The sequence below is a fragment of a genome, unplaced genomic scaffold, assembly GCF_019419815.1.
Source record: "Pyrus x bretschneideri cultivar Hongxiangsu unplaced genomic scaffold, Pyrus_bretschneideri_v1 Contig23, whole genome shotgun sequence".
Classification (NCBI taxonomy): Eukaryota; Viridiplantae; Streptophyta; class Magnoliopsida; order Rosales; family Rosaceae; genus Pyrus; species Pyrus x bretschneideri.
Genome location: NW_025999535.1, coordinates 3,428,695 through 3,500,783, shown reverse-complemented (window position 1 = coordinate 3,500,783; position 72,089 = coordinate 3,428,695). Strand labels below are relative to the sequence as shown.

The window sequence follows — 72,089 nt, the reverse complement described above, 5'->3', positions numbered from 1 at the left end:
TGGCAATTTCTGACACGACCCGATAACCCGACACGACACGACACGAAATTAACAGGTGTTTGGGTCGACACGATAACGAATCGGGTCGTTATCGGGTAACCCGATAAGCACCTGTTAAGATAACGGGTTGGTTCGGGTATACACGTGGGTAACACGATACACGATAAGCAGAATATTATTTTTATAATTTTATAACCCTAAAAAAATACTATAATAATTGTATACATTAATTTTACAATTTTATACCCCTAAAAATTATAATAAATATATATATATATATTAAATTAACTATAAAATTTATAATAATTATAATAATTATATATACTATAATAATTATACCCCCAAAATATTAAGTCTATCTATAATAATTATATATATATATTAAATTTTATAAAAACTATAATAATTATTAATTAATAATTTAATATGCATGATGCATTGCATGATTTTGCATCCATTGAAATTTGATGTGATTTCTTTCCATTCAAATTTCAATAATCAATTTCTTGCCGTTGCCAACTTGCCGCCCTTTTTGAAAAAAAAAATGGAGGGAAAATGAAAATGTTAAGAAAAGTTGAAAATGAAACAAAAAAGTGAGGGAATTAGGGAAAGATGTTGGAGGGAAAAGTGAAAATGATAAGAAAAAGTTGAAAAGGAAACAAAAAAGAGAGGGAAAAATGAAAATTAATAGAAGTGGTGAGAAAAAAAAAAATTTTTTTTTTAAGTTATTAACTTTTTATCACACACATGACTGTCATGACATATCTCACTATTTTTATAATGACACACGTGACACGTGATGTATGTACTATTCCGTGTACCAGTCAATTATAATTTATACGTACAAAATAAATAGATTTAAATCTACTTAATAAATATATATATATATACACACACACACACACACGGAACTTGATTGATGGCATACGAATTCTCCAAAACTAATTTCAACGATCCAAACCGTCAAAATTATTTGTATATGCTTGGAGATCACATCAGCAAAAAATCACAAAAAAAAAACATTCAGAGATCAAGTTACGGGACAAAGCTTTTCAACGGTTATAAACGAAAAATCACGATTTAACGGTTATTTTAACTCCGATTTTGATGATTTTTTACAACTACACTCCTTGACCCTATATGAATACAATGAATGAATTCGATCTTCAATTTAAAATATTTACACAAGTGGATACCACAAAATCTTATGTTATATTTAATGAAAGTATAAATAAACTCTAAGTGTTAGTCAATCTATCGTTTTACGAATTCTCCAAAACTAATTTCAACGATCCAAACCGTCAAAATTGTTTGTATATGCTTGGAGATCACATCAGCAAAAAATCACAAAAAAAAAACATTCAGAGATCAAGTAACGGGACAAAGCTTTTCAACGGTTATAAACGAAAAATCACGATTTAACGGTTATTTTAACTCCGATTTTGATGATTTTTTATAACTACACTCCTTGACCCTATATGAATACAATGAATGAATTCGATCTTCAATTTAAAATATTTACACAAGTGGATACCACAAAATCTTATGTTATACTTAATAAAAGTATAAATAAACTCTAAGTGTTAGTTAATCTATCGTTTTACGAATTCTCCAAAACTAATTTCAACGATCCAAACAGTCAAAATTGTTTGTATATTCTTGGAGATCACATCAGCAAAAAATCACAAAAAAAAAACATTCAGAGATCAAGTAACGGGACAAAGCTTTTCAACGGTTATAAACGAAAAATCACGATTTAACGGTTATTTTAACTCCGATTTTGATAATTTTTTATAACTACACTCCTTGACCCTATATAAATACAATGAATGAATTCGATCTTCAATTTAAAATATTTACATAAGTGGATACTTCAAAATTTTATGTTATACTTAATGAAAGTATAAATAAACTCTAAGTGTTAGTCAATCTATCGTTTTACGAATTCTCCAAAACTAATTTCAACGATCCAAACCGTCAAAATTGTTTGTATATGCTTGGAGATCACATCAGCAAAAAATCACAAAAAAAAAACATTCAGAGATCAAGTAACGGGACAAAGCTTTTCAACGGTTATAAACGAAAAATCACGATTTAACGGTTATTTTAACTCCGATTTTGATGATTTTTTATAACTACACTCCTTGACCCTATATGAATACAATGAATGAATTCGATCTTCAATTTAAAATATTTACACAAGTGGATACCACAAAATCTTATGTTATACTTAATGAAAGTATAAATAAACTCTAAGTGTTAGTCAATCTATCGTTTTACGAATTCTCCAAAACTAATTTCAACGATCCAAACCATCAAAATTTTTTGTATATGCTTGGAGATCACATCAGCAAAAAATCACAAAAAAAAAACATTCAGAGATCAAGTAACGGGACAAAGCTTTTCAACGGTTATAAACGAAAAATCACGATTTAACGGTTATTTTAACTCCGATTTTGATGATTTTTTATAACTACACTCCTTGACCCTATATGAATACAATGAATGAATTCGATCTTCAATTTAAAATATTTACACAAGTGGATACCACAAAATCTTATGTTATACTTAATAAAAGTATAAATAAACTCTAAGTGTTAGTCAATCTATCGTTTTACGAATTCTCCAAAACTAATTTCAACGATCTAAACCGTCAAAATTGTTTGTATATTCTTGGAGATCACATCAGCAAAAAATCACAAAAAAAAAACATTCAGAGATCAAGTAACGGGACAAAGCTTTTCAACGGTTATAAACGAAAAATCACGATTTAACGGTTATTTTAACTCCGATTTTGATGATTTTTTATAACTACACTCCTTGACCCTATATGAATACAATGAATGAATTCGATCTTCAATTTAAAATATTTACACAAGTGGATACCACAAAATCTTATGTTATACTTAATGAAAGTATAAATAAACTCTAAGTGTTAGTCAATCTATCGTTTTACGAATTCTCCAAAACTAATTTCAACGATCCAAACCGTCAAAATTGTTTGTATATGCTTGGAGATCACATCAGCAAAAAATCACAAAAAAAAAACATTCAGAGATCAAGTAACGAGACAAAGCTTTTCGACAGTTATAAACGAAAAATCAAGATTTAACGGTTATTTTAACTCTGATTTTGATGAATTTTTACAGCTAGACTCCTTAACCCTATATGAATACAAAGAATGAATTTGATCTTCAATTTAAAATATTTACACTAGTGGATGTGGATATCACAAAATCTTATGTTATAATTTATATACTTAATAAAAGTATGAATCAACTATAATATTAATAATTATATACATTAATTTAATAATTTTATATCCCTAAAAAGTAAAAACTATAATAATTATATAGATGTAGGTGTAAATTGAATACAATTTCATTATGATTGATGTAAATTGAAGATTTTGTAAATGGAGGTGTAAACTTTTGAGAAAGACTTACAATCTTAAAAACAAAAACTCTTTATCCTTGCACGTTTAATATTTGTAATATATTAGTAGTGTATGTATTATTTTTTTTATTAGGCTTTTATTTTCGAGTGTAGATATAGTACTTGAACGAGAAATGTTTTAATGTTTTGAAGTAATATTTATGTGGCAATGTGTGGTATGTGCAAATTTTTTAAAAAAATATTTTTTTCTTAACGGGTCATAATGGGTCATAACGGGTCGGGTCACTTTACCCGTTGGGTAAAGTGACACGACCTGTTAAGGACCCGTTAAGATAACGGGTGTGACACGACACGACCCGTTAAGATAACAGGTGTTACACGAAAACGACACGAACACGATAGACACGACCCGTTTGCCAGGCCTAGATGGTACCATAATTTTGTTCTTTTTACTATCACCTCTAATCAAACACAAATCTTCAGCTAAATGACTTTAGTTCCCATTAATTTCCATAATAATCTCTAAAATTTGCCTAAATAACATGATCATATATTCTTCCTAGTATTCCCAAGCGGCAGAAGTTAAAAATAGAAATAAAAAAAATCAAGGTAATGGTCACATGAGAGACAGAGAGATACATAATTACCCTGGAAACAGACGAGCAGCAGTGCGGTAGCTGACATGGCCTGATCACCCTCTTCTTTAGCAGCATATGCGTTCCCATATCCAATCCAAGCAGGTGGGAAGGTCCCATCTAGACTGGTAGCCTTGCTACAGTGTAGAATGAGGCAAAAGAAATCAGTAAGGATTCAAAATATTGAAACATATAAGCAACGATAACCCCTCCTTGTCAACTGCTATCACTTCAAAATATAAACACAAAATACTGCCATAATCAAAGGATCTCAAACCAGTAAATGCAGAAATTGAAAGCTCTAATCCAAAAAATCACAAGTCAACATGAGGCAAATGAGGCAACTCGAAATATAGTACATGTACACATTTTGTTTAACAGAATTACCAATTTGTTAACAATATACAATGAATGGTTAGATAGTGTGCCATGTGTCAATGGATTAGTAGGTTTGTTATAAGGAGGTTAAGACAGTTAGAACAAACCTTAGTGAACAAGCTTATAAGGGTTAGTATATAACAAATGTAGTGAATGTAATTGTGGAATATAGAAAAACATTACAATAATACATTTCTCTTTCTCTCTACATTTCTTCCTTATTTCTCTAAAACCTTAGTAATCTTTCTGCATCAATACATCTCTGCAATATAGTATGTTGCTTTACATGGTATCATTCGCCGGTTGAGCAATTCTTGCTTGCACGGTTCTCTCGATCTTGGATTCTTCCTTCCGCTGCTCTAGATCTTCTTCTCTGGTATTGTGTTGTGTGTTTCTCTTTGGTTTCGGGCCTCTACAAGTTTCCCTATCTCGCGATTGTTCCTCTTTACAATCGTGCCCGCCAAGTGTTTGATATATTTCCTGTGTGAACTTCTTCCTTCACAAGCTGCAATGGTGACTGCCACTCAACTACAAATTGTGCAATCCCCAATCACCTCTCTTATTTCTACTGTCCCTACATCGGTTACTGTCAAACTTGATGAGTCCAATTATCTCACCTGGCACTTTCAGATGCAATTGCTCCTTGAAGGCCATGGAATTATGGGGTTCTTGGATGGTTCTCTTCCCTGTCCTGCACGGTTTTTATCCTCGGGGTCTGGGGAGTCTGATGTTGATTCTGGGGATTCCTCATCCAGAGCTGATACAGATGAATACAAGGTCTGGAAAATGCATGACCGTGCCTTGATGCAGCTCATAACTGTCACACTTTCCCCATCGGCTGTATCCTGTGTCATTGGCAACACAAGTGCTCGAGAACTGTGGATTCGACTCAAGGAACAATTCTCTATTGTTTCTCGTGCCACCATATTCCAAATGAAGTCTGAGTTACAGAATATCAAGAAAGGCCCTGATTCCATATCCCAGTACTTGCAGCGCATTAAGGAAGCTCACGATTATTTGACTGCTGCAGGAGTGTATTTCGAAGATGATGATATTGTCATCTTAACTCTCAATGGCTTGTCAGGGGAATATAATACTATCAGATCCATCATTCGAGGTCGAGACAGTGTAATCTCTCTCAAAGACTTGAGATCTCAGTTGCTTGCTGAAGAAGCAATGGTTGAGAATATTGCTGTTACCCCATTCCTTTCTGCAATGATGGCCAAGAATTCTGAATCTGGTTCCAAGAACTCGTCTTTTTCATCCAACGGGTATACTGGTAGTTCTCATCAAGGGAGTCCTGCAAATTTGAGTCAAGGGTATTCGAGCACTCAGTCTTCGGGGTTTTCTGGAACCAATCCTCCACATACCTACTTCAAGAACAATTACAACAAGCATAAGGGCAGAGGTAAATTTAACTACAATCCTATTTCTCGTTCTGGGAACTTTTGAAATGTCTACACTACTTCTGTTTCTGGTATTCTTGGTGCATCTCCCTCACAATCAGCCTGTCAAATATGTGGAAAACTTGGTCATCTTGCTGATACATGTCGATTCCGGAATACTGAGGTTGTAATAACTGAAGGATGCCAGATTTGTGGCAAAAAGAACCATACTGCCCAATTCTGCCACTTTCGTAATGCAAATATGCCTGGCACCACCCCTCAAATGTCTGCCATGCATGTCAACTCCTCATTATCCACTCCACCATCAAATGCTTCTTCTCAGCAGTTTTGGCTTACAGATTCAGGGGCAACAAATCATCTCACTGCAGACTTGCAGAATCTTTCCTTGGCTACGCCTTTCCCATCCACAGAGACCATTCAAACTGCCAATGGTGCAGGTTTATCAATTTCACATACTGGTTCATCTGTCATTCATACTCCTACTCAAAAGTTGAAGCTTAATTCAGTGTTATATGTTCCGAGAATTACTCAGAATCTGTTATCTATGCACAGACTCTGTCTTGATAACAATTGTTGGCTAACTTTTGATGCTTTTTATTTCTGGATTCAGGACAAAGCCACAGGGAGGACTCTGTACAAGGGGAAGTGTAGTAATAGGTTATATCCAATACCAATATCCAGACCAGCTGTGCTTCAGCAACAAGGATTTAAAGCTGCATTTCTTGGACAGCAAGTGCATTCCAGTTTCTGGCATAGCAGACTAGGTCACCCCTCCAATTCTATTGTCTCCACTATGCTTAGAAAATCAAATATTTCAGTTTCTTCTGATGTATTCCCCTCTTTGTGTCACTCTTGCTTACAAGGCAAATTCAGCAAGTTACCTTTTTCCCCGTCTGTGTCAAAATCTGTAATTCCCTTTGAAATACTGCATAGTGATGTCTGGGGCCCTGCTCCCTGTACCTCTATTGATGGATACAAATACTATGTGACATTCATTGATGAATGCACTAGATATTGTTGGCTGTTTCCCTTGCATAATAAAAGTGAAGTATGTTCTGTGTTTATTCGATTATATCAATTCATCTTTAATCACTTTGCAGTCAGTATTAAAACTTTACAAAGTGATGGGGGTGGGGAGTATACAAGTACTGTGTTTCAATCTTTTTTGATAGCCAAGGGAATCACTCATCACATTTCATGTCCTTATACTCCAGAGCAAAATGGCCTGGCAGAAAGAAAGCATAGACATATTGTTGAAACCTCAATCACATTGTTACAAACTGCATCCCTACCTGCATTTTTCTGGTCTTTTGCTTGTCAAACTGCAGTCTACCTTATCAACAGGATGCCTTCCTCAACTCTAAATAACCAATCCCCATTTGAGGTTTTCTTTCACATGGTTCCAGATGTTCAACACCTAAAGATTTTTGGTTGTGCATGTTTCCCCCTCTTAAAACCTTATACTAGGAACAAACTGCAACCTAAAACCAACTTATGCATTTTTCTGGGATATGCATCTAAGTACAAGGGCTATATTTGTTTTGATGTTACCTCCAAGCGATCTTACATCTCTAGGCATGTGCTATTTGCTGAGTGTGATTTCCCATATTCATCTTTTGTCTCTAAGTCATTTCCCCATTCCCCGAGGTCTAGTTCTCCACTTCCAGTCAGTTCAGTGTCTATTACTAATAACAACACTATTGTTGGAGCATCATTCACTCCTTCTGTGTCTAGTCCTCGGGCTACCCCTAACTCTGCCAATGCCAGATCTCTCCAGTCTCCATATCCACTGGATGCATCTCAGTCCCCATCACCAAAAGACACAAGCTACCACATTACTGGCACTTCACCTCAGTGTACTTCCTCTGTTATCCCTGTGGCTCCTGAGTGTCCCCTAGACTCTTTACAAGTCATTCTGCCTATTCCTCCATTAAACTTACATCCTATGCAAACAAGATCAAAGAGTGGCATTGTCAAGAAGAAAGCATTTCTTGCTCTGGTCTCTGAGCCTACAGAAGTGGATTTATCACAGATTGAACCAGTGTCTTACAAATCTGCTCTGAAATCTCCTGTATGGGTTAAAGCTATGGAGGAGGAAATTCAAGCCTTACATTCCCAGCACACTTGGTCCTTGGTTCCCTTACCATCCAATCGAAATCTTGTGGGGTGTAAGTGGGTTTTCAAGATCAAGAGGCATGCCAATGGAACTATCTCAAGATACAAGGCTAGGCTTGTGGCCAAGGGGTTCAATCAAGAGGCAGGGATAGACTATGGTGAAACATTCAGCCCTGTAGTTAAGCCTACTACAGTGAGGCTTGTTCTTGCTTTAGCTGCACAGTTTGGTTGGGATTTAAGACAGCTTGATGTCAAAAACGTTTTTCTGCATGGAATCCTGCAATAAGAGGTATACATGGCCCAACCTCCTAGCTTTGTGGATTCTATCTATTCCTCATCTGTCTGCAAACTTCACAAGTCTCTCTATGGTCTCAAACAAGCCCCGAGGGCATGGAATGAAAGGTTTACTAATTTTCTGCCTTCTCTGGGATTTCAAACCACTTATGCAGATACTTCCTTGTTTGTCAAACACACTGAATCTGGGGTTGTCATCCTCCTTCTTTATGTAGATGATATAATCATCACAGGGAGTGCAACAACTAGCATTCCAACAGTCATTGCTGCATTGGCAGCAGAGTTTGATATAAAGGATCTGGGATCACTCCACTATTTTCTTGGTATTCAAATTACAAAAACGACAGAAGGGTTATTTCTTTCCCAGCATAAATATGTTAATGATCTGTTGACAAGGACAGAGATGCATCTGTCAAAGCCCTGTGCCACTCCTTGCTTGCCTCATCATCGGCTCCTCAAGGATGATGGAACACCATTTGGTAATCCTGCCTTATACAGAAGCATCGTGGGTGCTTTACAATATCTCACTTTCACACGCCCTGACATTGCATTTTCTGTGCATCAAGTCTGTCAGTTCATGCATTGCCCTATGGAGTCCCATTACTTGGCTGTCAAACGGATATTACGTTATCTTAAAGGGACTCAACACTTTGGTCTTCAATATGTCAAAGGTGAGATGGAGCTGAATACATTTAGTGATGCTGACTGGGCAGGGGATCCCAATGACAGACGCTCCACAACTGGTTTTGTTGCTTTCTTAGGGCATAATCCCATATCGTGGTCATCCAAGAAGCAACAAACAGTTTCTCGCTCATCTACTGAAGCAGAATATCGGGCTCTTGCTACAACAGCTACTGAGATAGATTGGATAAAGCAGATTCTTGCATTTCTGCAGATTGTCATCTCAACTCCTTCAACAATGTTCTGTGATAATCTGTCTGCCATTGCTCTTACCAGCAATCCAGTGATGCATCAAAGAACCAAACATATTGAGATTGACATTCATTTTGTTCGGGAAAGGGTTGCTAAACAGTTACTTCATATGCAGTTTGTCTCTTCTACTGAGCAATTCGCTGATATTCTGACTAAAGGACTTTCTGCACCATTGTTTCGTGCTCATTGTTGCAATCTCAGCCTTCGTGATCCTCCTCCTGAGCTTGAGGGAGGATGTTAACAATATACAATGAATGGTTAGATAGTGTGCCATGTGTCAATGGATTAGTAGGTTTGTTATAAGGAGGTTAAGACAGTTATAACAAACCTTAGTGAACAAGCTTGTAAGGGTTAGTATATAACAAATGTAGTGAATGTAATTGTGGAATATAGAAAAACATTACAATAATACATTTCTCTTTCTCTCTACATTTCTTCCTTATTTCTCTAAAACCTTGGTAATCTTTCTGCATCAATACATCTCTGCAATATAGTATGTTGCTTTACACAATTGTGATGGAGTTACCTGAAATAACGGTGCAACTCAACATACTTTTTGATACAGTAATAGTAACAACCAACAGCAAACCATGATAAAGCCCTGCAAAGAGAATAGACCTGATAAAGTACGATACTAAATGAATCACAAAAGCGACAAAACATTAGAAAATCCAAAGTCCATCTTTCTAGTGGCATCCCAAATCATAGTTACAAGATACCCCAAAACCCCTGGAAACTGCAAACCATATTCCATGTTCGTCTCATGGGTAGTCCCAGACTCCCAGTACACCATAGTATATACATATGTATTTATGGATGCACATTCAATTTTCAAATTGGACAGTAGTGACTCGAGTAATAAGGGTTTCAACCACTATCACTTTTGAGGATAGTCCTTCCCAGATTGCATGCCATAAGATAAAGCTCATTTGAATGCCCAAGCTCCATAGCAGTTGCTAGATGCACCAACATACTTTTCAGACGGAAAGGATCTTTTTCAAGTAGTCTGTTGAATCACAAATAAAACACAGATAAATTTTGGCGGGAAATAAAATCTCAAATGTAGCTTTTATTGTATTTTGTTCCAAACCAGTTTCCAACTTACAAGGAAGTTAGCTCAAAGCATTTTTGATATTCACCGCACTGATGATAGTATTCAGCTTTGCAGGCTAGAAGGTCGGTGTTGGTTTTCAGAGTACGAATGAAGGATTGCTCATTGTTACTACTACAACTTTCTTTTTCAAGTTCTCTGAATTTTGCTTCTACAACATTTTCTTTGTCATACTGGAAAACACAAAATGGAGGACTGATGAGAACACAGCAAAAGATATTATTACATGATCTTTTGTACAGTAATCTTTATTATAAAGTAAAAATTGTTCAGATGTAAGAGGTCTTCCCTATGTTCTACACTTGAGGATGACATATTGAAATTGCATTTCTGTTTACCTTTTTAATTAAACACGAGTAGAATGACGAGAGCCATCCATCTTCAGGACCAAATTGTAATGATGAAAGTAGGCGGCTCGCCTCTGAAACTCAGCAGCAAATCAAAAGGTTTAAGTAGGGGACCATCGCATCCATAGTTAAATGATTGATAAAAGAAACGCAGAGGAAACACTCCGATGGAATCTATAGATCAACAAAAATAAAAACGCCAGAGGCCTAGAACACATTTCATCAATTAATTTGAATTTGAATGACCCTAACCTTCCTGTCATGTAAGCATGTGATTCTCAATAAGACATTCCAAAGCCTGAAAAGAAATTAAAAAGGTCACAAGAAAAAGCTTGAAGGATGAAACTGAAGGTGCTATAGAGGTCAACCTTTTGTCTAACTCTCTCACATGGGTTTCACCCCATGTGACAGAATTGGGTAAAGAGTTCAACTGAATAGTGATTCTATCTAACATCTGATTAATGTTCCGTGTGTTTTAAGCATGTTTGAAAGGATAAAACGATTTATCAAGTTGATACTTTAGTAATTTCAATTCTTTTGCAGGGAATGCTATTTCCCCTCCCTGCTTTTGGAGACCATAAAATGTTAGAATAGGCAAGAAAGAATAAGTTTGGGCTTTTCACATACAAACCTTGATAAGATTAAATTTCAGAGAAAAAAACTTCAAACCAAATACTTTAGAAAAACACCCTTCTACCTTGCAATGGGAGAGGGGCACCAAATTTATTTTGCAACTAAGAATCAATTAGTACATGACAAGTGGATAGTCGTGGAGTTTTTTTCTCCAACTGCGCTCTTGAAGTGTTTTTTTTTTTTTTTAATAAAACTTATAGTTGTTAGGGTGTTTTCTCTAATTTATTAAACCATATTTGGTAAGTTAAAATCCCATAGATCCAACGGAATAAATTCCGAACGTACCTCATAACATAAGGGATCAGCTTTGATAGCAGCTTTATACCTTTAAATAAAGAAAATAAAATTAGTTAAAGGATCCCTTCAATCAACATATATTCCTTTCTCAGCAGATGCCACACATATAGAAATCATATTATTCTCCGTCCACAAGATCAACATTTAGCTTAAGTCTCATACTCCTACAAGTTTAAAACTACAGAGTGTCATTTCTTTTGCCAGAAAGCACGTTCAAACACACACACGCGTTAAGACTTTACATGGTAAAGCTAAGTCTCAGAGAAAAACTTACCACTGTCGGGGCTGGACACGGTTTTCCAATGCTTCATATGCCTTACTTCGTAAAAAGCATATCGCAGAAGATATCTGTTGCAACAGAGGAATTACACACCCTGTGATTTGGGGGGGGGGGGGGGGGGGGGGGCCGGGGTGCGGCGTGCGGGGGTGGGGGGTGGGGTGGTGTGGTGTGGGTGGTTTGGGGAGAGGCTGATTGAATTGGGCGGGAGCTGTGGAGGTTTTAGAGTGATGGGGCGTTGGGCTAAGTCCTTGTTTAAGCTTTGTAAACACCTTGTTATTAAATTATACTACTTGATATTTAGCAACTAGTTTAATATTCAAACTGGAATTATGTGAAAACTTAGGTACAATCTCGACTTCTCATAATATTATGAGACAAAATCTTAGGTGCAACCTAGTGTATATAACTTTGCGTCTATCTTTCTTTATCGCCGTAAGATGTGTCATGTGAGAAGAGAAACAAGCACAAAATGATATCCAACCGGTCGCAGCTAAAGTTCTCACATCTCGAATGTAAGGTGTCAGGGTTTGATTTCAAGGTCCCGTCATGTCAAAGTCCTAAGTTTGGAACTCAAAGTCCAAGGTTCAAAGTTCCGAGTTTTAAAGTAATTAGCAACGAAATCGACATTCATTACCTTTATAACATGTTCATTTCTCAGTAACGGATGGGAGTTGTGGGGTAATTGTGCATAATGTAGAGTAGTTAAAAATGCAAGACAACCCGCACTGGCGGCTCGATGTTCATCTCAGGACAGACCATAAACTTCAGCGTTCTGAACTCGAAACTCTCAGACGTTAACCTCATGACATTGTGTTGCAATGATAAGGAAGTTTTACTCGTTCCAAAAGCGAGGCTGATTGAATTCCGATATTGAACTTTAACAAATATATCATTGCTAGTAACAAATTTAACGTCATAACATACGCTAGCTTACTCAGTAAAAATTTCGTGTTCCGGTATTCTCTAGTTTGTCCCTCTGCAAAATATTACACAGTACATCGAAGCAATATTCATTCAATCAAGTTTTGTTTACCAGGCCTAGCTTGAGCAGCACCCGACTCTCTTCAAAGCGGACACATCATCCTTTATATTTATTTTCTCTCCTTGTGCTGGGACTGATGAAGTTCCGTTTTCTCCCCCTTCAACTGCCTTCTTGCTCACAACATGGTATATTTGAGTCAGAACTTCAGCGAAGGAGTTTTCCACATTCTTTGCTTCCAGTGCAGATGTTTCCATGAAGTAGAGTGATTCCTTCTCGGCATAGGACTTCCCATCTTCAGTTGAGACAGCTACAAGGTGGCGCAGATCTGATTTGTTCCCAACAAGCATCACAACAATGTTGGAATCGGTGTGGTGCCTCAATTCTTTCAGCCATCTGTCAACATTCTCAAATGTTGCATGGCGAGTGACATCGTACACAAGGAGTGCACCCACAGCCCCGCGATAGTACGCACTAGTGATGGCGCGATACCTATGAAACCAAGAGGGAAGACTTAAGCATAAAAAATAAGTAGAAAGGCATCACTAAGAGAAAATGTCATAACAGACTTCAAAAGCAAGGGGGAAGGTATTTTGTCAAAAATTGATTACAGGCCGCAATTCACTATTAGAAATTGTAAACCTGAACTTAGTTCCCATCATAGTAATGTAACATTCTGGACAATCTATCATCCATATACTAACGACAGTAGTTTGATTAATATAATGATGCTTTAAGTTTCCAAAAGATATATAATATGGACTTAATAAGTTGCACTAACTGAAATGCCAATAAACAAGAAAAAGCAATGTTAATTAGCTTTTAGCTTTTGAGGACCAGAAAGCATATATTTATCAGCTTATAGCATTCCTTTTCTGATATATCTTATGAGCTGAGCCTCCATAACCACCGGATGAAATGTAAACAAAGTGAAAGTCATAACAAGAAGCAAATAAGCATAATTATCAAAAGTCCTCGCACTGAATCAAACTTTAGTCATATAACATGTTCTCATTAATATGGCTGACTTGTCGCTGTTTAAAAGATGAAATTGCTTATGTTTTTTTATAATTGATTCGCTAAGAGTCTCAAACATAACCTCTATTTCCTCTCAACTAGTTATTAGTTAACAACAACGACCATGCCTAAAGGATCACTTGGAAAATCTCAAAAGAAAACAACACTCCACAACCACTATTTTTCTTAGCATATTCAGTCCCTAGATTCTAACTGTCACAATATACATGGACACGACAGATGCTAATTTGGCTCGGTCCTGTTCCTTCTAATCTGCTGTTCTCTGTCAACCCTTAAAGCCCACCCTGTTACTGAATTGTAAGTTCTAACCGCCACCATAAACTCCTATCCAGCATTTAAAGGGAAAGAAGATAATCTTTGGCAAGTAAGGTATAACTCAAGGGTAACTAAAGGGGAAGCTATTAGTACGATGCTGCACCACTATATCTATAAAGGAAAGAGAAGGTCAATTTTCGGGTGTTCTATATTTGGTTGCAGATAAATCCATGTCCTTTCTTCTCTTTTTCTTTCCTATATTTACTGATGGCCTTTTCTAAAAACTTACACTAAATTGCAAGACAATGTTTAAACACTGTGCTAACCGCTTGTTCGTTGGCATTTAGTTAATTTAAAGGCATGTCAGAAGCTTCACTATGAAGCATTCTCATTATGTTTAGTAATTAGGGAATGACACTTAATCACTAAATTTAAGATCTAAGTCCACAAATAGAAGGAATTTAAGGAGATCTACCACAGCTGAATCAGGAACCTCACTGATCTCAGTCTCGAAAATCGGGCACCTGACAGCGGCACGTGCCCGAGAAGAAAAACCAGCATTACCACAGTTAGCTTATCTTCTTCCTTTATTACGGGTGGATCTCAACCAGGCAAGATCCAAAACCCACCTACTATTCAAAGATCAAGCAAATCAAAACAAACCACCCAAATCCTAAGATCAAAGAGTCTCTGCAACAACAAGAGAGAACCCAAATCTTCCTAAACACACAAACTAAACCAAAATTCAACAAATCTGAGCTAAACATAAACGACATGAAACAATAAACACCCAAATCTATCCAAACTTTCACCAAACCCCACAATTTAAACTTCACCAAAGCACATAACCTACCAATCCAACATAAAAAAATTCACAAACACAGAAAATAAAATCGAAAAGTAGCAAGACCCAGATGTCGAAATCCATGGAAGAAGAAGAAAAGAGAGGACCTTTCTTGGCCAGCAGTGTCCCAAATCTGAGCCTTGATGACTTTGCCGTCAACGGTTAAGGTCCTGGTGGCGAATTCAACTCCAATGGTGGATTTGGACTCCAGGTTGAACTCGTTCTTAGTGAACCTAGAGAGCAGATTGGACTTGCCCACACCGGAATCCCCAATCAAGACCACCTTGAAGAGGTAGTCGTAGTCATCGTCGGCTTTGTATCCAGCCATTTCTGCAGTCCTCTAGCTTTTGGTATTCGAATTAGGAGCGAGAGAGAGAGAGTTGCAGAGTGATGGAGCTTTCGGTGGGAACTTCGGAAGAGTGAAGTGCGAATTGTGAAAGTGTTTTTTAATAAAAAAAAAAGCGCCGAAACTTGCTATCAAAGGAATTTGTACAGTGAGGAGACCTCCATGTAATTACCATGAGTACTCTTTTTTGTTTGTGTAATTTTCTTTTTTTTTTTTTTTGCTAAATATTCTTTTTGATAAAAATCCAACTTCACCCACCAAACCAAACTCTTAAATTCCCATTTAAGTGGGGAAATGTTATTGGTATTCTAAAAATTTCATTATACATTTCTCGTAAGTGTATTTTTCTTTCCAAATATAAAAAATTTAAAATGTAGAACGAAAATTTTAAAATGTCAATAACAATTCCTTTTTAAATCTACGAAAATTCAATAAAACTTCATAATTTTTTGGAGATATTTGAAAATGACATGCTAAACGGGACATTGACATGTTATAGGGTGGTCTAGCCTTGTTATGACACGTCTAACAGCCTCTCATGTATGTTAAATGGGCACACCAATTGATTTAAAATTAAATTTACTGTTTTCCTGCATGGAACTAAATTTAATTTTTCAGTACACAATGAAAGGCCTAGCTTTCTATTTTTAACAAAGTCACACTTTTATATAAGAATTCTAAAGATATCAAAATTTAAACCAAATGATGTGTCACCTATAAGAAATAAGCACGTTTAACATGCCTCAACTTTGATATCCCTAAATATCAAGGTAGACACGTACTGGTCGACATCCGAAGATGACAAAGCCATTTTACACACGGATGCGAATTAAAATATGTAGTAACAATAGTATCTCACTACAATATTATGATATTATATGCGCTATATTAGAAGTAATTTCGACATTTCATCTTATCAAACTGCTGTTGATGTTGTGGTTAATCTCTCTTTCTAATTTAGCTGTACACTTTTAAGATCCGTCTATAACGGCCAATTGCATGCCCTTTTTCTTTCCTTTAGAACTTCGGATTTCAAATCTTTGGACTTTCGAAATTTTATGATGGGAATCTGATTTTCCAATACAACACTTACACCCTAAGCACAATTACACGGGAATTTAGTAAAGCGTGTGTACGAGATTGGACCCAATGAAACATGAAGGGCATCATAACCCCTCAATTAAGGTCTTCATTTTACATTTACCAAACTTTCCCTTTTTTTGGATCGCACCTAAAGATGCTTTAAAACCTAAATATCTAAAGGGGTTAACCCCAAAATCAAGGGATGTAGTCAATTTAGGATTTGATTGGATTTTAATAGACTTTAAAATCCGGGTGTAGTCAATTAAGTTTAAAAGATGATTTTAAAAGACTTTGAAATCATTGTGTAGTCGGCTTAAGATTTAAGAGGATTTTGAAGAATACATTCAAATCCAGCGGTAGTCGATTATGATTTTAAAAAGTCCATTCAAATCTATAGGTATTTAACATGTCCTAGATTTTGAGGAATTTGTTTAAGTAAAGAATTTTGTAGGATTAGGGAGTGAATTTTACGCATAAAAAAGGCTACAAAGAATCTCATCTCCCCTCCTAGAATTTCTTTTCAAGCTTCAATTTGACTTTTCTCTCCCCAGCCTATACAAGAACCAAATTGAACTCTGGGACATTTCTTCTTTATTGTGTTCTTAGGTCCCACTCTTTCTTGGTATGCATCTGTTTAGTGGTCAATTTTATTTTTTTTAATTTTTTTTTACGGATTGTTTTTTGGAAGATTATGGTTTGTGGGTTTTTCTCCTTTGATTTCAAAAATTATCTGTGAATAGTATAAGGTTTTTTGTTGCGTAAAAAGTATGAAGGTTTTGTTGTTGATTTTGCTGGGTTTGTCGCTGGTGTTGTGCTTCTGATATTGATGTGCTTCCACTGGTAATTTTTCATTTCTCTCTTTGTCTAGTTTTATCGATTCGTTCTTGACGGGTTTTCGAAATCAAGATTTGTATGTGAAAAAGAGATGTAACTGAGAGGCATTTCTTTGTGTGAATGCTCTATATAATTGCCCAATGAAACATGAAGGGCCTGAGAATCCCTCAATTAAGGTCTTCATTTTACGTTTACAAAACCTTTAACTTTTTTTGGATCACACCTAAAGATGCTTTAAAACCTAAATATCTAAAGGGGTTAAACCCAAAATCAAGGGGGTGTAGTCAATTTAGGATTTGATAGGATTTTAATAGAGTTTAAAATCCGAGTGTAGTCAATTAAGTTTTAAAAGAGGATTTTAAAAGACTTTGAAATCATTGTATAGTCGACTTAAGATTTAAGAGAATTTTGAAGAATACATTCAAATCCAGTGGTAGTCGATTATGATTTTAAAAAGTCCATTCAAATCTGTAAATACTTAACATGTCCTAGATTTTGAAGGATTTCTTTAAGTAAAGGATTTTGTAGAATTAAGGAGTGAATTTTGTGCATAACAAAGGCTACAAAGAATCTCATCTCCCCTCCTAGAATTTCTTTTCAAGCTTCAATTTGACTTTTCTCTCCCAAGCCAATATAAGCACCAAATTGAACTCTGGGACATTTCTTCCTTATTGTGTTCTTGGGTCCCACTATTTCTTGGTATGCATCTGAAGTGGTCCAAAAAAAAAATTAATTCTTTTTATGGATGGTTTTTTTGAAGATTATGGTTTGTGGGTTTTTCTTTTTCAATTTCAAAAACTGCCTGTGAACAATATAAGGTTTTTTGTTGCGTAAAAAGTATGAAGGTTTTGTTGTTGATTTTGTTGGGTTTGTCGCTAGTGTTTTGCTTCTGATATTGAATGTGCTTCTACTGGTAATTTTCCATTTCTCTCTCTATCTAGTCGTAACAATTCATTCTTGACGGGTTTTTGAAATCAAGATTTGTATGTGAATGAGAGATGTAACTGAGAGGCATTTCTTTGTGTGAATGCTCTATATAATTGCCCAAAAAACATTTGATAGAAATAGCATAAGAGCAGCTCCAACGTGTGCTGGAGCCCGATGGACAAGTGAGTGAACAGGGCCAGAAAGCCCGAGCAATCAAGTCCAGCGTGTGCTAGCAAGGGAGCCCGAGCAGGCCCAAGCGAGAGGCCGGTTGAGAGTTGCCAGCCCAAGAGCCCGAAGTGGGTTTGATGCAAGGCTGACGTCGCCCTGACATCAGCCACGTTTTTTCTTCTGTTTTGCCTCGACATCCTTTGGATCTCAACCCACAAACTTGCCGGAGTTTGCTCCGAGGACGTGACCAAAAACTAGGCAAGGTTTCAAAGAAATTGCAGGGCGTTAAACCTCTACTTTCAAACTGGAAAACGCCACAAATCTTGTCCCAAGCAACATTAAGACGTAATGAAACAAGATTTGCATAGAGAACCTCACATGGGTTCGAGTTTCAGATCTTGAAGCTCTCGGCTTCAATTGTGGTTTACACCGTGATGATCCGATGACGCATGCAACAATATAGCAAGGATTCTTTAGTCCCAAAGATTAAGGTTTCATGGTTTTGGAGTTTGATTTGTTTAATTTTTGAAGAGGAAATTGGGGGAGAGCTCTCAGAGCTCTAGAGAGAGTGAGAGTGTAGAGAGAGAGAGAGGAACTTCAAAGAAAAATGGAGAGAAGTGAGAAAGATGAGTGGAAAGAGAGAGAGTGACGTGAGGGAGTGGAGAGGTGCACGGGAAATTCCAAAGAATTGCAAAAAATATTATTATTTTATTTATCTGTTGTCAAGGCTATTCAAGTGTAGGGGTGGTGATGCAAAAGACAATTACTGTTCATTAAGGGCAATTACTGTTCACTAGGTGGATTAAATAGTGGATAGCCCGGGGGGGGGGGGCGCTTTCCCACGGTGGAACTGCTCTAAGAGCAACTCCAGCGTTGGAGCCCTCCCCCCTGGCAATACACTATTCAATCCACCTAATGAACAGTAATTGCCCTTAATGAACAGTAAGTAGCCCTGGCAATAGATTTTGCATCTCCACCGTTACACTTCTATAGCCCTGGCAATAGGCAATAAAATATTAGTATTTTTTTTATTTATAAAATTAATACAAAATAATTTTAAATGTAATATCGGATAAGATTTTTAATCGTTGTCGGTGCGCCACGTGTCATTATCATAAGTATTATTAAATAATACAAAATAAATAATTATAATATGGATTTCTGATAAGATTATTAACCAATCACGTCGCGCCACGTGTCATAATCGGTTCACAACCTTTGAGGATAGATTTCCATCAGATTTTAAACGAATGACGGCATGCCACGTGTCATAATCTGTTAACAATCTTGGATGATAGATTTCCATCAGATTTTTAACGAATGACGGCATGCCACGTGGCATTATGCAGAACCTAATCCTTTCTGAATCCTCTATATAATCCACCATCCATCTTCACAAATCTCACACCAAAATTCTCAAGATCTCTATCATTATTCATAATTTCTGCTTCCTTATTCACAAAAATCAGTTTCAATATTCATAGTTTCTGTTTCTTTCTTTCAATGTCTTCTTCTTCTTCCTCAAGGATGATGTGGGAATTGAATCAGGAAGAGGAAGACTTGTTTAACCAATCAGAATCAATGTTCAATCAGCAGGGGGTAAGAAATGAGAGGGAAGAAGATGAGGAGCGTCAAATGAGAGATGACGACGTAAGAAGGGGCAGAGCCTCACATTCCCGTCGAGTCATCCAAGCTGCGGCTCAGATCTGCAGGCCCAGGCGTTCCGGAAACCTTGATAGAAGCAGGCAACGACGAGGTATGGAACTCTTGGATGATTATTTTGTTCCTAATAGTGCATTCCCTGATACGTACTTTAGACGTCGTTTTAGAATGGAACGACATTTGTTCAACAAAATCATGATTGCTGTTTGCAACCATGATTCTTATTTTGTGCAAAAAAAAGATGCTTTTGGTGCTATGGGTCTACTGCCGGAGCAAAAAATTACTGCTGCCTTGCGGATGCTTGCATATGGAGCATCTGCAGACCAAGTGGATGAGATAACGAGGATGGGGCAATCAACCATTCTTGAGTCCCTGATGAGGTTTTGCGGAGCAATCGAATCTATCTACACCGCTGAGTACCTCTGCAAACCCACACACATGGACTTGGAACGGCTGTTGAAGAAGGCGGAGATGCGTGGCTTTCCTGGGATGATTGGAAGCATTGATTGTATGCACTGGACGTGGAAAAACTGTCCAAGTGCATGGCAAGGCGCTTACGGGGATAGAAAAGGGGCAAAAAGTATCATTCTGGAGGCGGTGGCATCTTTTGATACATGGATTTGGCACGCCTTTTTCGGGGTCCCGGGAGCTCAAAATGACATCAACGTCCTTGCCCAATCCCCAGTGTTCAACGATGTCCTGCAAGGAAAGGCACCAAAAGTTACATATGAGGTCAACGGACGTATGTACGACGGGCCATACTACCTAGCTGACGGCATCTACCCGCGCTGGTCAACATTTGTCAAAACAGTGCCACGTCCGCGGAGTGCGAAGGAAAAACACTTTGCAAGCTGTCAAGAGGGGTGCAGGAAGGATGTGGAGCGTTGTTTTGGTATCCTCCAAGCTCGCTGGGCGATCGTCAGGGGTGCTGCCAGATTGTTTGATGTAGAGTCGCTTCGATCCATCATGATGACGTGCATCATTCTTCACAACATGATTGTGGAAGATGAGTACGATTATGAAGTTGTTGATGAATATGAGCCAGACCCGATGAACAATTCAAGAACACGTATATATTGTGCTCATGACGCCACCGATGACCCCGTGCAACATGAGCCATTACAAAGGGATGGACGTTACAATGAAAGGCTCATTCAACGATATACTGCATTTCAAATGCCAGACATGCACAATGCCCGACAAATTGACTTGATAGAGCACCAGTGGGCATTGAAACAAGCTGAGGATAATTAAGTTCATTTTAGTGTGTTATTTTGAATTTGGTATGTTTATGTTATTTTATTTGGTGTGTTTTATTATTTGGTATGTTTATGTAATTTTTTTATGTTTATGTTTATGTAATTCTTAGTATATGTTTATGTTTATGTTTATGTAATTTTTTTATGTTTATGTTTATGTAATTTTTTTATGTAATTTTTTTATGTTTATGTTTATGTAATTCTTAGTATGTTTATGTTTATGTTTATGTAATTTTTTTATGTTTATGTTTATGTAATTCTTAGTATATGTAATGTATGTAAAGGACTTTTAATTAGAACGATGAACTTTTAATGGACTTTTAACAACATAAATAACTTACCAAATTAAATAACTTACCAAATTAATTCTTAATATAAATAACTTACCAAATTAATTTGAATAAATATTCATGAACATGGAAACAACATAAATAATACAAACAATAAATAATAAATTACAACCCAAAGTGATTGGAAAATTATGGGCTCCGATTACAAAAAGTACTCTATTCATCATCACTTAACCAATTTGTGCTGCTAGGATGATCTTCTCTTGCGGTGCTAGAACCACCTTGGCTTGCTATTGTTTCTCTTGCACGCCTCCTTCGCACCACGTCCGCTTTCTCTGACTTCCAAAAAAATTTAGAATTTGGAGACTTCCCTTCTAAAGACATGTTCATAATCTCACGATCTTGTTGAGCTCGTCTTTCTTCTCTAACATGTTCCCTTTCTTGCCTAAGTAGCTCTCTTTCTCTCTCATTAGCATAAAATTCTCTCTCAACAGCTGCTGCTTTTGATGCCTTATCAGCCTTATCAGCCTTATCAGCCTCATCTTTCGCCAGTTCCCTCGCCAAAGTCAATTCACCTTGGCGAGTAAGTTCTTCCATGAACTTTGCATAATCGTTCTTGGAAGCACTCCCTTTTCTCTTTGAAGCCTTCTTACCTTGAGGCCTAATTGGAAAACGGGTCGAACCCGACGCTTGTTCAGGGAGGGGCGTTTCGGGCACTTCTTCTGCATCATCTGCTCTCTCATGATCGGGTGTAGAGTGTAGAGGGGTGCTGTTCATGTGCACTTCTGGACCAACTGGCACAGCTCTAAATTTAGGACAATCTTTGACAATATTCCAACATTCCCACCGGTTGAATGATTTATTTTTGCTTTTGGTTTTGGTAGCGTACCAAGCTTGTGCTTGAAGTTCCTACACAATAAAAATAAGTAACAAATAAATAATACAAATAAATAATTATAATGAAAATAAGTAACTAGCAAATATATACATATATATATATATATATAAGTAACAAAGATAATGAAAATAAGTAAGAAGGCTTCAAGTTTAGTAAATAATGAAAATAATTAACAAATAAATATATATATATATATTTATATATAGATGTCATGTTAATCATAACAAGCAAAATATATATATATATATATATGTCATGTTAATAATACAAACAACATAATTATAATGTAACAAAGAACATAATTATAATGTAACAAATAAGTAACAATAAATAATAAATTTTGTACGTAACAAATAAAGAATACAAACAATAAATAATAATATCTTGTTACCATATCCGAGTAATTTTCCCCACTTCGAATATTATTACTAGCTTGTGCCAAAGCGTCTCTCCACGTACTAAACGATTGGCTAAGTAATTTCCAACGACTGGACATCGATTCTTTGGTTCTTTGCCCACCAATTTTCTCAAGAAAATTGGTATGAATAAGACTCCACATTTCTCGCAACTGCATCTCATTACCCGTAAGCGAACTATGAGTAACTTCAACCCAGCTAGTACACAACGCAACATCTTCAATAAGCGACCAATTCATACCTGCACCAGTGGTCATTTTGTTGAAAAAAAATGGATTCAAACTTTGAGACAAAGAAAGGAATGTGATTGAAAGTAGTTGAGAAAATATGAAATTGTTGTGAAGGTAGATGATAATGAGAAGGTATTTATAGAAAAGTAAAAACAATTTTTTTTACAATTTTTTTCAGATTTTTCAGATATTTTTTTGAATTTTTTTGAATTTTTTACAATTTTTTTTAAATTTTTATTCAATTAATTAATCTCTGCCGTTGGATATAAAAAAATTTGAATTCCAACGCTCCAGATTGTGCCACGTGTCACAACGGTAACTTTTCAGATTTTTTAAACTATTTTTTCATTTATTTTTTAATTTTTAAAGCATTTTAATATCCACCGTTGATCTCAGATCGAACGGTGGATATTAAATCTGACAGTATTATTTTTTTTTTCCGTTGAGATCTAACGGTCCACATTAAGTGACCGTTAGGATCTAACGTACCGTGGGAAGCCACGTGGCTTCCCAACGGTAACTGACAAAACATTTTTTTTTTCTGATTATTGTGTCGGGACGCGCCCCCACGCGCGGGTGGGGTGCACGCGCCTGACACAAAAAAAATAAAATAATACGCTGACGCCACCCTGGCGTCAGCCTTGCGTCACTCCCACCTCGGGCTCAAGGGCTGGCAATCCCTCACGGGCCTGGCCCTCGGGCCTCCCCCGTCCCCCGGCCTGCGTCACGCTGGACGCCTTCCACCGGCCCTCGGGCCTTTGTTCTGGAGCCGGTCCCCCGAGCAATATGCTACGGTGGGAGTGCTCTAAGAGGGAGGGGACAAGCTGTGGATGAAAATTGGTTGTTGTGATACTTTCATTAGAGTTATGATTTAGGCATATTTATCATCATTTGATCTATTTAACAGTCAAGATTAACCGCTGCATAAGTTCCTCAAAATCCATAAAAATCTGTTATATGAATCTTCTCAAATCTTCCAAAACCCATATGAATTTTGTAGAAGACCACACCCCAAATAAAAGAACTCAAATCATAGTACTTGATCGCGTCCCCACCATATATAATTGCCTCTCTCTCTATCTCACTCTCTCGCTTCTTCAACTTTCTCAGTATGTCCATATATGATCCTTCTTCAGCAGCCTCGTCGAATTCGGAAAGTACAACTGCAGACTCTTCAAGCAGTACTAGTACTTCTACAAATGTTCAAATGGTTTCCAAGTCAGTATCTGAGAGGCTTCTCGGGAAGTTTTTTTATGCCTCCCAATACGTACGACTTCAATTACTAGCAGAGTGGTCTGTGGTCTGTGGTCTCCGCCATTACCCCGGACAGTGTTTCTGGACTCACCCGGCAATATTATCATATCGTGTTGTGATGAAGATAAAGAAATATACTGCTGCAAACTTAAGAATGCCAAGATGGCTTGTTCCAGACGCTTCTTTTCTTTGACCGCTGTAAGTGTTTGCTTTCTCACTGTGGGAATTCCCTGTTTACTTTGGTGCGTGAGAGAGATCTTTGCTTGTTTCTTAAATATTTTTCTTTTTCTTTTTTCGATATGGGAAATGTTTTCTCTTAAGGAGTAAGACAATATAAGATTTTTGTGTCGATAAATAGTGAATTTGGATCGTTAATTAGATTAATTTCAATCCTAATGTTTGATTTAGCGAACAGTTTAGCAACATAAGCATTTTAATTATGATAGAGTAATTATACGTCAGGCACGGCAACATTCTCTCAATTTTTTTTCAATATAACAAAATTATTTATAATATGCATGAATATTGAGTTCATGTTTTGTGAAAATTTTGGTGAAACTGTGTGGTCAGTCAATGACATATAGTACTGCCTTACTCTTGTGGAGAAAGGAGAATGCTATGCACCGTTGAATAATGTATTGAAAAAGATGAAATGCTGTTTTGTTTCTTAACTTCAGAGTTTTTCAAACTCTTAAAGAAAAGAAATGAAGAAAACTTGCATATCATCTTGCACGCACCATAACAAAGTTAAAACCGAGATAAACTAATATTTACAAAGAAGAATTTATAAACTCATTCCAAAGCTGAGATTCTAACAATGCTTTAATGCTATGCAAAAACCCTACCCAGAGATGATCCATAACTAACTCAAAATATATGAGAAGATTATACACTCCAAACAAAAACAACAAAGCCTTTTCCCACTAAGTGAGCTCGGCTTATACACTCCAAACACAGTAACTATATATAACTATGAACCCTAAATAAGCTAGTAGACATTATAAGAACAATCAACTTCAACAACCAGTCGATTCGGCGCCCAGAAAGAGGTTGGCCCAAGATTTCTCTCAGAAACATCAACAGAACATTCTTCTTTGCCAATGCACGCCTGCCATTTACAAAATTAATCCACAACTCTAAAAAATCGAAAAAATTGTTAATAGCTAACTAGATGGCGTTGAAGGATACCTCTTCGATGACTGAGAAAGCTAGAGGAGACTCGCATATGCCTCTACTGAAGGATCCGCAAGTGCCTTCTGGGTCACCAAAGTTGACAAATCTAAGATTGGATAGAATTCTTCCTCCCTGGCATGATAGCTCCAAGGTGCCTCCCCCTTGATGAGCAGTTGCACAAACCTTACCAATTGTTACAGTCTGAAATTTGACATTATTAGGTTCGCCTCCAAACTCTTCGAACAAAACTAGAACATTATCATCAGCTTGAAGAAACGAGCGCGGAACATGGTACCTAAAGTTTTCTCCAAAACAAAGAAAAAACGAGTGATCAGTAATTCAGAAGGTACACAAACAAATATATCTATAAACAGATAAAAAATTTGATTACCATCTCTGTGAAGGTAGCCCGCAATTAGTCAAGCACTTCTTATCAGTGTATGCTCCGCGGTAGTTGCATGTTGGTGAACACCCAAGTTCATCTGAAGAGTAACTTGGCCAGTACCTGCCAATGCTCTTGCCATTCACCCAGGCATGACCCTTACCCAACCCCATCAAATCCACAACGGGGTCGGTCCCTAGGGGAGCTTTGAAAGTTGTCTGAAAAAAGTAGAATACAAAAAATCCAGATTAATGTACAAAGAAACCTCTTAAATTTTGTTCAATCGCAAATTAGTATGATATATATATAGTAAGTACCTTGTACCAATTGAACATCCTTTCATTTGGTATGTCTCTTGTATTCCACTTGTACTTGGCAGCATGATGACCAGTAATTTTGTACATTCCTTTGTGAATACCATCAATTCCAACCTTATATGTCCACTCATTTTTGCTCAAGTCCTTCATCACCTGTGTACCATTCTCCGCTCGTGCAATCAGTTAAACAGGACCATGAATCCCAACATCTACTTCATCAAAGAATTGACCATAATTCTTAACATTCAAAACAAAGTAAACGTTATATATGTTAGATTATAATCATCACAAGAATCAAATGTTTTAAACTTATAATTGTGATTTAACGCCTACTTGCAAGCCAACAGTGACACTGAGTAGAGATAAATCATTATTCTTCCCGTGCTTTAGCTTGAACGACTTTGTCTCAAAAGTGAAGCTGAACTGTCCATTTTTAGCAGCTTGTGTACCTGAAATTCAATAACGATATAGTTAGCTAAAAGAAATATAACAAGGAAAATGGTAGTGGCAAACTACATGAAGGTTACCCATGTGTTTTCCATAAACAAAAGCATGAAGGATGTGCCCATTGGTATTCACTCGTAGCGCAATTTCTTTGTTACCGCAAATTGGATCAGTTGAAATGTGCTCCAGACTAAAAACACATAAATTTCAATACAAGATGACAAATTCAGCTACGTTCTTGTGAGATGATAAAAATCGGTTAAGCATTTTTGTGAGATGATAAAAACCGGTAAAGAAGACTATCTGGAAAAAGAGAGGAGGAAAATGAAGCATATATCACCTAGTCATATACCACAAATAATCACTTGTGTCATTTGTTACTAATTTCTGATCAAGCAGTTCATTAGCAGTGAGATTGCTATGCTCAACCGAGCCGTTCTTGATGCGTGTAAAGTGCTCAGGCTTCCAAACCCAGTTTAATGCGTAAGGCTCCTTACTATCATCCGCTCCATTTAGCACTCTCTCCATTACTGATATTTGGGTATTAACCTTATAAACAACATTCAAAATTATTATGTATATATGAGTTTTTAATATATATTGACTAGCAGAAGTATTATATATGTAAAAATTGATCACATTTACCTGGGCAGTGTTGTAGACTTCAGTATGAGAGCAATTAGAAAGGATAGAGACAGACCAAGAGGGAACTCTATACATTATACCCTCAAAGTTAATAACGGCATCATTTGTTTCATTTGCATTTCCAAGGAAACAGATTTCACTTCCGTTGAAACGGTACGATGTTGCCTGAAAAGTTGAAAAGAAAAATATGTTTAATTGTATGGAGAAGTATGCACAAATATAACCAGTTATAAACTTTTAATAAAGATAGAACGGGAAGAATGCTAAACATTCGACAATGGTCACTAAGCCATGGTTTAAAGCTTTTTGTACGATTAATTGTCTGTTTCGTGTCTCCAATTTTATTTTTTATTGAAAGTTTTTGTTGGCTTCTAAAAAATATACATAAATGTCTTAATTACTTACGTCCATCATGTTTCCCTAATAGATTTTATCTACAGCGCCATAAGTCAGTGCCCTCTCCCTTGATAGGATGATATTATGGAGCTTTTGAAGATGTCCCCACTTGGGTTGATTCAAATTACCTATTCACATTGTTAAAACATAGAATCAGTCAGTATACAAAATTCATACAAACACAGAAGCTAATTACTTGATTTTCTGCATGTTTAATTACCATATTCATCCAGTTGTGCATCATAATCATATGATGTGGATATGCATGGACCGCCTGCTGCACGACCGAAATTCGTACCACCATGGTACTGCAGGCGTATTACTTATGCGTATTAATAATCGAAAGATGGTCGAATGACTAACTTAATTAAATTGGTAAATGAGCTTAGGCACCAAGTAAAGTGTGTAACTACCATGTAATAGTTTTGGAAGGTTCCACCAAGCTGAAAGAAACGTGCAACAGAGAACGCAAGATCCTCGGCAGTCCTGTGTGGATCTTGCAATCTATCAGAAAGGAAAAGTATAATTCTGATTATATATTATATTCAGATAATATGTAAAGTATTTCAGCAATTACATCATGAACTGGTACAACTGTGGATTTGTTTCCTAAACTTTAATTTTAATTAATTTTCACTTTGATCTATAGTAAACCATGACCAGTTTCCATCTTACTATCATGTTATACCCAAGTTTCATCCAAAAAGTCACATTTCACTCATTGAATGTTGTTTGTGATTTTTTATTTCTCAACATTATTCATTATTTTTCTTTTCGAAATGTTCACTTATAGCGAAACAATAGATGAAAAGTGGGGGAACATGACTGTATGGGAAACATTGCACATTTACAATAGTTTAGTAGGGAAATCAATCAAAATAAAAGTTAAAGGAGGAGATCGGTCGGCAATAGAGTACCAGTTTGGATATCTACTAAATACCAAATTAAAAGCATAAAAAATTGGCTGAATTACAAACCTGAGCAACTATAATAGGTCCCCCTTGCGAAGCAAAAAGTTTCTCATGCTTCATCATATCAACTATTAGGGTTGTAAAGTTTGCCATCTCCCTCTGAAAAAAACAATATAACAAAAGTAGAGTGAATAAACTGAAAATAGAAACAAACCATTGAGTTAATGTCAAGTATATTTTTCAGAAGTTTACCTCAAACACAGCATTGTTTGTCCTCAATTTGACGCCAGGTATGTTATGCAGCCACACAGGCAAACCTCTGCAGGCAAGAGTGGAAAAATATTACAATATGTTGAGCGTAGACAAAATTAAAGGTCAAAATCTAAGTGTATAAGTTGGGAAAAATAAATGTTACCCATAATTCCATTCTGCACAAACATATGGTCCAATTCGAAGAACAGCATAGAGCCCTGTCTCTTGGATGGCCTTAATGAATCTTACTAGGTCCAGATTTTCGGTGAAATCATACTAATTTAACAATAATATTATGAGTGAATATGTACACTTAAAATGGCAAAACAAAAATAATTATGGAAAAACAAGGGGCAAAAGAAATTAAACCTGACGACGAAGAGGTTCATGCGCCTTCTCCAAAACACATAAGTCTCAATGGCATTGAGACCTCCGTGTTTTGCTTTTTGGATTAACGATGGCCACATCTATAAAAGGTATTGTTAGTCTGGTGACATGTTGAGAAGTCTTTGTAGCAATTCTAGAAACTCATTATGACTAAATTAGTTAGGGCATCTGCAATAAAAAATAAAAATTTGAGATGCAAAAACCACATTTACATCTTATTTTACACTTTCAAAGATATATAATTTAGTTATACCCAAATGCAAGATATGTAAATTAATAAGATTTTTTTTTTCTTTAACTGGCGAAGTCCACCTCCACAAAATTATTTTTTTTAATGTAAATTTACATTTTTATTTAAATCTTCCTTCCAACAAACATGAATATTTTACATAAGAGTTTTTTATCAACAAAAAATGTAAATTCGCATCTCCTATACGAAATGCCCTTAGAAAACGTACTAAAAATACTAGATGGAGGGATCTAAAATGACCATAAACAATTCATTGATACGGATTCATTTGTACACCCTTATCCAGGGGGTCTAACATGACTGAAAGATGTAATTTTGCATCATAAGAGATGCTCTTAGAAACTCATTACTACAAAAAAAAAAAAATATATATATATATATATATATATATTACTACAAAATATATTAGATGGAGGGATCTAAAATGACCATAAACAATTCATCTTGGACCAATATTATAATAGGGTAATAGTGCGTTTCAAAACTCTCCCTCTTGTAAATTACCATAACATTTTTGTACCTCTCCCCTTAATAATAAATTCCTTAATGTAATGTTTTTTTTAAAAAAAAATTGTTTCTAATTAATTATCCTAAATCTTTTTGTATTTACAATTCTTTATTAAAGAGGGAGTTTTAACGAAAATTCCATGATACTGTTCACTTTAACGAAAAACCACATTTTTACACTAAAAAGTCAATCCTGGCACTATTCACTTTACTCTTTATTTTGTCATTATCGTTAAAACTCAAAATTTTCAAGCCATTTTCATTAGTTTTCCTTATTAAAAACTCCAAACAAGCCATAAATTGACGGAGGACAGTAGATAATCGGATAATTACTCAATCAGAAGCAACATGACCTTAAAATGGGGATTTTAGGGCCTTATCAAGTTGTCAAATATTTTAAGTCTTTGATCTAAACTAATATAATTTTGTGACTAATATGCATTTGGACCTCACATGACCATGGGAGAGATTTTTCAGTGTGACAGGAACACGAGGTGGTACACTACGGATCATTATACAAATGGTGAGATATGTGTGTTAAAAAGCTAATAACTTAAAAAATACAATTTCCCACGACTTGTATAAAAACACGTGGTGTACCCTTCGTATTCCGGTTACAAGGAAAAAAAATTCCTTAAAATGAAGATTTTAGGAGAACATAACTCTTAAAATATAAAATATGAGTTTGTTGTGTAACCCAAAGTTAAATTTTTTACCAAAATTTTAGAACGTGTGGTAGAAGAAAACTCTAGGGTCATCATAAAGCCCGTCAAGATTAAGTTCCAAATGGTTCAGATCCCCTCTTTTTTTTTTCTTTTTTTTTTTAACAAACGATGTTATCTATGTTAACGGGAAGAGGTAGGCTTAGCCTCACAATGGGCTAGCAATAACGTGGTTCAAATTTGTCTTTAGCGAAAATCAAACCTAAGAGCTTTCACTTTCACTTACAAGTAAAAAAGAGTACCACTGGACCGTAGTACTAAATGGTCATATCCCCTCTTTTGACTATCCTGTTCAGTCTTCACTAGATATGCTGTCGTTCAGTGTGACCCAGTTGCTCATTTTCCCGCCGTTTCTCAGCTACCAAACATTGTTTATCTAAACCTAGAAGGCTCCACCGATTCAGTACCGCATCAGGTATTTTTCTTTTTCTTAGATATCTTGTTTGTGTTTATTTTCGCTAATGAATTCGTTAGTTTCCTTTAGTATATCTCTGTTTGGATTCCGGGAAAACTTATATCAAAACGCGTAGTGCCAAATCTCACAAGTTTTGCTGTTAACTGAAAACCCTAAACCCTAAAAACCCTTGAAACAAATTGGATCTAACAAAGCAAAGAAATTTGTATTTTTTTTTCTTCTCTCTTTTAGAAGTTAAAGTTGTTTCTTTTGGATCTTAACAGAACTTCGGCTGGGTTTGAAATCAAAATGTTGTTAAAAGCTTGCATTGGAGATAGGATCAGTGGATTGCCAGATGAAATTCTTTGCCACATTCTTTCATTCCTAGTAACGGAGGAAGCTGTAAAGGCTAGCGTTTTATCACGTAGATGGAAGAATGTATGGGCTTATAATCCCAATATTGACCTATGCGATCTGAGATGTGGAAGAAGGATTCATTCAGAAAATTTTGAGGGAATCGTGAATCTTGTACTTCTCTCACGTGGCTCCTTAGACATTCATAGATTCAGTCTTACTTGTGAGGATTTTGTGAACTATTCTTGTTTTGATGCTTGGATTCGCAGTGCCGTTAGGCACAATGTTGTTGAACTAGTACTTGATCTTGTTGATGGGGGTTTCAGCCAAAAACTGGATCTTATTGATGGGGAGACCGTGTCCTATTACGCGGGTTTTGAGTTGCCAAAAAGCTTGTACATGTGCAACACATTGGTGGTGTTGAAGCTAAGACTCCAACCTTCTTTTACGATTACTCCTCCGTCAAACTGTTTCCCAAGTCTCAAGTTTCTCAAACTCATGTTCGATTGTCTTGATATTGACTCAATGGAGAAGCTCATTCCTTGTTGCCCTGTACTGGAAGATTTGAATATAGATTGCGAACTTGTCGATCTTGATGAGTTTCCAGTATTGAATTTCAATATCTCCGCACTGAAACTAAACAAATTACAAGTATATTTGTACCAAGGTATGTCTGAAATCCCTCGTGCATACCAAATATTTGTTACTGTCAATGCTCCAAGTCTCGAAAAGTTTGATCTCCAAGACGAGTATATGGCGATCTATTCTTGGAACCAGGCAAAATCCTTAAGCAGAGCGAAGATTGATTTCAAACAGCTACACCGGTTTCAGGGCATTGACAATGACTATATCCTTGAATCTGCTGATCGTATGCAAAGGCTTTTTGAAGGGTTGTTGTATGTTAAAGATCTTTCGGTTTCAGCTCCACTTTTTGGGGTAAGCTAGCTCTAACTTATCCCCTCTTACATTTGGAATTCGTCGAATGGAAATTCTCAACTATGTTGAGGAAATATGATATTGCTTTACTTATAATTGATATATACCTTTTCTGTGTGAAGGATCCAGAGATAATGCATCAATATCATCTACCTACGTTTAATTATTTGAACCGCTTGGAGCTATTTCTTCATACATGCTGCTCTTGGAAACTACTGACAAATTTTCTCAAGAAATCACACAATCTGAAATATCTATTCGTTCAAAGTGTAAGTATATGTAAATTGACCCTAAGCTAAATGGTACCTGGGTAATCTTCAATGACTTGATTTTTAACTTTTTTATTTTAAATAATCTTCAGAACGCGAAGTGTTCAGCTTTTCGCCATGGTTGTGACTTTGTACACCATGTATGGTCTCCGCCAAGGTGGGTACCCGTTTGCTTGATGTCATGCCTCAAGAACATTTGCATAAAGGGATTCCGAGGACGAGCGGATGAAATGGAAGTGGTAAAGTACATGTTGAAGCAGGGTGAAGTCTTGAATAATGTGATAATATTTATTTGTGATTTCTCTGTAAAAGACGAGGTGAAGTTATGCCAGGAGATGTCAACGTTCCCAAGGGCTTCAAAGGCTTGTCAAATTGAATTTCGAAGATAATGTTATCTAATTATTGATGTGGATTCCATTTTCAAAGTTGGGAAGGCGTCCTTTCTGTGTCGATGGAACTGCAGTCGTGTTTTGAACTGATGTTATCTGCTCTTAGCTTCTTTAACTTTGGATGAATGAGATTATGGATTGTTATGTGTTTGCCCTATGTATTTGCACCATGGACTTGGACCAGTTGACATGTTTACCTATTTTGAATGATAATTGAGAATTGTTCTGATTCATCACTTGTTCAGCGTATAATTTTAAGTGAAAATTTCTGAGACCATTATTGAAGTTTGATGAGGGGAAGTCGTTAATCATGTTTTCTATTTATTCTCTCTTTTTTTTTATCGAATTTATTTTCTCTCCTATTCATAACTTCTCAGATCCACGATTTAGCCAATTCCAAGTTAATATGCCTAGTTTTCATGTGTTATTTACAAATCAGACAGAAACAACGCCTATAATGTGTCATTTTTCCTTTTTAATAAAACAATTTTGGGAATGAGGAATCGAACTTTGGACCTATGATGCTCTGTTGACTCTAAAAACTATTTAGCCTACGTGGTGTGCATCCCGAATGACTAATAAGCTAACTACATCTTTCGGTTGAATGCAGGGCGTGCCAACTCGTCAGCCGAGCTCGGTCGGGGAATAAAATGAATGTTGATGTGGCATTGGGCACATTGCTGACTTCTTGATCTCGCGACTGCGGCCGATGAAGGAACACGTCTTGGCCTTCGGGTTCTAAAGCCTGAAGTCAAGGTTGTTAGTTCTGCAAAGTTCAATACTTAATTCGGCTTTCAGTGTGCTAAATGTAGTAACCTGGTAATACCTCACTTAACTGAGAAGACTGATGAGATGACCTATTCCCACAAGGACTCGAATATCCTTGCTGATCGAGACTTGGATAGGTAATCAGTCAGTCTCAAAGCAGTGTTATTTATCCAAATTGAAGGTGCTCCTCGGTCGACTGATTCTACGGCTTCAGTGCTGTTTATCCAAACTGAAGATGTTGCCGATTGCCTCCACAGTGTTGTTTATCCAAACTGAAGATGTGTTGGCGGGAAAAAGGAAAATAAAAATCTCAAGGCCATTGAGAGATTGTTTGCGCAGGGCAATTGTGTGTTGATTTTGAAGGGGGGGCCTTAAATGATGCACTCCCTTCTCTATTTAGAGTATACCTAAGCATGTCATAAAAACTGAAAACTGATACCTATATATACACTAAGCAGATACTTACTGGCAAGGTTCTAAAGGGCGATATGCGCTAGTTAGTCGGCGAGCAGAGGCCTAGCGCTTGGGTGTCTAGGTCGGGGCCTAGGCGGTTTTATTAATTTTAATTAAATTTATTTTATAATCTATATATAAATGTCTATTTATGCTTTAAAAAAAACACATAATTGTATTGGGGTACATCAATTGCAAAATAAAATAAACGGTATATTATGAAGTATAAGAACACATTGAAAACATGGGGGTACAAGCATATAATGAATGTTCGTGTTCAACAAGTTTATTACAATTTATTAAAAAATAAAATGCAAAATGACGCACATGTGCAAGCAGTATCCTACGACCGTAACCTAGGTACAAAACTCTAAAATATTAATCTTAGAACATTGGTTGCCAATCTTATGAGTAGCATAATTTATTGGTACATGATTGGTATCCACTCGAGTTTGTGCATGTCTGTTGTCATGCCTCAAGACTATTTGCATACGTCGGATTCCAGGGACGACGAGATGAGTTAGTGGCAACACAGTACTTGGTCAAGCACGGTAAGGTTTCAAATAAGGTGAAAATTCGTACTTGTGATTTCCACAAAGAATCAGTGGTTCAAGGACTTGATTATTGATACTTTGAATAAGGTATGGAAGAGATTTTTAAGGTCCCCTAGGGGTTCAACGACTTGTAAAAATGGATTGAATCTTCTTCCATTTAAATTGATTGTGCCTATTATTGTGGGATAATAAAAATGGAAGGTTAAGCATTAGCTGGAATCGAACCCGCATCATTAGCTTGGAATGCTAGAAGATATAGTCCACGTTGATTCACTTGTGAATGGACCTTGTCCTATCCTATAGAACATGAGCTTACATTAATTCTACTTCCTATATATTGTTTTATTATCCAGAGCAATATTTCAAATTTCAAATTTCAAATTTTAGAATTCAATATTTCAAAATTCAAAATTTCAATATTTCAATATTGAATATTCAGAATTCAATATTTCAATATTCACAATTCAATATTTCAATACTTTAAATTAACTCTACTTCCTATAGTTTGCTAGATAAGTCTAAGTTTTGCTATATTTCAAAATTCAGAGCAATATTGCAGTTGTTATTACCTATATATTGTTTTAGTATTGTGTAACTAGGCCTGGTAAACGGGTCGTGTTTCATGTCGTGTTCGTGTAACACATGTTATCTTAACAAGTCGTGTTGTGTCACACCTGTTATCTTAACAGGTCCTTAATAGGTCGGATCACTTTACTCAATAGGTAAAATGACCCTACCCGTTATAACCCGTTAAAAATATTTTTTTTCCTTCTTAAATTTGCACATACCACATTACCACATCAATATTACTTCAAAACATAAAAACACATTTGTCGTTAAGTACTACATCTACACTCCAAATTAAGAGCTTAATAAAAAAAAACATCAAACACTACTAGTCTACTACAAAATATCAAATGTGCAAGGATATGCAAAATGAATGAGTTTTCCTTTTCAAAGTTATGAAGCCTTTCTCTGAAGTTAAAACCTTGTCAATGAAACTCAAAGCTTGCATGTTATTTCTTTTACAAAATCCTTCAATTTTCATTGATCATCATGGGGAAATTGTATTGTAACTTTGGCTTGATCTATTGCCTTCAAGAGTTATGTTAATGATGTTTTCAGTAAGGTTTTTCACATCAGAACTCTCTTCAGCATTAACTAAGTACAGAAAAACCAAACATTATAAACCATTCAAATTATAAGAAGTTTACCAAAATAATTATGAAAAGAAATAAAACAATAGTATTGTACCATATAAAAATATATTACCTCATTTTTTTTAAATTTTCTAAATTTAATTTAATATATATATACACACATATATATATAATTATATATATGATATATACATATATATAATTATATATAAAGTAAATTGTAGCTATGATCCCCTAACTTTAACTCAATTGGAGCAATGGTCCCTCAACTCATCAAAACGCGTAGCTATGGTCCCTCAACTAAAAATCCATTACCATTGGTCCCTCAACTTTAATTCAACTGGAGAAATGGTCCCTTAACTCTAACTCAACTGTAATAATGATCCTTCCAACATAACTCGTTTTGACAAAATTTTTGACGTAGTTGATGAAAATGACTATAATTACACACTTCGATGAGTTGAGGGACCCTAATTGTATAAATGGTTATTCAAACATAACTTATGTTGACAAAATTTTGACGAAATTGATGAAAAAAACTATAGCTACACATTTTGATAAGTTGAGGGACCAATGGTAATGGATTTTTAGTTGAGGGACCATTACTCCAATTTGATTAAAGTTAAGAACCATTGCTACAATTTACTCTTATATATATATATATATATAATTATTATAGTATTTTTAGGGGTATAAAATTATTAAATTAATTTTTTTATCGTGTATCGGGTTACTCACATGTATACCCAGACCAACCCGTTATCTTAATAGATGCTTATTCGGTTACTCGATTCGTTATCAGTGTCAACCCGATAACATGTTAATTCGTAACCGTTCATTGTATATCGTGCGGTCAGAAATCATTTTAAAATTTAAAATTTAAAATTAAATATAAATAGTACGTAACGAAAACTGACCGTACGATATACGATGAACGGTTACGATCACGAGATCCCTAGAATTCCTAGGAAAAGAATCCTGGCGAGATCCTTTTCCTTTACTCTCTTCTTGTGAGCAATCTTGATGGACATGTTTAGCATCGTGTTTACATTACTTGCTAAAATATTAAAAAGGCTTTTTAGCCAAAATGGTCTTTGAGATATACATAACTCCTCACTTTGGCTCCTAAGATTTCAAATCAAAACAAGTGGTCCTTGAGATTGTCTACCATCTATCATTTTGGTCCTTACGTTAAATGTCTCGGAGCTCTTCGCTGTAAGTTTGGACAATTTTCAAAGTTTCGTAACTCAATCGTTTCTTAACCAAATTCGATCATAATACATCAAAATGAAGATAGGAAAGTTTAGAATAAGATTATACCATTTAGAAGCCCAATGGTTGCCGGAGATGGTCGGAAAATAGCCTCGAAGTTGACTGGTTCGAGGGAAAACTGGAAAACTCGCCGGAAACTGGGCAAACTTTAAACGTTCATAACTTCTTCAATACACAACGAAATCAAGTGATTCAAAAACAAAAATCATACTTCTTGACGAAACAAAGATAATGGTACCTTTTTCAGCAGTTAACGCACTATTATTTGGCCGGAAAAAAGGCTCGAAAGTGGCTAACTCGAGACCAAGACAGCCACTTTTGAGCCTGTTTTCCGGCCAAAAATGCTGACTTAGCCGCTGAAAATGTACCATTCTCTTCGTCTCGTCGACAAGTATGATTTTTGTTTTTGAATCACTTGATTTCGTTGAGTATTGAAGAAGTTATGAACGTTTAAAGTTTGCCCAGTTTTTGGCGAGTTTTCCAGTTGTCCCTCTGACCAGTCAACTTTGAGGCTATTTTCCGACAATCTCCGGCAACCATTGGTCTTCCAAATGGTATAATCTTATTCTACACTTTCCTATCTTCATTTTGATATATTATGGGTCGAATTTAGTTAAGAAACGATTGAATTACGAAGCTTTGAAAATTACCTAAACTTCCGGCCAAGACCTCCGAGACACTTAATGGAATTTTTAACGGAATAACCAAAATGATGGATGGTGAACAATCTCAGGGTCCACTTCTATTTATTTGAAATCTCAGGGACCAAAGTGAGAAGTTATGCAAATCTCAGATACCATTTTGGCTAAAAAGCCTATTAAAAATCCAACTCCGTTAACGAACACACTGTGTAGAGTAACAATTGCAGCCCTCAGTTGTTGAGCCGACCTCAGAATATCAAATCCTGAGCCGCCACCCCCACCCTTAGCCATGTTTTATGTTTAGGGTACCTATTACCAAACACATCAAACCTCAAATATTAACGGGTTAGATGAAGACGAGAATGGTATATGAACTGTTTCTTTAAGTATTGCTCGTAGATTTTGCGTTGCATGAATGCAGCGTGGTATGGTATTGTCGATTTTTAGTTATAATGCGTCTCTTTGGAATATTACTTAACCTACTACATGATTGATTCTATTTATGTCGTACTATAGCAAATCAATCCTTCACCCTTGGTTCACTATAATACGGTGAACAGCGCAACGACGAGTGCTTACTAGAAGTCACGAAACGTCATCAGCTAAGGATGAGATTGTTGATACTTACGGTTTGCTTTTTAAGAGTAGTTTCATATTTCATTTGAAAACATTTGTAATTTTTAAAATGACAGAATGTAGCTAAATTACTTTGTATTCGCTAAGTGTGATCATTAATATTCGATCCCACCCACCATGTTGGTGACTCATGTAAAATTATTAGCTGCACATAAAGCAGCTGCTCAATTGAGCACCCCAAAACACCACGAGGATGAGATGAGGAAGTAGACGTTGAGAATGAGATAGACCACAATGAGTGCATAACAAGTCAGCAACGCTCGGTAGTCACTTCTAACATTTGATGCAAATATAATCTTTCAACCACTTAGATATAGACCACAATGCCATTGAGACATGCATGAGCAACCGTATCCAGCAAATCCAAGAATTATCGGCATCGATAGTTCCAAGTCACTTATGAGAGAAACACATATGTAATTACGATGTTAAAGTAACAGTATCTTAAATTTATTATGCAATATTATCGAGACAAAATCAAAACACATTATATGACGTGATAAACTTAAAATGCAATATTATACCACCGGCCCGACATGATAGGCTCAAAAATTTAACTCTTGAGGGTATTTGGCATGTCATTGTGTCTCCTATAGTTAATGCCACAACTGCCCAAATCTAATTAATTCCATCATTTTCCACAACCAAATAATGTGGCTCTAGAAATGACTCATAACTACAGAAAATTAAGCATATTTTTCATATGGGGTACAATATTTTCTTCAATAGTCGGAGATTATTTGAACATATTTTTTTTAAAGTGTTATATAAGTTGTTAAATTTAAATTTTATGTTTAAAATTTACTTCTTTTTTGAAAATAATTTAAGAAATAAACGATGAAAATTAATTTAAAAAAAATTAAACTATTCATTATAAAATATCGAACGATAAATATTGTTAAATGTCAAATCCCACATATACCCTTTCACGGAGGAAGGCTAATAACTTGTCATTCCCATAGAAATTGGAATGGCCCTCCATATCCACCGACCAGCCACAAAATTTAAAGTACAGAAATAAGCATACGTATGCACCGCCCTCGCTTTATACACCAGATATGTATCATGCTCGACTGGTCATGCATCATACTGCAGATTGCAGAGAGAAACAAATCAGATTTGCGCAGTTCAATGAAAGTGACGTTAATTTTTAATGTTCTTTGTACAGTAGGCCTGGCAAACGAGTTACATCTATGTCGTTTTGGTTTTATATTCAATTGTTTTAACGAATCATGTAACGTTAAATTTATTATCTTAACGAGTAATCTGATAACAATTATGACTATGTACGAGTCCAAAAATTTTATTTTTGTCGAATCATATAATAAATTGTCAGGGTTAGTCTATGTTAACAACTGAATATATTACTCAATCCACAAGTTCTGAACAGTAACCAAAAGAACCTTTGTTTTCTTTAATTTCTCAAGAGAGCAATATACTTATAGATAATGTCATCGTCCATGAGTGGGCCAATGTCATTTATATTCATGAACACGACTATGACCGGTTGATCAACATAAATCTACGTAAGACGTAAAATTTGTAGACTAATACCAATATACCATTGACCACTCGTAAACTTACGTCATCTGTTACAAAAGACTAAATTCATAATTAACATGAGTTACATGAGTAAGGTTAAATTGACTAATCAAAAATAAAAACGTTAATCAACATTTAAATAATAATTTAATCATCAGCAACCAAATCATATGATATTAAAAAATTTGATTTAAATAAATAGTTCCTTAATATTACTTTTCCACGATACAACCCTGATGGTTAATTGCTGATTAATGTGAATTCATAGTGAGCATTTTTTTGACGTTTGAAATTTGATTCAACGACTACAAACAAGAATCAACTTTAAAAGTTATAATAATTTTAACCGTTGGATCGAATTTCAATAACCCGAATCTCCGAACTTAATAGATTAGAAGGAAAGGATCTGGAAAGGATCCCTTTCCTACCAATCGGTCCATCAAAAAACCCAAAAACCAACGTCTCATGGTGCAAAAGAAAGAAAAATGATCATCTTCGGATCTCTTCTTCCTAATTCATCAAATCAGGAAATCTGTATCATTGAAATTTGATCCAACGGCTTAAGTTATTATAACTTTTAAAATAGACCTCTGTTTGTAACCGTTGAATCAAATTTCAATGGCACAAATTTCTTGATTTTATGAATTAGAAAGAAAGGATTCGGAGAGAATCCTTTTGGGGAAAGCAGGGAGACAAGTAAAAGATTAGGAATATAAAAAATTCCGCCAATATTATATATTATTATTTACATGATTGAAAAACATGCCCATGTATGCTTAACAAACAATGCAAAACAAACAGCTAGACAATCCCTCTGTCGCTGACCTAGTATTAACAAAATTTAGGGATTGCCTTGGATGAAAATTTAAAAAACTCAAAACAAATGACTCAAAAGATCGCTTCCAACACAAGGGTCCAACGCGCTTTCCCTTTATCAAAATATGGAGGATGAAATCTCCAAAGTGACCAAGTTGGAATTACCCACAACTTCGTTTGGAACCAAACAGGCTGTGTTCCTGTTTGGTATATCCGATGTTGTGGGCCTGGGGGCGTGTTTCTTCTCCGAACAATCTCAGCTCGGAGCGAATGAATGATCATTGATTGACTGCTTCCCTTTGCTTTCTCGGAGTGGATTGCAACCGAGTGAGGTATACTTGGCACTGAATGACAGTTTTACCGAGTCTGAATCCCGGAACAACCGTGAATCCCACTTGCGGTTCAGATGCTGTTGAGAGGAACCCTCCGTCATCTAAGCTGTCCATGTACACTTCTGAAAATCGACATCCCTTGCTTACTTGGAAGATTGCGGCTTCAGGATCGAAGGAGAAGGCCAAGCAATGCAGGAGCCAGACACGCTTTGCCATTTCAGCAAATGAAGCAAAGAAATCAGAGCTCGGAAACTCACCTGCATTGATGAGGTTTCTTTGATTCAGATTGCCGAAAAATGATGTTTCCATCTTGGGATGAACCAGTCGTAAGTACTTGACACGGCAGAACTTGGCAAATGCTGATCTGGGATTCTGGGAGAGATAGTCCTTCGGCTTCATCGATTTGAGTTCCGTGAATCTCACAAAAAAGAGCTGCTGCTGTTGTTTCTTTTTCTCCGGCAAGGACTCATTTGGAAGTGAGAAGTTGGGGTACTGGAAAGCATCAAACATTTCCTTGCAAACAGAGTGTTCAAATGCAAAACACTTGTGATCTTCTTTCCAATAAAGCACATCGCGGTCAATCGCTTTAGCTGCTGCATGAATGTCCCAACCGGCAGATTTCATATCATCCACCATCATCCTAACAAAGCTCCGGATGGACTTTACCGTGTGTCGAAGAACTGTAATGAAATGGCTAGGACTTAAAGCAGATAAATGAAGATTGTCGAGCACATGTAGCTGCCCACTCTGGTTCTGGTTTAATCGCTTCTCCAGCAACTTATTATGATCCTTGGCCTCCTCTAACTTTTCTTCGAGAAATACAATTTCAGAGTCCTTCAGCCTCACCTGAGATTCCAACTTTTTCCCCATGATTTCATAGGTTTTTAGAACACTCTTCTGCTCCTCGATCTCCGCCAAAACCAGGGTAGTCTCAGGTTTAGGATCGAACTGTCTTTTTAAGAAACAACGCTTCAACTCAGACAAGTTCTTCAATTCGGAGACTACCTCTTTGTCAGCAGCTTGGATTCCTTCAGCATCATAGGGACACTGAGAATGCTGCAGTTGTGCATACGCAGCTTTAACAGATGAAACGCCTGCAAACAGTTTCGCTAGATGAGCCTCCAAGGCGACTCTTTCCTGGAGCTCCTCATTTTTCTTGTCAAATGGCTCAGACCGATCAACCATAACCTTACCACCATTCCAGTTATCCTTGACCTTTTCTTGGGACTTGACTTTCTGAATTCCATTTTCTTGAGACTTCACCTTCTGAACTCCACTTTCTTGGTAGTTTACCTTCTGAACTCCAAAATCCTGGGACTTAACCTTCTCAGCTTTGAATGCTTGGGACTTAACCTTCTGAACTCCGAAGTCCTGCGACTTCACCTCTGGAATTCCGAATTCTTGGGACTTAACCTTCTGAACCCCATCAACGGGTGCAATACCTGTTGCAGCCCGAAGATGAAGAACTTTAGCAATAGTACGCGCCAATCTACTCTTATTTGGGGTCACGGCGGATGGTCTCACCGAATCCATCTGCAAAACAAGGATCACAAATGATGGAGAGTGGATAGATAGAGTGAAATCTAAGAGACTTATCTAAAAAACGAAACTTAAAGAAACAAAAGGAATAAAGACACGGGACGCAAATGATGACTATGATGAGAGTGTTGAGGGAAAAGCTAATAAAAGCAATACGCTTTAACACTTAGACCAAGGCCATCGATAGAGGAGTGAATTTCTTTTTGATTTTGCTCCTTCAACTTTAAGAGTTTCCGATTTGCTTTCTTTCGAAAGGGTAACGAAAGTAGATCTAAAAATGCTGGAAAAAGCGAAAGCGAGACAGAGTGAAGAACAGCAAGATGGAGAAGCTTATGGAAAGACATTCACCAGACAGGATCAAAAGACGCGTATAAATCAAAGTTCTAAATGCAAATCCGTGGAACACGAGGGACCTCGGTTACAGTAACACATGCATTATACATGTTATTAAATCCGATACAAGACCAAAGATCAAAGATTAAACAATAATGCACGTTTTAATAACTTAATTAGGATTTGGAGGGCATGGTTTGGGGTGATTTCTGCTCTTAACATTCTTCGTCATCCTCTTCCCAGCTCTACAGTCGGGTCATTCCTACTAGTCAATAAAATTTAGGCATTGCCGAACACAACAAATACCTTATGTCTGACCAAAAACAAACACAAATACGCAAACGGTTTGTAGCTCAGTTGATCAAGAGCATTCATCGCTCGAACCCGAGATCCCAAGTTCAATGCACAAAATAAACAAAGGGCATCAAACCTAGGATTCCCTGAGGCAGCCAACTTAGGACAACAGTGATGTTCCTAAAGCAATCCCTGCCAAACCAGAAAATCTGAAATTCATGGGACCCATCATGGTGAAAACCTGATTAGGAAATTTGGATCATATACACCACAATCATGGTTTTTAGTACAACCAGAGGCGGTGGATTCTTTTCCTCCCCCCTTCACATGCATCACACCGTTATAATATAAAACACGAAATTACACAATTACCCCCATTCGATAACACTTCATGGTACAGAAGAAGTCATAGAGATCTGAGCCAGATTTTACATGACATGCAGACTATTATTGTAATCCAACGGGCAAATGTTTGACTCCAACTGCCATTTTTTCCCGCTCCCCCATATATTGACAAACCTCATTTCCCTCCATTTTTTTGCATTCCAACCCCACAAGTCTAGGGTTTGTAATTCATTCATTACATCAAGAAGACTCTTAAAGTGAAACTCTCAGTGAACTTTCTGTCATCTCGCAGTTTAACGTCAATTCTCGTGACAACATAAAACAAGTCTTATTTTGAAAGTCTCCTTAGCATTTCTCACCCATAAAATGTTTCTTTGTTAAAAGAAGCTAGATTGCATAGATTATACATAGGTTTCTATAAATCTCAAGTTTGAATGCCACACTTAAAAAAGTTTCTAATTTAAACCTTAATTCACCAAGTGCAAACAACACATGTCACCTTCATGCAACCATATTTACTGATCACATTACTGACCACATCCTCCAAAGTCGAGATCCATTTGCAAAAGTGGGTTTCGCGAAAAACCCCACTCAACTTAAGACATTAGTCAGTAATGTGATCAGTAAATACGGTAACAAATAGCACTATCAAACATTGACATTGCTAATTTTTAACTTGCACTCTAGAAGTTTATAGATCTTGCATTGAGACCCACAAGCTGGACTGGACACCACAAACCTCTCATTATTCTCAGCAATAAAATTGGCAAAGCAAAAATGGGGGGCCCACACAGATATACCAAAGCAGATCATTGCGCACACACAGAAACCATACCACAAATGCAAAAGTAAGGACCAGGAGGGTACAGGACCACCGTTCTGGTCCTGCAAACACTTTACCAGAACCTAACCCTATGATCCTGGTGCAAAAATGCCCCAATCCAGTAATTAATCATCTAAACCTTGCTTTGACTACTGACTGGTCAACTAAACAATATCTCGCGTAAAATACAATTCTACTTACCTTCAAAATATCACGAGAAATTTGAATCAGTTTCAATTTCTGTTCATTGTAACGTAAATCTCAAGCAAACAGAACAACGACGTCGACGTCGAAGTCGACAACCCACCGGAGGAAGAAATGGAGTACTTCCTACCTTGCAAAACAAACCCAGAAATCAGAAACACTGAAAATTTTAAACAAATTTATATAAAATCGATATTTTCTGAAAAAATAAATTAACAAGCAACTTACTTTTGTGTTTTATTCTTTGCCAATAAGAAGACAACAAGTGCTCTGAGAACCCCCAGAAGCAAAAGTCGAAGAGGAACAGTAATCGTGTTTGGATTTTGAGAAAATATATAAAAAGTTCCCCGACCTTTTACCACTACAAATTATCGGTAATGATAAAATAAAAGATAAATAAATAGTTCGAATATTAACTTTTTAATATAAAAATACGATTCTTTCTTAAAATAAATAATACCGAAATTTTTTTATTAAAATACTCTTAACTAAAAAGCTAAAAAGAGAAAAACATTGAGAGAAAAAAACACGTTTCGCAAATCCCAAAATACGAGTTAATGCAGTAATTAAATTTCGTATTAAATAAATAAGCAAATTGGGCAGCTAAAACCCAGCACGCAACACTCCAAAACAGCTCAGTTCTACCTTCTGAGGAAAACTTGCGAATTTCTGAAGCGTCTTTTGTGTCTGCTTTCGAATCGAACTCGTCAAATGCTCAAATGCCTTCAGGGTTTTGGGTTTTGTTTTCCGACCGTTTTCAGAAACAGAAAACTGGGTTTTGGAGAGGGAAACGGAAATTGAAATGGGTTTTTGGAAATGCGTTTTCAGAGAACGAAAGGCCAGAGCTTTTTGCAAAAAAAAAATCGCAGAGCTGGATTCTGGAGGAAGACAGAGGGGGAGAGGGCGGAACGAGGGTGGTGTGAAATGACGAAAGAAGGCACGGTTTTGGGGGGAAGAGTCAAGCAGCGTCACAGCAGGGGCATTGGGAATTAAAAAGGGCTCTTAGGGTAGGGTCGCTTTCGAAGTTTTCATAGGACGGATATACCCTTGCTATTCCATGGGTATTTACCTGTCCGTTGTGGGTGGAGAAGTTAAGGTCGGGGAGGGGTAGTTTGGTGTTTTAAGACTGGTATACGTCGATCGCAGGTGGAGAGTTTGGAAAAAATGTACGGTTTGTGTTGATTACTGGAAAAGGTATTGTCTGTGCTTACTGATTGGGAAGTTTGGGTGTGAGCGGATGCGCATGGCAACACATGTCACCGCCTCTTGCCCAACTAAGCAAATATTCAACATTCTTTTTTATTGGTAAAAGTATCCAATACTCTCTGTGTGACATCCCGTCCCGGAAATATTAAAACGTACATGTGAATTGTCAACTTTGCCCCTAGTTCGTTTTTTTGACGTAATTGGTTGTTTTGTGTGTTGTGGCATGTGTTGGACCACACCCACACCTGCACACACACTGTCTCACTCTCCCTCTTCCTCTGTCACTTTCCCTGTCTCTCTCTCTCCCCCGAGTCCTCTATTCTTCTTCTTCTTCCTGCAACGTACGGACACATACACAACTAAACCAAATCATCACAGATCGAAGAAACTAAGGCCATATTCGAGCTCGTGAAGCTCGTGGGAGTACAGCTGTACCATTTCCAGGTGAGAAACCAGTCGATTTCTTAAGCTCCGATTTGAGTACTGTTCATGCAAATTTAACCTAGCTAATTTTTGGGATTTTGAAGCTTGTAGTTGTGTTTGTGAGGTTCCCAGGAGCTTGGGAGTGCTTCGTTGGACAAATTTGGACGTCGGGAAAGCTTGGTTCGAAGTTGGCCAGTTTTTGAGTTTGAAGACAGGTATGATCGCGTGGTTTTTAGCCTTTAAAAGTGGTCTATCGTGATTCTCCTAGGTCTAAGCTTCATTTTGGTTCAAGAATCATGAAAATTGGTTGAAAAACGAAGGAGAATAGTGAGTTTAAAGTTTTCTCAGTTTTCCGGTGACCGGAGTCCAGCGAGGGTAGGCCGGAGAAGAAACAGGAATATTCCGTTAATTTATAACGGAATATTCCTAACGGCAGTAACGGTATCCGATTAAGTATAACGGAATATTCCGGGGTTTTAACGGAATATTCCTGACGGCGTCAATTGACACCGTCAGTGTGCACGACACGTGGCCGCGCGTGGGGGCGCGTAGGTCCGTGCCTATTTTGGCGCGTGGGGGCGCGTGAGAGGTCCAAAAATTATTTTAAAAATATGGTTGTGATCCTGAGGTTGTATAGAGCACGTTGGTATATTCATTTGTCCATTTTGAGCAATGTATGAGAAGTTATTTTGAACGGAAGGTTATATGCTTTAAAGTTAACGTTTTTATAGTTAATTCGCATATAGGTGACACGTATCCCGAGGACGAGCGTGCACACTCGAGGCAGGGGGCTACGACCCTTCCACATACCAGTGAGTGGGCTTTTGGTTTTCCGTATATACCTATATACATATAATTCCCATAAATTAGTATAAATGCTTATTCGTTATACGCCGTTTCTTTTATATAATTGGTGGTTATGCATGATTAGTTGCATCTACGTTTATTTATAAATTCAATTACGTGTATGTATATATATAATGGTGCTGTGGAGGCACAGGTAAGTGCCAGGTAAGCGTTACTTCATATATGCATTCAATGGTGATTAGAGATGTTTAGAGAGCTCATAACCTGCACCTCCGGTGTTAGTGCTCCCGCCCAGAGTAGGGCACAGTCCTTCACGTGTTGTTCGCCTCCCGCACCACATGCTCAGCTTGGATCCAAGTTAGGTGCACAGTCTTGTCGTACAGACCACTATAGGTGGTTCCGACTTGTAGGTGACCCGCGATTATTCGCACAGCCTTCACGTGATCGTAGCACTAGAGCATTTATATGTATTACACCCAGGCTTGTCGTACAGACCACTATAGGTGGTTCCGACTCATGGGCAGGTTTAGTTGTTGAGATTGAGATTTGAGCTCTAGATTCGGCCGTACAGGTCACTTTAGGTGACTCCGGCTGCCAGTGATAAGTTATTGACACGGTTTATACCTGAGCACTTGCATATTATTTTGAGGCTTTGAGCATGACGGCATACCTTGGAGCATGATGGCATACCCTTGAGCATATTTGGCATATTTATACCTACGTATATATGTTTATTTTCTGGAAAGTATACAGGTTTTACAGCGAGGAGTTAGAATGTATTTTATGAAATGGTTTTCAAAGAATTTGTTTTTGCCCACTCACGCTTTTGTTTTGCGCCCCTCCAGGTTCTAGTAGCTTAGCGGGTTCGGTGGTTTTCCCAGAGGACGTCCCGGCATTTCTGACAGACACTCACCGATGTAGGGTCACCTTCGGGTGCACTATTGTTGTATCTTTTCTTTGGACTGCTGTAGTCTTTAGGCTCTGAATTCAGCGACTCACCTACGCTAGCACTTATCTTATCACTTTATGTTTGCTAGTTTTTAAATTATTCGTACTTTTATATTATTTCCTTTAGCTTCCGCACTGTGCACATGGCTACGTCACTTCCACGTGACGGCCAGCATGTCCTGGCCTCGGTCGGGGTGTGTCACTCTGAAAATATGAATAAATTGCCGACAAGACTTAATTGAGTTGGTAATGATCGTTTTCTTTGCTAAATTAATGTATAGTTTTGAATTCAGCTGTTCGCAATGCTTCTTACTAGACGTAAAACCAAAAAATGTCCACTTTATGTCTTCAAAGAAGTTTGTGGTATGTTCTTGCCCTCAAATTGGATAGCCTTTGCTTCTCTTAAACTTTAATTAAAAAAAATATGAATAATGTGATTCGAGAATATTGATATGCATGTAGATTTTTTTTTTTTCCCCCTTAAGAAATGAAGCAACTTGGAAGGATATAAATTCATACAAAATGGACAAAGAGCGGTGTGAAAACGAGAATAATAATCCAATGCAATTTTCTGATCACAAAAAGAAAGACCAAAGCGTAATTTTGTATAGTTTTTAAGTTTACATCAAAATGTTCATAAGGGGAGAAATATGGTGACTCATAACATTTGATGATTTTCAAGTATCCCTTGATTTGACATTAAAAACGGATCCCAGGGAACCATTTGTTTGGAATTGGATCCTCTCCTGATCACAAGCTCAGGTTCCTGCTGACCAGCCCACGTGAGCTGTTAAAGTTCAGGATCCTACTGACCAGATCACGTGAGCCGTTGGATTTTGATTCAACGGCTATAATTATTATAACTTTATGAAGAACCTCTTGTTTGTAACCGTTAGATCAAAATCGAACAGCTTACGTGTGATGGTCAACAAAATCCTGAGCACGAGGATACAATTCCCATTTGTTTTAGGTTGGATTAATTTGCGTTTGTTTATTTGATTTACATCTACTACTACTTCTATCAAATTTGTAACTAATATCATTCATAGAAAATCCATTTTAATTTACGACATTCAAAATTTCATAACCATCCACGGTCAGCTACAATTTATACGTTTTATTAGAGGAAGTTTCGTGTCAAATTACGACGTTTCAGGTGATTAGTCTAAAGCACAATTGGCCCACGTCTCACATTGAATCTCGTGGCCGGTTGGATCGCGCATTGGAACAAAATAACTAAGAAATGATGAACCCTATAAAATCTGGGATAAGTTAAATTTGGGCAAGCCAAGACCACAAAAGTGGCTTGTGGTTCACGTCTTTGAATAGAAATTAGCAGTCTCTTTCACATCTTGATCATGCAACTGGTGTCCCACAAAATTCTAATTAAAAATTAGCTAACCAAATTTTTTGATCAAATTTAGTCTTTTAATTAAGCTTTTGCTATGCACTTATCAAAGGTTGATGTGCATATTAATTTGAGAGTTCGGGACTTATTTTACTGTGACTTCAGCATTGCAATGATGAATGATGATGAATCTCTCGCCTCTTTGACTTAATTCTCCATTACAAGTTACAACCAATTATTTTAATATCTTACTTAATTACAAGCCGACGCTTCATAACTTGGCAACTTTAGTCTCTTATTGAAAGATCCTATTGAAGGTGACAGATTAATAAATCAAGGAAAACAGAGAATCTATGAGCTTTGTTTCTTGGTGTTATTTTTTTACACGTTTATGTTTTCTAGATAGTATTTGACTATTTGTCATGGCTTATTTGTTCTGGTGAATAATTGCTAGTGACAGATCGAAAATAAAATATGATTGCAACGAGTGAGGTTTCAGACACGATTAGGTGACTTGTTTGGCCAAACCAAAGTCTAATATTGAACATAATTTCTTTGATTAACTAATTGATTATATAGCAAGTGGTCATTTATCACAGTGTTAAAGATGAGTGTTGCCCTTACAACTATGGTGTGTGTTTGAACCCATCGGCTCTCTAATTAAATATCTACTCTAACAAATCTATAGTTTGACCAATAAAAATAAAAAAACTAGTTGATTCTATAAGGACAATGTTAAAGCATCTCCAAAGAAGATATCAAAATGTCCACATAAGCTATAAAAGTAAATAAAAGACTACATTAATATTCTCCAACCGAAATACCAAATCCTACGTGAAACGCTGAAAATGAAGGCAAGAAGCCAAAAAGACTAAAGCCTGAATTTTGGAAAACCAAAGAAAGAACAGAGAGAAGAAGAGCAGAAAGCCAGATGTAAGAAAGACTCCTCATTCTTCAGCTTCTCTTCGCAGTACATCGCATTGCTCTCGGAGCTTGTGTTTGATTGTATCAGTGTCGAGTTCGAATTGGGTATGAGGGACTTGCGGGAGAGAAGCCTTTCTTGGTGAGGTTACATTTGATTTTAACAGCGTCGGGTTCGAATTGGGTGTGAGGGACTTGCGGGAGGGAAGCTTGCAGAGCTTCCATGGCTGAAGGTGTGAAGTGAAGAAATCCAGGGGTTTTGAAAGATGCCAAAATGGGTAACAAAATAATAGTTTAATAAAATAAAAGAAAAAAAATAGTGTAATAAAATAATATTTAATTTGACATACCGGGTGGAGAGCAAAATTTTAAAAATGTCAAAATGCCATATAGGCCATCAAATTCAAATTTTATGTTTAAAATTTAACATCTTCTTTAGAGCAGTTCCACCGTGGTGTTTAGCCCGGTGGACTGGGGATGGAACAGGGCCAATTAGGCCGGGGGATAAGAGCCAGCGTTGCCGGCCCGAGATCTCGAAGGTAACCTGACGCAAAACTGACGTCGCCCAGATGTCAACCACTTTCTTTATTTTTTTCTGTTACGCGCGTGGACTTCAAGCGCGCGTTGGCTATTTGTCATGGCTTATTTGTTCTAGTGAATAATTGCTAGTGACAGATCGAAAATAAAATATGATTGCAAAGAGTGAGGTTTTGGACACGATTAGGTGACTTGTTTGGCCAAATGAAAGTCTAATATTAAGCATAATTTCTTTGATTAACTAATTGAATATATAGCAAGTGGTCATTTACTACAGTGGTGAAGACGAATGTTGCTCTTACAATTATGGTATGCATTCGAATCCCATCGGCTCTCTAATTTAACATCTACTTTAACAAATCTATAGTTTGACAAAAAAAAAAAAAAAAAAAACTAGTTGATTCTATAAGGACAATGTTAGGCTCTTTGGGAAGGAGATATTTTCATGCCCATTAAGCAAATGGTGGATTAGTGATGGGCTATGGGCCAAAGTGGCTGGGTATAGGCTTCCCATGCCCATTCAGCACAAAACATTGCTGGCCAATAAATTATCCATGCCCACTATTTACCGAGGAATTAGTTTTTGAATATCGATGTACTCAACTCAAGCGTTTGAAATTTCTCCAAGAGAAAGATATGGAAGGCGAGGGGGTGAAGTCTTAAACTTCACCTTATATCGGAGAAATTTTTAAGTTTCGATTAAAATCGACAATTTTTTTAATATTTCTAACATAACAGTTAAATATCAAACAAAACTATTATATTTCATCTAAACCAATGTTTGACATTCTCTATATTATCATTTTAATTTTTCATCATTTCCATTGAAAGCACCTGCATCGATATATCCATTATATTTTCACAAATGTGCATATAGGTATTTCCACCAATAATAGAGTTGTCAACAATCAAAAGTGGTGAAGAAATATCTTTTCAAGATTTCTCCAATTTAAAAGATATTTCGATAAAGATAATGTTAAGCAGATCAAATTGTTAAACCAAATTTACAAACTAACTGATATGTCACCAATAGAGAATAAATAAGTTGATCAACACTTAAGTAATAATTCAATCATCAACGATCAAATCATTTGATATACAAAACCAATCCTAAGCATTAACCTTTCAGCCATATCAACAATTTCGGTAAAATATTTTGATATTAGAGTCCTATATCTAACTAATTTAAAAGATTTTAGAGATATTTCGATGAAAATTTCAGTGAATTTTATTATCATAATGGAGTAAATTTAAATGGAAAGGCAACAAACAGATCGTCCGCTTTTGTTAAAAATTCCAGTACCAGCAACCAGACTTCAACAAATATACAAGCAAACTCCAATGACGAAACCAACAGCAGAATTAACACCAATTCAAAATGCGTTTTTAAACGCAGCTTAAACCAGATAACAAATTCAATTTCTTGTAACGATAGAAACAGTTAAATTAGACTTCAGGCAAATTCACTTGTGAAGCAGAAGAGTAAAATACAACTCTAGCAAAGGCAATTTCCTACTAATTTGCAAGAGCAAAATCCTGGCAGTTGCTTCGCAAAGGTGTCCTTATAAATTTCAGACGGTAAATTATGAAGATCCACAGGACCCGAAAGGGTTACATCGATCCAACGGTACTTGACAATGAAACGGGAGTGGACACGACACGAAAAGGAAAGAAACCATTTAACACTAAAGTTTTTTTTTTTCAGAGGACTGCATTGCTTTTGTATTCTCATGAAACGGAGTGATAAGAGACTAGCCTAGTATCTTGAACTTCTCTGTTAAAACCTACTTACATCTCTCAGCACACCAAAATTGTCAGGGCGAGACCGTTACTCTGCAATACACATGCTTAGAAGCCAAAGAAGCCAAGCTCGCTGGCTCTCTCTTTCTCAAATGTCTCGAAGTACTGATAGATGATTGTCACGGCAAGTAAGATTCCAGTTCCAGAACCAATTGCGCCCATGAAATCGGCCAACACTGTGAGTGCACCGATGCACATGCCTCCAAAAGCAGCAGCCGTGGGAATGTAGCGGTTCAACTCCTTCTGCAAGTTTGACTCACGGTGACCAGGCATCACCATTTGTTGCTCCTGCAAATTACCAAGGGATATGGTTAGCATGACGCTTAGCCGTGTATATAATAGGCAATGCTTATGTTATCAAAAGGCCGGATTTAAGAATTGTTCAAATACATATTTATAGTTTAAATAGTGCATTAGGTACGAACATAAATTGAAGAGTAGGTTGGGTCTGATCCACCCACTTCAGTTGTCAAACAAGTGGGAAGAATGTACATAAAGGGTAGATTGGATCTGACCTACCCACACTAACCCCTCATCTGCAACAAAAGATTAACAATTTTGTTTGAATCATTCAAATTAATACCTTGAGCTGCTTAGCGACATCTTTGGCAGAGGATCCAGAAACTTCAATCCATGTTTTGGAGAAAAGTGCACAAGCTGACAACATAAACACGAGATAGAAGAGTGCATGGAAGGGATTGGCTGCCATATCAGCTAAGCTGCAAAATGTAACCACAGCATATCAATTGATGCGGGGATCAGCAGAAATAGAGAGGAAGCACACAATTATCAGGTATACCAACAAAATTCAAGCTTTATCAGGCATAAAACATAATATCTTCAAGAGGAAAATATTTGAAATTACCTTGATGGTGCAGTGATATAATATGCTAGACCACCAACAGGAACGAATTGACCTCCTGAATATTCAGACTCCTTCCATTTGCCCAAAAGATTCACAAGGAAATTTCCGCTGTACCTCCTGTAAAGCAACTGTACACAAAAAAAAAAAAAAATAATGGTTACGAAAATACGGTAGAAGAAACAGTCCCAACTTGCCCATACCACCATAAAAGCTCCATTACCTGAGAGATAAAGTAAAGGTTGGACACAAGTGCAGACTGCAAAATGATGGGCATGTTGGAATGTGTAGAACAGCTTGATAGGATAAGAACCCTGCTGTCCACGAGCATTCTTTGATCTCACTGGCAGAACCACACGGAACCCTTGGAAATAAATTACTATAAGGAAGATCAACACTGTGGCAAGCAGATTTGTCACGTTGGGAAGATTCTGTCGGTAGAAGGCCTCCCGGAGAGCTCGAACCTTATCTGTCCGAGTTATCAGAAGATGGAACAGGGCAATAACAGCACCTTCAAATTCAGCTCCCCTCCCACTGTTGATAGTGGTGGGACTAAATGCCTTCCAGATAATGTTTTCACTGAAAAAGAATAGTATAACATTTCAAGTACTCTAAATTTGGAATAGGATCTTAGAAAATTTCCTTATAATAACGAACACATTACTCATAAACTGTCGAGTTCTTGTGCTAAAGAACCCACTGCCAGCCACATTAAGGGACAAGCAAGGATTAAAAAAAAAAAAAACTCACCAGATATTGGTGGCAATGAAAAGTGAAATTCCAGAGCCTAGACCATATCCCTTCTGAAGAAGTTCATCCAAACATATCACAATGATACCGGCAAAGCAGAGCTGAATTATAATTAGAATGGCATTTCCAACTCCAAGTTGGCCAACACTACCATACATGCCGGAGAGGACATACGCAACTGCCTCTCCAATAGCTATCAGGATACCCAATAACTTCTGTGCTCCATTTCTGTAGAGAAAAACATAAATCGGCACATGCAATAAATAAAACAAGATGTGCATGCAAGATACAAATATAAGGGAACACTAAACATTCAAAACAAACTTAATAGCAGATTTGAAACCTCAACAACAGAAATTTCCAGTAAAATTAAGTCAACTAGAAACAGGTGATTACAATTGATAGGCAAAATTTATGCCACTTTACAAAGCACTTGCTTGGCATAGTTTCCAAAATGTTCTTAATTACCATTTTATAAAGGTAGTAGAGAACAAAGGCATTACTTTTCTGAACCAAAAAACAGCAAACATATTCTAAAAGGGATGTGCTATCCACACACCCTTTTTACTTCTCACACAACCCTTTTTCAATTCATCCAATCTGACGGTCAAAAATTAAAAAGGTGTGTGAGAAATAAAAAGGAGTGAGTGGATATCACAACCCATTCTAAAAATACCAATGTAATGGCTTGATCTTTTCAGCCAGTATTTTGAAAACTACTTCTGAAATTGTATCATCAAGGACTGAAGACCTTTTTTCATTCCAAACGGTATGCAAACAACAACATAAAATATACCAATACAAAATTCAAAGGCCTCAAATATACTTACAAAAGAGCACGATCTTCGCGTACATTGTTGTCAACCTCAATAATCTTAGACCCAGCAAGGAGTTGCATCACCAGCCCAGATGTGACAATTGGGGTGATCCCAAGCTCCATGACAGTCCCACGGTTGGAAGCGAGGATAACACGCATCCAATAGAAGGGATCTGCCCCCGTGGTGGAGTGTATGCCATAGAGAGGGAGCTGGCTGCACACCAAGAAAATGAACAGCGAGATAACGGTGTATATCACCTTCTCTCTAAAGGGTACTTTCCGGTCAGCGCTCTGAACTTCGGGCAGAAATGACAGAAACGGTCTGACCAAATGAAGAACTCGAAATCCTCCTCCCATCTTGCTTCGTCTAATCTAACAACCTAATCCAAAAATTACAAATTTATAACCCATCTAACATCAAGTCAACATCTTTCGAATCGAAAACACTATCTTGGTACAAAAATTTGACATTTTTGACAAGGGGCATTCGGATCCAGCTTAATCTTACGAAATTAAGAAACCGAAGCACATTCATACGCACGCATAGCATCTAGATTCACACAGTTATACAATTCCGATCCATCACAGAGCACATTCATACATAGGCATGCATAAACACATACATACATGTATGAATCGAGAAATGTATGCATTCATACATACATATATACATAAATGGATCATAGAGATGAAATCGGGGACAATCATAACAGATCTGAGAATTCCGAAACCAAATCAAAGAGAAAGAGAGATCGATTCGAGGTTGAGAAACTGACCTCGCAAACCCAATTTGGGGATCTCCAAACCCTAGAAATGGTTTTCTCCGACGGGGAAAAGATCGATCCGAGGAGAGAGATTCAGATCCGGATTACGAGCTGAAAAATGAGAAATGGGCTTGAAGTGCTTCGGCGTTGTAAATAAAGGGCGTACAGTGAGCGTGGGACTCGGAGGCCACGAGATCAAAGCGAATCGGTGTTTGACACGTGTACGGATAAATGACGTGGAATAGGACACAATGCGTGTCAATTTTAGTTGCCTCCTTTTTTTGGTTTAAATTTTAACTTTACTCCAATTTTGAAATTAGAGTGGATTGGCGACATTTTCAATTTTGCAAGCTTGGTCATTTTTGTGATTTTTTTCTATTTTTATTTTGTATTTTGGATGTTTCAGATTTCATTTCTTTATATATAGAGTATTTTAATTTTGCAAGCTTGGTCATTTTTGTGATTTTTTTCTATTTTTATTTTGTATTTTGGATGTTTCAGATTTCATTTCTTTATATATAGAGTATTTTAATTAAGTGTTTAACATTTAAGCCATTTATTATTACGATCTAGTGGTATTACTCTTCATTTGTAAATTGATGTCTTAGGTTTGATTTTCGTCAAAAGTATTGAACAACATTATTACTAGCCCGTTGTGAGGTTAAGCTTACCACTCTCCCTCTTAGTGTAGATAATATCGTTTATTATTATTAAAAAAAAAATTTCAAGAACTAACATCCAAAGTTGAAAATTTAGATTTGAAGTTTATGGGAAATTTTGGATACTCAAGTCTCAATTTAGGGTTAGAATCACGATGTTGATGCATTTTTGTTCATTTGTCTTTGTAATAATGCAAGGACATAACAAGGTTACTTGTAAAGTTGCATTCTAGACAACTGATTTGTTGTTGGAATAATGGATAATTGGATGAGATGTTGTTGTTATATAGTTTGTGTGATTTTATTTGTAGTTTTAATTTGATATGGGTTTTTTTTTTTCGTCAAATTGTTTGATTTTTTATTTTTAATTTTGTTCATGTTGTTGGATTTTTTTTTTTTTTTGAAATTTTGTTGCGGGATTATTGGAATTTATGCATGTTTGATATATGAATAATTATGATCTTTGGTTATTAAACTGGTAATAAATAGTTAGTTTTATGCGGTCGGAGAAACAATTTGATAATTTAATTTTTGTTTTGATTTTAACAATATTGATAATTAATTAGGTTGATTTTTGAACAATGGGTCTAGCAAAATATATGATGCGTTTTGAAAACAATTTTTACATGACATGCATATTTAAACTTACAATGCTTAATGAAATTGTAATCCTGTTGTTTAACCAAGGGAACTTACGAATTCACATGTTAATATTTGGTAATTTTTAAAGTATGTATTGTTTCTTAGTAAGTGTAAACAGTTTTTATGGATAACCTGTTAATTTTAGTAGGTCGGGATTGCAAGTTTAAATTCTTAAATCCTTTAAAATAATTTGGGTGTTTCAAGGTCCACTATATGCATCATATTATATTTGTACAAATTCAATTTATCATACCTTTAATAAAAAAAAATGAGTGTTATGACATGTCCACTTAGAGTAACGAATTTAATACACAAATGATACGAAGATAAAAAAACATAACCTATTTATCAAATTTACGACGAACAAGGAAAAGAGCTAATTTCTCATTAAAATAATATGATTGCCCGCTGATTATACTTTTTCCTCCTAGAAAAACTCACTTTGTGAGAAAAGTGTAAAAGGAAATAAGAAAATAATAAAACAAAAGTTTAAACATAAATAAAAAAGAATGTGATATCCACACATCTCATTTTACTTCTCACACATCTTTTAAATTTTCGAGCTTCGGATCGAATGAATTGTAGAAGATCAATGGGCATAAATTATCAAGGATTGTATGAGAAGTAAAATGGGGTGTGGATAGCACACCTCATAAAAATCAAAATTTTATCACCAATGGTCTCTAAGATTGACTAGACTCATCATTTTAATCCCTCACTTTCGAAATCAATCAATGTTGTCCTTAACATTCACTACCGCACATCAATTTGATCCTTTGGTTTAGATTTCGTCATCTATTTCTGTTAGTTTGAAGTTGGGACCCATAAATCCAATAAAATGGTGGCACATGAATTACACAAAAGAAGAGTTTTTATCACAAATGATCCTTGACATTGATCAAATTCCTCATTTTGGTCCCTGCGTCTCAAAACTCAATAAATTTGGTCCCTAACTTTCACTACTACGCATCAATTTAGTCATTCCGTTAAAATTTCGTCGACAAGTCCAATAAAATGGTGACACGTGGATTACACAAAAGAAAGATTTTTATCACAAATGATCTCTAACATTGATCAAATTCCTCATTTTGGTCCCTGCGTTTCAAAAATTAATAAATTTGGTCCCTGACTTTCATTACTCTACAAGTCATTCTGTTAAAATTTTTCAATCTTTTTTGTTAGTGTGATAATATGGTCACACTAGTCCAATCATATGGCGCAACATGAATTAATTGTAAAAAAAAATATTTTTTTAAGATTTAAAACTAAAAGTAGTGTAAGAAATTAAAAATAAAAACTAAAAGAAAAGAAAAAGACATCAGTGTCTTCATCTAGGTATGCTAAAAAGGAAAAAAAAACGCACCATGACACCACTAAAGCTCTTGTCCTTTGTGAACTTAATTTTCATTCTCTCTGGTTGGTTGTAATCCTATCAAATTTAAATTGAATTTAGATTCGATTTTATCGAATTTAGATTGAATTTTATTTTCCAATCGGGATTGTGAGATACTAGAGAAATGTCAGCACGAAATAGTCGCCAGTTGGTTCACTTATAAAAAAAAAGTTTCTTATAGTTAATCCACTTGGCGCCATATGATTGGACTTGTGGGACCACATCAGCACACTAATAAAAAATATTGACGAAATTTTAATGGAATGACTCTATTAATTAGGGTGGTTCGGTATGGGATCCCAAACCAAAAATGGGATCCCGAATCCCAAACCGAAAATTTTCGAAATGGAAATTTGAAGACCAATTCCAAACCAAAATTTTAGTATTCCCAATTTTCGGTATTTCGGGATGGTTTGGTATTCCCAAATTTTATACAAATTGAAATAGCAATCATTCATACCAAGTTAAATTAACATGCAATCAAAATAAAATAAGTAGCAAACCCAAAAGCAAAAAAATAAGTTATACACCTAATATGCTCGAAAACTAACAATAAAATTTTTTGATTTTGTGTTGAAGAAATAGACACATTTGTGAGAAGTTCGTACCGGCAAATGTGACGATAAAGGGCTATTGTTACTACCTTAAACCACACCAATTATATTGCTACTAGTAGTTAGCAACAATTCAAATGTATAATAATACATATATAAATACAGGGAATTGTTATTGGTACTAAAAAATTCTTATTCTACGCTCCAAACTTCTATATTTGAAAAGAAAAATACACTTGTAAGGAGTGTAAAATGAGATTTTTAGAGTATCAATAACGCTTCCCTAAATATATAATAATATATATATTATTTATTTTCGGTTCGGTATAGGATTATCGAAAGATTTAGTAGACAATACCGAATTCTGTACCGAAATTTCAAGATCAATTTTGTACTTCATCCCTAAAATTTCAAAAATTTTGGTTTGAAATCGGAATTTTTTTTGTTTGACTCGGGAATTTTTTCCAGCCTTACCTGAAACTGGCGCCTTAGAGCAACTCCAGCGTTGGAGCCCTCCCCCCTGGCAATACACTATTCAATCCACCTAATGAACAGTAATTGCCCTTAATGAACAGTAAGTAGCCCTGGCAATAGATTTTGCATCTCCACCGTTACACTTCTATAGCCCTGGCAATAGGCAATAAAATATTAGTATTTTTTTTATTTATAAAATTAATACAAAATAATTTTAAATGTAATATCGGATAAGATTTTTAATCGTTGTCGGTGCGCCACGTGTCATTATCCTAAGTATTATTAAATAATACAAAATAAATAATTATAATATGGATTTCTGATAAGATTATTAACCAATCACGTCGCGCCACGTGTCATAATCGGTTCACAATCTTTGAGGATAGATTTCCATCAGATTTTAAACGAATGACGGCATGCCACGTGTCATAATCTGTTAACAATCTTGGATGATAGATTTCCATCAGATTTTTAACGAATGACGGCATGCTATGTGGCATTATGCAGAACCTAATCCTTTCTGAATCCTCTATATAATCCACCATCCATCTTCACAAATCTCACACCAAAATTCTCAAGATCTCTATCATTATTCATAATTTCTGCTTCCTTATTCACAAAAATCAGTTTCAATATTCATAGTTTCTGTTTCTTTCTTTCAATGTCTTCTTCTTCTTCGTCAAGGATGATGTGGGAATTGAATCAGGAAGAGGAAGACTTGTTTAACCAATCAGAATCAATGTTCAATCAGCAGGGGGTAAGAAATGAGAGGGAAGAAGATGAGGAGCGTCAAATGAGAGATGACGACGTAAGAAGGGGCAGAGCCTCACATTCCCGTCGAGTCATCCAAGCTGCGGCTCAGATCTGCAGGCCCAGGCGTTCCGGAAACATTGATAGAAGCAGGCAACGACGAGGTATGGAACTCTTGGATGATTATTTTGTTTCTAATAGTGCATTCCCTGATACGTACTTTAGACGTCGTTTTAGAATGGAACGACATTTGTTCAACAAAATCATGATTGCTGTTTGCAACCATGATTCTTATTTTGTGCAAAAAAAAGATGCTTTTGGTGCTATGGGTCTACTGCCGGAGCAAAAAATTACTGCTGCCTTGCGGATGCTTGCATATGGAGCATCTGCAGACCAAGTGGATGAGATAACGAGGATGGGGCAATCAACCATTCTTGAGTCCCTGATGAGGTTTTGCGGAGCAATCGAATCTATCTACACCGCTGAGTACCTCCGCAAACCCACACACATGGACTTGGAGCGGCTGTTGAAGAAGGCGGAGATGCGTGGCTTTCCTGGGATGATTGGAAGCATTGATTGTATGCACTGGACGTGGAAAAACTGTCCAAGTGCATGGCAAGGCGCTTACGGGGACAGAAAAGGGGCAAAAAGTATCATTCTGGAGGCGGTGGCATCTTTTGATACATGGATTTGGCACGCCTTTTTCGGGGTCCCGGGAGCTCAAAATGACATCAACGTCCTTGCCCAATCCCCAGTGTTCAACGATGTCCTGCAAGGAAAGGCACCAAAAGTTACATATGAGGTCAACGGACGTATGTACGACGGGCCATACTACCTAGCTGACGGCATCTACCCGCGCTGGTCAACATTTGTCAAAACAGTGCCACGTCCGCGGAGTGCGAAGGAAAAACACTTTGCAAGCTGTCAAGAGGGGTGCAGGAAGGATGTGGAGCGTTGTTTTGGTATCCTCCAAGCTCGCTGGGCGATCGTCAGGGGTGCGGCCAGATTGTTTGATGTAGAGTCGCTTCGATCCATCATGATGACGTGCATCATTCTTCACAACATGATTGTGGAAGATGAGTACGATTATGAAGCTGTTGATGAATATGAGCCAGACCCGATGAACAATTCAAGAACACGTATATATTGTGCTCATGACGCCACCGATGACCCCGTGCAACATGAGCCATTACAAAGGGATGGACGTTACAATGAAAGGCTCATTCAACGATATACTGCATTTCAAATGCCAGACATGCACAATGCCCGACAAATTGACTTGATAGAGCACCAGTGGGCATTGAAACAAGCTGAGGATAATTAAGTTCATTTTAGTGTGTTTATGTTTATGTTATTTTATTTGGTATGTTTATGTTATTTTATTTGGTGTGTTTTATTATTTGGTATGTTTATGTAATTCTTAGTATATGTAATTCTTAGTATGTTTATGTAATTTTTTTATGTTTATGTTTATGTAATTCTTAGTATATGTAATCTATGTTTTTTTAATGGACTTTTAACAACATAAATAACTTACCAAATTAAATAATTTACCAAATTAATTCTTAATATAAATAACTTACCAAATTAAATAACTTACCAAATTAATTCTTAATATAAATAACTTACCAAATTAAATAACTTACCAAATTAATTCTTAATATAAATAACTTACCAAATTAATTCTTAATATAAATAACTTACCAAATTAATTTGAATAAATATTCATGAACATGGAAACAACATAAATAATAAATTACAACCCAAAGTGATTGGAAAATTATGGGCTCCGATTACAAAAAGTACTCTATTCATCATCACTTAACCAATTTGTGCTGCTAGGATGATCTTCTCTTGCGGTGCTAGAACCACCTTGGCTTGCTATTGTTTCTCTTGCACGCCTCCTTCGCACCACGTCCGCTTTCTCTGACTTCCAAAAAAATTTAGAATTTGGAGACTTCCCTTCTAAAGACATGTTCATAATCTCACGATCTTGTTGAGCTCGTCTTTCTTCTCTAACATGTTCCCTTTCTTGCCTAAGTAGCTCTCTTTCTCTCTCATTAGCATAAAATTCTCTCTCAACAGCTGCTGCTTTTGATGCCTTATCAGCCTTATCAGCCTCATCTTTCGCCAGTTCTCTCGCCAAAGTCAATTCACCTTGGCGAGTAAGTTCTTCCATGAACTTTGCATAATTGTTCTTGGAAGCACTCCCTTTTCTCTTTGTAGCCTTCTTACCTTGAGGCCTAATTGGAAAACGGGTCGAACCCGACGCTTGTTCAGGGAGGGGCGTTTCGGGCACTTCTTCTGCATCATCTTCATGAACATGATCGGGTGTAGAGTGTAGAGGGGTGCTGTTCATGTGCACTTCTGGACCAACTGGCACAACTCTAAATTTAGGACAATCTTTGACAATATTCCAACATTCCCACCGGTTGAATGATTTATTTTTGCCTTTGGTTTTGGCAGCATACCAAGCTTGTGCTTGAAGTTCCTACACAATAAAAATAAGTAACAAATAAATAATACAAATAAATAATTATAATGAAAATAAGTAACTAGCAAATATATACATATATATATATATATATAAGTAACAAAGATAATGAAAATAAGTAACAAAGCAAATAAGAGGGCTTCAAGTTTAGTAAATAATGAAAATAATTAACAAATATATATATATATATATACATTAATTTTAATGAAAATAAGTAACAAATAAATAATACAAACAACATAATTATAATGTAACAAATAAATGTAACAAATAAGTAACAATAACATAATTATAATGTAACAAACAACATAATTATAATGTAACAAATAAGTAACAATAAATAATAAATTTTGTACGTAACAAATAAAGAATACAAACAATAAATAATAATATCTTGTTACCATATCCGAGTAATTTTCCCCACTTCGAATATTATTACTAGCTTGTGCCAAAGCGTCTCTCCACGTACTAAACGATTGGCTAAGTAATTTCCAACGACTGGACATCGATTCTTTGGTTCTTTTCCCACCAATTTTCTCAAGATAATTGGTATGAATAAGACTCCACATTTCTCGCAACTGCATCTCATTACCCGTAAGCGAACTATGAGTAACTTCAACCCAGCTAGTACACAACGCAACATCTTCAATAAGCGACCAATTCGTACCTGCACCAGTGGTCATTTTGTTGAAAAAAAATGGATTCAAACTTTGAGACAAAGAAAGGAATGTGATTGAAAGTGGTTGAGAAAATATGAAATTGTTGTGAAGGTAGATGATAATGAGAAGGTATTTATAGAAAAGTAAAAACAATTTTTTACAGATTTTTTTTTGAATTTTTTTGAATTTTTTACATTTTTTTTTTGAATTTTTATTCAATTAATTAATCTCTGCCGTTGGATATAAAAAAATTTGAATTCCAACGCTCCAGATTGTGCCACGTGTCACAACGGTAACTTTTCAGATTTTTAAAACTATTTTTTCATTTATTTTTTAATTTTAAAGCATTTTAATATCCACCGTTGATCTCAGATCGAACGGTGGATATTAAATCTGACAGTTTGAATTTTTTTTACCGTTGAGATCTAACGGTCCACATTAAGTGACCGTTACGATCTAACGTACCGTGGGAAGCCACGTGGCTTCCCAACGGTAACAGACAAACCTTTTTTTTTTCTGATTAATGTGTCAGGACGCGCCCCCACGCGCGGGTGGGGTGCACGCGCCTGACACAAAAAAAATAAAATATTACGTTGACGCCATCCTGGCGTCAGCCTTGCGTCACTCCCACCTCGGGCTCAAGGGCTGGCAATCCCTCACGGGCCTGGCCCTCGGGCCTCCCCCGTCCCCCGGCCTGCGTCACGCTGGACGCCTTCCACCGGCCCTCGGGCCTTTGTTCTGGAGCCGGTCCCCCGAGCTAAATGCAACGGTGGGAGTGCTCTTAGACCAACTCGGCTGAGTTGTTGCAATAATTAAACCTAGATTTTAATTAAATAATAAATATTTGGGGCCACCAAGCGTTAGGTTACTGCAGTTTCATACGTTCCCACATTTATTCAAAATGATTTGTGACAAAATCATTATGCTCACCTTTTCCTCTTCACGAACCCAAATGAATTCTCTCCTGAATCCAAAACTCCCCTCCAGAATCTCACTCTTTCAACTCAAGTTTCTATCTTCGCTTGTCGTTGCGGAAAACCCATCTTTTTTCCCCATCGAAAATGACCAAATTCCCAGTCGATTTGACCCCTTTCAGTTCTTCAATGATTATGCAAAATCAAGACAGTGTACTGCTAGAATCGCTAAAATCGTACACACCCATTTGACCACAACTGGTTTACTTCAATCCGATATCGTTCGCTGCCATGGTTGATGCACTCAATTACAGAGTTGGAGAGGTGAAGACGAAGAAGTAAACAGGACTGGATCCTCTGCTGCGAGTGTTTAGTTCCGTTTGGTCAAGTTACAATTATGATCCCGCCATGTCATTTTATAAGTGGGACCCAAGAGGAAATTCATGAATGAGTGAGGATTCTCGCATGATCTTCTTCGTGAGGATTACGGAAAATTTTAAAATATATTTGCTCATCGTAAATCGTGAAGTCAGAAATTAATGTAAATTCTTTTATTTAAAATTGAATATAAATAGTACCTAACGAAAACTGATTACACGATTAATGGATATGATTGGATGATCCCCAGGATCCTCACATTGTGTCTGTTCATCGTACATCTTGTGACCTTAAATTATTTTAAATACTTTTATTTCAAATTAAATATGAACGGTACTGACAGAAATAGACCACACAATATACGATAAACGGACACGATTTGAGAATTCGTAAAATCCTCACGCTGTTTATCCATTTAGCCAATAAAATGTTATCACGTCGCCATTCACTTTTCAAATAAAAGATGTGTTGATGATCGGAAAAAAAATCAACACCAAATTTATCCATGCTTCCTAATGTTATGGGTTATTAAAGATGGACACTAAACAACCCTAAATTTATACATATTCGAAGGAAGTCTTTTCACCCTGGAAATTTCATGGACAATTTCGTGGACAACACAACTCCGCAAACAAAATTAAGTCCAAACTCTAAATTAAATTTCAAAAGGAAGACAGAAATTAGATTTCAAAACACTAAATTAATTACCTAATTTGGGGTGAGAGTGAGACTCGGTGCTGGATCGAGAGTTCTAAGTGTCTGTGAGAGAAAATCGCACCAAAGAGAATCCCGAGAGAGAGAGATTGCAAGAGAGAGCGATGGCTGTGTAGTGGAGGAAGGCTGGAGAGTCAGAGACGATAGTATGGTGTGATGGTAGGCCAGTGGCTGGCTGGAATTTGACACAAAGAGATGACAGATGAGGGCTCGATGGCTGAGGGAGGCTGCGCTTCAAGCCTTCAAGTTCGATGGAATCAATGGAACTGAAATGAGTCAGATCTCATTTGGAGAACCCTAAAAACAAATGACTGAAATGAGTCGGATCTCATTTGGAGAACCCTAAAAACAAATGAACGACACAGATTAAATCCAAAACAATGAACGGTTCAAATAATTCTCTTATAATTAAAAAAAATATAAATATATATAATATTAATTTTCGGTTCGGTATGGGATTATTGAAAATTTGGGAAGACAAAACTGAATCCCGTATCGAAATATTGGGATCTGGATTTTTTCGGTTTGATTTGGGATTTTCATGAATTTTTTCTAGCCTTACTATTAATGTGCGATAGTGAAGATCAGAGACTAAATGTATTGATTTTTGAAACTCAAGGATCAGAATGAGTAGTTTGATCAATGTCAGGGACCATTTGCGATAAAAACCCTTCTTTTGTATAATTCATGTGTCACCATTTTATTGGATTTGTGGATCTCACGTACAAACTAACAGAATATTTGATGGAATCTAAACGGAAGAACCTTATTGATGTATGGTAGTGAATGTCAAGGATGACATTAATTAATTTTAAAAGTGAGAGATCAAAATGATGAACTTGGTTAATCTCAGATACGATTTATAAAGAAAAACCCTAAAAAGTCAAGAGAAAGTGAAAGAAAAAAGCACCGTCTGTTAGTAGACCGAGTACGCTCCACAAATCAAGCCTCCCACTCCCAAAGTACACAGCAAAAACCAGCCCCAGCTGCTGGTACTTGCTTACGCAGATACCAAATCCCCAGAACCCAGCTTTCTCTGCACCTCAGAGGCCATGATTTTCCGGTAAATACTTGAAAATTCAAAGCCAACCGATTGCCTTTTGGGTTTTGCTTCAATCAGTGCAATGAGAAATTCCCTTGTCTTCCTCACTCTCCTAACACTCACTGTCACTTACTCCCTCCGATTCCAAGCTCATGCTGCCCCTGCAGGTAAAACTTTCAGCCACCATCTTCCTCTTCCTTTGCTTGATGATTTAGATTGTATGTTTGATCTGTTTGGCAACTGGGTTTGCTTTGTTTCTTCATTTGCTTCTCTTATTTTGCTCGAATTTTTTTATCAAATTATTAAAAACCCACTTTGGAATATTGCTTTGCAGATATAGTTAGATACCCAGTTCTTGATTTTTCTTGATTCTACTGGATGGGTTCTGTTTATTCTGATATTCCCAAATAACCCTTTTTCTCTGTCATTCATTTGGCAAACACGATTTCATACTGGGTTCCTGTGATCTGTTTACTTAATCGGTCTTACCATTACTTCACTGATATATTGTTTTGGATTAAATCGTGTTTGCTCAGGGCCATTGATAAGGCACTTGTCTTCTCTTCTCAAATGGACCAGGGAAATATCCTCCAAAACGCCACAATCAGGTAACTTAAAGTGAATTTAAGTTTCTTTGGTTCGGTTTTGGTGAACGTTTTTCTTATTCAAGGATAATTTATCTGCAAGCATTATATGGTTTGTCATTTTGTTGTATTCCAGATGTGAATGTTCTTCAGTTTGAGGATGGGTACTTAGTTGAGACTGTTTTGGAAGGAAATGATATCGGAGTTATTCCTTACAAAATCCGCATCTCAGAGGATGGGGAGCTCTTTGTTGTGGACTCCGTTAATAGCAACATTATGCGGATTACTCCACCATTGTCCCAATGTATGCAACTATACTTTATTGTTTAAATTTTTTAACATATAAGGGTTGTGTATTCCTCTTTTTTGTCATATAAAAGTTCTGTATATCAATTATTCGATGCTAATAATTTTTTATAAAGAAAGTAACAAGATGGTGCAACATTCTACGGTCCTGTAGTTTGGGATATTAAAATGATGAATTTGAACGTAACACAACAATGCTTGATCTTTAATCTTGCTTGTTGTATCTGTTTTCTTTACTTCTTCTGGTTTTCGTAGTTTTGTAGTATGGATTAACTGTATCAATAATAAACATCGCTGAGTTGTAGAGTAATATGAATTTATATCTTTTCCGGAATCACATTCCTTGATTTTCAATTTTCATTTTTTGAACATATCATTGCTGCAGATAGTAGGGGAAGATTGGTTGCTGGTTCATTTCAGGGTTACACCGGACATGTTGATGGGAAGCCAAGTGATGCTCGTTTCAATCATCCCAAAGGTGTAACCATGGATGATAAAGGGAATGTGTATGTTGCTGATACCTTGAATCACGCCATAAGAAAGATTGGAGATGCTGGTATGTACATGTAATTCATGTTATATTCATAGTTATTTAGAAGCTTATACAGATGAAAGCTGGCAACAAGATGTGAGTAAACTATCAAATTTCTGTATGCATGCATGCATGTATTTATGATGAATTAGCAAAACATAAGTATAGAAACGTAATTTGTGCATGGGAGTGTAAACTGTTAAAAATTTCAAAATTTTGCAACTTTTTTTCATTTTTTTATTTTATTAAATCTGAAAACCATTTTTACAAATCCCTTTATAGAGATAACTCAGATAAGAGTATGATTCAATTTCTGAAATTCTAAAGCAAATTGTTTGCAGGTGTGACAACCATTGCGGGTGGGAAATCAAATGTTGCAGGCTACAGGGATGGGCCCAGTGAAGATGCAATGTTCTCAAATGATTTTGATATCGTATATGTTCAACCTACTTGTTCATTGCTAGTTGTTGACAGAGGAAATGCTGCTCTCCGGCAGATCTCTCTCAACCAGGAGGATTGTGATTATCAGTACAGTTCAATTTCTGCCACAGGTTTGATCGCATGCTGTTTACGTTCAGTGTCCATTCATTAGGCTTAGTTTGAAATTGATGGTATGAAAACTCTAAAACAGATGTTGTGGCTGTAATATTAGCTTGACCATACAAGGTGTCTAGGGAAGCATACTCACTGGTCTTCATGTACATATGTATTATTGCATAGGTTGTTATAGTTGATTCTCCTTTTAGTTTTTGCAAGTACAGTTTCACATACTGTATATGAACATTCAAAATGATCTGTATCAGTTAGCTCTGCAGACAAAGGGTTGCCTTTTGTGTTTTATTAAATCTATTATTGTATATGAGAGAGTGTTGAATCTAGATGTCAAATTGAAGGTTTATGCCTTAGATGATCCAAAGTATTAGCAGGGTTTTGTGGTCAAACTTTAAAGTTACTATTAAGAAGCGGAATCTGTGGAAGCTGATTTCCCATAAGTTGGTCCCATTAGCTAATATGTAGTAATGGCCACTAACTGATCAATGGGGACATATAATACCACGGAAGTAGCAGCCATTTGTCATTTGACATTTATGTGTGAGTTAATATTAGAATCCATAACCAATCTGCTGTTTTGTCCTGAAAGTTCTAGAATCGCACGCACAAATAGGCCTTGGTTTTGAGAATAAAAGAAAATAAGAGAAATGAACCAGAAAAGAAATTTAAAGGATGCAAAATCAAATGAAAAGAATGAGAAAATACCTTGCGTGAAGAATTAGCATTGAAGGTATTTCTGTTATAATCGAAGTGTTAAAGGGCTTATTAATTATTACAGATTTGATGTATTCTATTTTGTACAAGTATGAATCTGGAATTAGGACTAATATTATGAAGGTTGGTGCATGATTCAGTTTTCGTTCGTGATGCACAGGATACATCTATTTGTTTGTTAAAATTGTTTTAAATGTCAATGTTAATTTCTGTCAAACCCCAAAATAATTGTTGGCCAGTGTCATAGTGTGTGAGTTCAGATATGATTAGGTGTATGTTGGATACTTGGGTATTTAACATCATGAGTATCTAATTGGTAAAATGATTCAAGTCATGAGTCTTAGGCATAGCATGTTCTTCGCATCCAACCGAGAGCCCATCAGTAGGAAGCAATGCAATAGATAGCAGAACCAGAATATAAGGGCTTACAGTTCTTATATTCACCTTTATGCTGTTTTCCTGATTCTTGAATTCCTGTCGTAATATCATTATATGCCTGTGGAGTAGGAATCCATGCGTTCACAGTCTGGTCTTGACTCTCATTTCCATGTCTCCTTATCATTAGAAAATTCAAAATTATGTTCACTATATCATGTTTTAGGCACCGATGTGATTTTAGTGTACATTTTTTTTTACTTGAAACAGACATAGATGTCATATGCAGTAGAAAGAAATAAGCACTAATTGGAGAACCTAATTGACGCCACTGTATATTTTATCCAGTATAAAGAGTATGGTTATGTTTGACATTCTACCTTCTGCACAAGATATATGTAGTGTCTCCGGTTAATTAAATGCTACAGATTTTTGCCCTGTGACAATTATATTGTGTTTCACAATAAACTAATGTTTGACCTTCTGGAAGGTTACCTTTTAATATAAGCTCAGGATAACCTCGGTTATATGCTGCATTAAAATATATGGTATTTATGATGCCTCATGATGATGGGGGCATCAAATTCTATTTAAGATTGTGAAGCATTTCTCTGACTGACATTTGTGTGTCTTTTGCAGATGTCCTTATGGTTGTTGGTGCTGTCTTGGCAGGGTATGCTACATGCATGCTTCAGCAGGGATATGGACCTTCTTTCTTATCAAGAACGGTATGCTTCCTATGATATACTAATGCAGAAACATAAATTAAATGCTCGTCCTTGTTCCAGTCATGAACTTTACCCAAAATTTGATTCATTTTCATCCCATCTCAGCTAAAAAATGCATTTAAAGTAAAACACGTTATTTGGTCAATATTTTATTTCTGCCCTTATTCTTTTTCTTTACTGCTTGTGCATGCTTTTGTTAGATTATATTTTATGCAAGTTGTGTTCTTCGCTTGATGTAATGCATAACTGGTACAGCAGCCACCTTTAAAGAGTGAAATGAAAGAACATCCAAGCAGTGAAAAATCCACTCTACTGGTGGAAAGCATGAAAGAGGAACCGGGATGGCCCTCTTTTGGACAGCTCGTCAGTGATCTATCCAAACTTGGACTTGAAGCATTGGCTGGCATATTCGTTCACTTCCTCCCGTCGCGTTTTATGCCTGGTGGCTCCCAGAAAGCCCTCACACCATTAAAAGATTCTCTTAGGATGCCTGAAGACAAATCTGAGGCTCCAGTAGTTCAGAGACAAAGTGCTCCTGCTCCTCTATCTGAAACTCGACAGGCCCATACTCCCATTGCAAGTGAGAAGTATTCAGAAATGAAGCCACCAAAAATGAAGTCAACTAGTTTCAAAGATCCCTCTTTGCCAAGCAAGCACCGGTCTTCAAAACGACAGGATTCTGCAGAGTTCTATGGGTCGGGTGAGGTTTCTTCTCATAGCAGGTCTAAGAGCCAGAAAGAAAGAACAAGGCATCGCCAGCGAGAAAAGACTGGAGAGGTAGTTTATGGAGCTGTTGGGGCAGAAACAAAACCGGTGGATATGAAGCCAGCGGGTTATGACAATCCAAAGTTCGAAAATTACAACGTGAGGAGCAGGTATGGGACCGATCGCCAGCGAGAAAAGACTGGAGAGGTAGTTTATGGAACTGTTGGGGCAGAAACAAAACCGGTGGATATGAAGCCAGTGGGTTATGACAATCCAAAGTTCGAAAATTACAACATGAGGAGCAGGTATGGGACTGATCGCCAGCGAGAAAAGACTGGAGAGGTAGTTTATGGAACTGTTGGGGCAGAAACAAAACCGGTGGATATGAAGCCAGCGGGCTATGACAATCCAAAGTTTGAAAATTACATGAGGAGCAGGTATGGGACTGATAGTTCATGCCGCTTTTGATCAAACTGTGACCCCGTGAATACCCTTTGCCGGCCTGCAAATTTCAGCCAGTTTTTGCCTGATCTTGAATGTGTATCCTGTATTTCGTTTCGAGCTTAGTCTGCAACTGATTCTATGCTGCAAGTTTGTAAACAGGATGTGTTAAGAAAAATTACAGATGGGTGAGGATTCTACAAGTATTATCTGACATAGGACTGTTTAGTCTAGGCACCATACACTGCTTTCATTTTGTGAGGAAGTTAATGAGAAACTGAGACGTGCAGAAATGGATTTTCTTGTTTCTTCTTTTGTTTGCATAGTAGGACAATGACCTTCATAAAATGAGGATGCAATCGTGGTCCCACCGTGTGAGAAAGATGAAACGCATGACAATGCTTGAAATAGCACCACGAGACACTACAATTACATTCACATTGTGGGTGAATTTCTCTCACGTAATAGGGCTAGTAACTTTTCATAAGACGATTTTTTAAACTATTTTAATTTACGAAGTAGGAGAATTTGAACTCGGATGCAATGAA

At 36.6% G+C, this 72,089-nt stretch overlaps 4 protein-coding genes and 3 pseudogenes across 9 annotated transcripts; 2 read left to right on the top strand and 5 right to left on the bottom strand.

The window, feature by feature from the left end:
* The window catches only part of LOC103926905, a 15,953-nt pseudogene extending 3,324 nt beyond the window's left edge, over positions 1-12,629 (bottom strand).
* A 66-nt stretch (positions 12,630-12,695) lies between these two features.
* Positions 12,696-15,391, bottom strand: LOC103926873 (ras-related protein RABA1b). Its single transcript, XM_009335756.3, has 2 exons — positions 15,049-15,391; positions 12,696-13,296 (listed from the first exon to the last, which is right to left on the bottom strand). Exons 1-2 carry the CDS (start codon positions 15,267-15,269, stop codon positions 12,864-12,866), a joined length of 654 nt encoding a protein of 217 aa, XP_009334031.2. The 5' UTR covers positions 15,270-15,391; the 3' UTR covers positions 12,696-12,863.
* Positions 15,392-25,296: 9,905 nt separating this feature from the next.
* On the bottom strand, positions 25,297-29,295 carry LOC103926904 (annotated as a pseudogene).
* Positions 29,296-31,310: 2,015 nt separating this feature from the next.
* Positions 31,311-33,184, top strand: LOC103926872 (F-box protein At4g22280-like). Its single transcript, XM_009335755.3, has 3 exons — positions 31,311-32,378; positions 32,501-32,647; positions 32,740-33,184. Exons 1-3 carry the CDS (start codon positions 31,398-31,400, stop codon positions 33,034-33,036), a joined length of 1,425 nt encoding a protein of 474 aa, XP_009334030.2. The 5' UTR covers positions 31,311-31,397; the 3' UTR covers positions 33,037-33,184.
* Positions 33,185-40,773: 7,589 nt separating this feature from the next.
* Positions 40,774-45,724, bottom strand: LOC103926871 (protein GRAVITROPIC IN THE LIGHT 1). 5 transcript variants are annotated; one of them, XM_048585709.1, is made up of 3 exons: positions 44,977-45,724; positions 44,746-44,878; positions 40,774-42,743 (listed from the first exon to the last, which is right to left on the bottom strand). In XM_048585709.1, exon 3 carries the CDS (start codon positions 42,741-42,743, stop codon positions 41,157-41,159), a length of 1,587 nt encoding a protein of 528 aa, XP_048441666.1. In that variant the 5' UTR covers positions 44,746-44,878; positions 44,977-45,724; the 3' UTR covers positions 40,774-41,156. The 5 variants fall into 5 exon arrangements, with proteins under 5 accessions (XP_048441666.1, XP_048441664.1, XP_048441665.1 ...); XM_048585707.1 differs by having other exon boundaries at positions 45,394-45,724; XM_048585708.1 differs by having other exon boundaries at positions 44,746-44,874; positions 45,394-45,724.
* Positions 45,725-52,335: 6,611 nt separating this feature from the next.
* LOC103926870 lies at positions 52,336-56,100 on the bottom strand (annotated as a pseudogene).
* Positions 56,101-66,461: 10,361 nt separating this feature from the next.
* LOC103926868 lies at positions 66,462-71,852 on the top strand. Of its 2 annotated transcripts, none has more exons than XM_048585684.1 (7): positions 66,462-66,771; positions 67,141-67,212; positions 67,325-67,492; positions 67,880-68,050; positions 68,368-68,577; positions 70,307-70,395; positions 70,654-71,852. In XM_048585684.1, the coding sequence occupies exons 1-7, from the start codon at positions 66,687-66,689 to the stop codon at positions 71,566-71,568; spliced, it is 1,710 nt and encodes a 569-aa protein (XP_048441641.1). In that variant the 5' UTR covers positions 66,462-66,686; the 3' UTR covers positions 71,569-71,852. The 2 variants fall into 2 exon arrangements, with proteins under 2 accessions (XP_048441641.1, XP_048441640.1); XM_048585683.1 differs by having other exon boundaries at positions 66,463-66,771; positions 70,651-71,852.
* The last annotated feature ends 237 nt before the right edge of the window (positions 71,853-72,089 follow it).

Coding starts and splice junctions, on each gene's coding strand:
- LOC103926868 (XM_048585683.1), top strand. CDS start 66,687: ATGAGAAATTCCCTTGTCTTCCTCACTCTCCTAACACTCACTGTCACT. Junction 66,772..67,140: donor AGCTCATGCTGCCCCTGCAG/GTAAAACTTTCA, acceptor GTGTTTGCTCAG/GGCCATTGATAAGGCACTTG. Junction 67,493..67,879: donor TACTCCACCATTGTCCCAAT/GTATGCAACTAT, acceptor TCATTGCTGCAG/ATAGTAGGGGAAGATTGGTT.
- LOC103926873 (XM_009335756.3), bottom strand. CDS start 15,269: ATGGCTGGATACAAAGCCGACGATGACTACGACTACCTCTTCAAGGTG. Junction 13,297..15,048: donor GACACTGCTGGCCAAGAAAG/GTCCTCTCTTTT, acceptor TTGGTTTCATAG/GTATCGCGCCATCACTAGTG.
- LOC103926872 (XM_009335755.3), top strand. CDS start 31,398: ATGTTGTTAAAAGCTTGCATTGGAGATAGGATCAGTGGATTGCCAGAT. Junction 32,379..32,500: donor TTTCAGCTCCACTTTTTGGG/GTAAGCTAGCTC, acceptor TTCTGTGTGAAG/GATCCAGAGATAATGCATCA. Junction 32,648..32,739: donor AATATCTATTCGTTCAAAGT/GTAAGTATATGT, acceptor AATAATCTTCAG/AACGCGAAGTGTTCAGCTTT.
- LOC103926871 (XM_048585706.1), bottom strand. CDS start 43,457: ATGAATGCTCTTGATCAACTGAGCTACAAACCGTTTGCGTATTTGTGT. Junction 42,744..43,388: donor TGTTTTTGGTCAGACATAAG/GTATTTGTTGTG, acceptor CTTGTTTTGCAG/ATGGATTCGGTGAGACCATC.